Here is a 68,398-nt window from a genome sequence, read left to right as displayed (position 1 = left end):
AGGGTCAGGGGGAGGGTGAGGGTCAGGGTGAGGGTGAGGGTGAGGGTCAGGGTCAGGGTGAGGGTGAGGGTGAGGGTCAGGGTCAGGGTCAGGGTAGAGGGTCAGGGTTAGAGGGTCGGGGAGGGGTCAGGGTGAGGGTCAGGGTGAGGGTTAGGGTCAGGGTCAGGGTCAGGGTGGGTGAGGGTCAGGGTGAGGGTCAGGGTTCAGGGTTAGGGTGAGGGTGAGGGGGAGGGTGAGGGTTAGGGTTAGGGTCAGGGTCAGGGTCAGGGTCAACGTAGACTAACGATCAACCAGCCGTGTGAGCAGGGAAACTCCTCGTTATCTCACCTCTGACCATCCAGGAACATGTCGTAGTAGAAGCCGTTCTCAATCGGGGGCCCGTAGCACAAACAGCCCCCATAAAGGCGCGCCATGGCCTCGCCCAGGACGTGGGCGCTGGAGTGCCAGTACACCTGGGCACAGGTGGGACCAGAGTCACCAGAGACACCTTTGTCCAGCAGAGACCACAGAAATGATCGGAGCATTTTCAGCATAGAGGGAGAAAGAAATCCGTACAGGTGCCTCACAAGGATCTAGGGTCAGGGTCAGGGGGTCAGGGTCAGGGTTAAGGGTTAGAGGGTCAGGGTTAGGGTCAGGGTCAGGGTTAGAGGGTCAGGGTTAGAGGGTCAGGGTTATAGGGTCAGGGGGTCAGGGTCAGGGTTAGAGGGTCAGGGTTAGAGGGTCAGGGTTAGAGGGTCAGGGTCAGAGGGTCAGGGTGGGGTCAGGGTCAGAGGGTCAGGGTCAGGGGGTCAGAGTCAGGGTCAGGGTTAGAGGGTCAGGGTCAGGGGGTCAGGGTTAGAGGGCTAGGGTCAGGGTCAGGGGGTCAGGGTTAGAGGGTCAGGGTCAGGGTTAGAGGGTCAGGGTAGAGGGTCAGGGTCAGAGGGTCAGGGTCAGAGTTAGGGGGTTAGGGTCAGGGTTTAGAGGGTCAGGGTGAGGGTCAGGGTGAGGGTCAGGGTCAGGGTTAGGGTGGGGTCAGGGTCAGAGGGTCAGGGTTAGGGTCAGGGGGTCAGGGTTAGAGGGTCAGGGTTAGAGGGTCAGGGTCAGGGTTAGAGGGTCAGGGTTAGAGGGTCAGGGTCAGGTTAGAGGGTCAGGGGTTAGAGGGTCAGGGTTAGAGGGCAGGGTAGGGTTAGGGTTAGAGGGTCAGGATTAGAGGGTTAGGGTCAGGGTTAGAGGGTCAGGGTTAGAGGGTCAGGGTCAGAGGGTCAGGGTCAGGGTTAGAGGGTCAGGGTTAGAGGGTCAGGGGGTCAGGGGGTCAGGGTCAGGGTTAGAGGGTCAGGGTCAGAGGGTCAGGGTTAGAGGGTCAGGGTCAGAGGGTCAGGGTCAGAGGGTCAGGGTCAGGGTTAGGGTCAGGGTGGGGTCAGGGTTAGAGGGTTAGGGTCAGGGTGGGGTCAGGGTTAGACGGTTAGGGTCAGGGTTAGAGGGTCAGGGTCAGAGGGTCAGGGTCAGGGTTAGGGTCAGGGTGGGGTCAGGGTTAGACGGTTAGGGTCAGGGTTAGAGGGTTAGGGTCAGGGTTAGGGGGTCAGGGTTAGGGTCAGGGTGGGGTCAGGGTCAGAGGGTCAAGGTGAGGGTCAAACTCACAGCCTGAGCATCCTCATTATCAAAGGGCAGGAACTCAACAGAGCAGTCCTGCTCCAGGGGCCTGTCCAGGTCCCACAGCTCCCCATTCACACGAGAAACCACCGTGTGGTCCGCCAGGTCCTGGCTGAGGAACCAAGAGGGAAACAGACCATAGTTCAGCCCAGGCGCCTGACTGATGACAGCGTAGAACCACCAACCTGAGGTCACAGGCCAGCTGGTGGGGCGTGGTGAGCCAGGCCTTGGCCTCCACCCGACGCCCGTCTGGCATCTCCACACGGATGCACCTGTTCTCTGCAGCCCTCTCTGCCAGCAGGGCGGCGCTCTCCTCCTTCAGTGCTTCATACAGGCTCAGGCGCTCGGCCACGAACCCAGGCCAGGGCTGCAACACACAACAGTTAGCTGGGCTGGTTAGCTGGGCTGGTTAGCTGGACTGGTTAGCCGGGCTGGTTAGCCGGGCTGGTTAGCTGGGCTGGTTAGCTGGGCTCATGAGTTAGGCTCGTTAGCTGGGCTGGTTAGCTGGGCTGGTTAGCTGGGCTCCTTAGTTGGGCTCGTTAGTTGGGCTCGTTAGTTGGGCTCATGAGTTAGGCTCGTTAACTGGGCTGGTTAGCTGGGCTGGTTAGCTGGGCTCGTTAGTTGGGCTCGTTAGTTGGGCTCATGAGTTAGGCTCGTTAGCTGGGCTCGTTAGCTGGACTCGTTAGTTGGGCTCGTTAGCTGGGCTGGTTAGCTGGGCTGGTTAGCTGGGCTGGTTAGTTGGGCTGGTTAGCTGGGCTGGTTAGTTGGGCTTGTTAGCTGGGCTTGTTAGCTGGGCTGGTTAGCTGGCTGAGGCGGGTCAGCTCCGTGATTAGCAACATTAGTTGGGCTCGTTAGCTGGGCTGGTTAGCTGGGTGGTTAGCTGGGCTGGTTAGCTGGGCTGGTTAGCTGGGCTGAGGCGGGTCAGCTCTGTGATTATCAACATTAGTTGGGCTCATTGGTTGGGCTGGTTAGCTGGGCTTGTTAGCTGGGCTTGTTAGCTGGGCTCGTTAGCTGGGCTCGTTAGCTGGACTTGTTAGCTGGGCTCGTTAGCTGGGCTCGTTAGCTGGGCTCGTTAGTTGGGCTTGTTAGTTGGGCTCGTTAGCTGGACTTGTTAGTTGGGCTCGTTAGCTGGGCTGAGGCGTGTCAGCTCCGTGATTAGCAACATTAGTTGGGCTCATTAGTTGGGCTGGTTAGCTGGGCTCGTTAGCTGGGCTGAGGCGTGTCAGCTCCGTGATTAGCAACATTAGTTGGGCTCATTGGTTGGGCTGGTTAGCTGGGCTGGTTAGCTGGGCTGGTTAGCTGGGCTGAGGCGGGTCAGCTCCGTGATTATCAACATTAGTTGGGCTCATTGGTTGGGCTGGTTAGCTGGGCTCGTTAGCTGGACTCGTTAGCTGGACTCGTTAGCTGGGCTCGTTAGCTGGGCTTGTTAGTTGGGCTCGTTAGCTGGGCTGGTTAGTTGGGCTTGTTAGCTGGGCTGGTTAGTTGGGCTCGTTAGCTGGACTTGTTAGTTGGGCTCGTTAGCTGGGCTCGTTAGCTGGGCTCGTTAGCTGGACTTGTTAGTTGGGCTCGTTAGTTGGGCTGGTTAGCTGGGCTGGTTAGCTGGGCTGGTTAGTTGGGCTGGTTAGCTGGGCTGGTTAGCTGGGCTGGTTAGATGGGCTCGTTAGCTGGCTGAGGCGGGTCAGCTCCGTGATTATCAACAATCACCTCTGTGGCGTGGCCCTTCTCCTGCTGCTTCTTCTTCTTGTCTACTATCTGGTTCTTGGGGGTCTCCACCTGACCACACACACATAAGGAATTCTTATTCCCCCCCCAGCCACAACACCAGCACCGACGGGGCCCCTGACCATGTTCAGAGAGCTCGCAGCTATTTCTAGAGCCCTGTGTCATTACCCCGGACGGTGCTGGTACTGATGCAACACCCCGGTAACCGGGTTAGAATTGTACCTTATTGTTGGATCCTGTTTCTGATTTGCTGGCGACTGTCTTTGAAGCTTTCATGTTCTTTACTTCTTGCGGTCCTTTGCCCTGCTGCTGCAGCTCCAGCTCCGCCTGGAGACCCCGACGGAGGTGGACTAACCGGTACCTCAGCTTTTCATTGTCCGTGCGCAGGGAGTCCAACCGAGGAGACACCTGCACCACATCCAGATCCACATTCAGAAGCAAACCGTCGCGGAGACTGTAGATTTCCTGAGTAAGCAGCCGTATCTGCTCCTCCTGGGCGGTCAAGCGTGCAGCCAGGCACTCCGCCATCTTTAAATGACCGAGCGCTCTCAAACAGGGGGCGGGGGGGGGGGGGGGTCCAATCCAGTTCTGAGGCTGAGGTCCAGCCGGGTTTTCTGTCACACCGGGCTTCACCAGGATCCCCAAATGCCCGGTAAGACAGAAAACCTGGAGCCAAAAATAACTCTAACCTAAAACGTAAGTGTAGAATCTATAAAGAGGAGACAACAATATTAAGGATTTCGCTTTAGAATCCACTTTTTGGCCATCTGTGGTCTACAGTGCACCTGACTGGCTCAACATTCCTCTCTGCAGATAAAATCCAGAACGAATTTGATGGAGTCCATGAAGGTTGGGATTCATCCGGGTCACAGTACAACAGCAAAGGCAAATTCAAGATTCAAGAGTACTTTATTGATCCCTTTAGGGGGTGTCCACCAGGGAAATTAGCATCTCCAAAGATCTACAAGCATCTACAAAATTACCCACCACCATTTCACCCCATTAAACCTATTAAAGATAATAAAAATATAATAAAATAAGAAATAAAATAGAATAAATTAAAAATAGAATATAAATATAAAACTATAAAAATGTTCCAGTTCTCCTGTTGGCCCTCCTACCCCCCTGCGAGGAGTTGAACAGCAGTCCGATTCCAGCAGTCCGACTATCTGAGAAAGATATTCTAGCGTTGTCTTTATTTATAAAACGCAATTCATGGCGGTGGAATACGACGCTAACTCTGTGCCAGCTGGTGGCAGTAATGCGCTACAGCAGGGTCTGCCGACTGCAGAAGAAAAAGAAGCAGAAGAAGAAGAAGAAGCAGCGGGGTGCAGTACTAAAGGACTGCCGCTAGGCGGCGGTGTCGCGGTAGGGTGCAGTACTGAGGACTGTCGCTAGGGGGCGGGGTGTCGGGGTATGGTGCAGTACTGAGGACTGTCGCTAGGGGGCGGTTGTCGGGGTATGGTGCAGTACTGAAGGACTGTCGCTAGGGGGCGGTGTCGGGGTATGGTGCAGTACTAAAGGACTGTCGCTAGGGGGCGGTGTCGGGGTATGGTGCAGTACTGAAGGACTGTCGCTAGGGGGCGGTGTCGGGGTATGGTGCAGTACTGAAGGACTGTCGCTAGGGGGCGGTGTCGGGGTATGGTGCAGTACTGAAGGACTGTCGCGAGGAGGCGGTGTCGGGGTATGGAGCAGTACTGAAGGACTGTCGCTAGGGGGCGGTGTCGGGGTATGGTGCAGTACTGAAGGACTGTCGCTAGGGGGCGGTGTCGGGGTATGGTGCAGTACTAAAGAACTGTCGCTAGGGGGCGGTGTCGGGGTATGGTGCAGTACTGGAGGACTGTCGCGAGGGGGCGGTTGTCGCGGCAGGTTGCAGTACTGAAGGACTGTCGCTAGGGGGCGGTGTCGGGGTATGGTGCAGTACTAAAGAACTGTCGCTAGGGGGCGGTGTGTCGGGGGTATGGTGCAGTACTGGAGGACTGTCGCTAGGGGGCGGTGTCGCGGCAGGTTGCAGTACTAAAGGACTGTCGCTAGGGGGCGGTGTCGGAGTATGATGCAGTACTGAGGGCTGCCGCTAGGGAGCGGTGTCGGAGTATGGTGCAGTACTGAGGGCTGCCGCTAGGGAACGGTGTCGCGGCATGGGTGCAGCACTAAAGGACTGTCGCTAGGGGGCGGTGTCGCAGCAGGGTGCAGTACTGAAAAACTGTCGCTAGGGGGCGGTGTCGGGGTATGGTGCAGTACTGAAGGACTGCCGCTAGGGGGCGGTTGTCGCGGCAGGGTGCCGTCCTGAAGGACTGTCGCTAGGGGGCGGTGTCGGGGTATGGTGCAGTACTGAAGGACTGCCGCTAGGGGGCGGTGTGTCGGGGGTATGGTGCAGTACTGAAGGACTGCCGCTAGGGGGCGGTGTCGGGGTATGGTGCAGTACTGAAGGACTGCCGCTAGGCGGCGGTGTCGCGGCAGGGTGCCGTCCTGAAGGACTGTCGCTAGGGGGCGGTGTCGGGGTATGATGCAGTACTGGAGGACTGTCGCTAGGGAGCGGTGTCGGGGTATGGTGCAGTACTGGAGGACTGTCGCGAGGGGGCGGTTGTCGCGGCAGGGTGCAGTACTGAAGGACTGTCGCTAGGGGGCGGTGTCGGAGTATGATGCAGTACTGAGGGCTGCCGCTAGGGAACGGTGTCGCGGCAGGGTGCAGTACTGAAGGACTGTCGCTAGGGGACGGTGTCGCGGCAGGGTGCAGTACTGAAAAACTGCCGCTAGGGGGCGGTGTCGCGGCAGGGTGCAGTACTGAAAAACTGCCGCTAGGCGGCGGTGTCGCGGCAGGTTGCAGTACTGAAGGACTGCCGCTAGGGGGCGGTGTCGGGGTATGGTGCAGTACTAAAGGACTGCCGCTAGGGGGCGGTGTCGGAGTATGGTGCAGTACTGAAGGACTGCCGCTAGGCGGCGGTGTCGCGGTAGGGTGCAGTACTGAGGACTGTCGCTAGGGGGCGGTGTCGGGGTATGGTGCAGTACTGAGGACTGTCGCTAGGGGGCGGTTGTCGGGGTATGGTGCAGTACTGAAGGACTGTCGCTAGGGGGCGGTGTCGGGGTATGGTGCAGTACTAAAGGACTGTCGCTAGGGGGCGGTGTCGGGGTATGGTGCAGTACTGAAGGACTGTCGCTAGGGGGGCGGTGTCGGGGTATGGTGCAGTACTGAAGGACTGTCGCTAGGGGGCGGTGTCGGGGTATGGTGCAGTACTGAAGGACTGTCGCGAGGAGGCGGTGTCGGGGTATGGAGCAGTACTGAAGGACTGTCGCTAGGGGGCGGTGTCGGGGGTATGGTGCAGTACTGAAGGACTGTCGCTAGGGGGCGGTGTCGGGGTATGGTGCAGTACTAAAGAACTGTCGCTAGGGGGCGGTGTCGGGGTATGGTGCAGTACTGGAGGACTGTCGCGAGGGGGCGGTTGTCGCGGCAGGTTGCAGTACTGAAGGACTGCCGCTAGGGGGCGGTGTCGGGGTATGGTGCAGTACTAAAGGACTGCCGCTAGGGGGCGGTGTCGGAGTATGGTGCAGTACTGAAGGACTGCCGCTAGGCGGCGGTGTCGCGGCAGGGTGCCGTCCTGAAGGACTGTCGCTAGGGGGCGGTGTCGGGGTATGATGCAGTACTGAGGACTGTCGCTAGGGAGCGGTGTCGGGGTATGGTGCAGTACTGGAGGACTGTCGCGAGGGGGCGGTGTCGCGGCAGGGTGCAGTACTGAAGGACTGTCGTTAGGGGGCGGTGTCGCAGCAGGGTGCAGTACTGAAGGACTGTCGCCAGGGGGCGGTGTCGCGACATGGTGCAGTACTGAAGGACTGCCGCTAGGGGGCGTGTCGGGGTATGGTGCAGTACTAAATCACTGCCGCTAGGGGGCGGTGTCGCGACATTGTGCAGTACTGGAGGACTGTTGCTAGGGGGCGGTGTGGGCTCCTGCCGGGCGGTCCGGGCGCTCTCCAGCCGCCCTGTCAGTCATGTAAACAGCCACTTTTCATAAATGTCTTCTGGATTTATGATCTCGGTAAGTGTCAGCAAATGTGACGGACGCGCCTTTTAGGTGGATTCGCTCAAATGTTCGCAGAATGTTTCATCTTTGCTGTGACGTAACGTTTCCTAACGTACATCACAGTGATTGAATATATGCTAACTTTGCTAATTCCCAAGATGATGTCGCACCAGTCCTACGTTTGGCCGTCATCTCGCCCTTTAACCTGTCCGCTCCTTTTTTATTAGACTTGTTCCTTTTGTTCCATTTTTCCTCTCTCATGTTCGGTTAATTTTCTTTGAGATGAATAAATGTGAAACAACTGTAAAAGCACTTCGGAAGTGTAGCAGCGAAGGTCTGCAGGTGTGTTGAGACTCCTCCTGAAGCAGCGGTGTTAGCAGTGGTGTTAGCAGTGATGTTAGCAGCGGTGTTAGCAGTGGTGTTAGCAGCGGTGTTAGCAGTGGTGTTAGCAGCGGTGTTAGCAGTGGTGTTAGCAGCCTGTTAGCAGTGGTGTCTTGTCATGTTCTGGCCCAGAAAGGCCCGTTGATGCGGCACCTGTCGACATGGCTTCCAGCCCCAGCTTCGCCCCACCCAAACTGGCCGACTTCCTCCTGACGGAGCGACTGGGCAGCGGGACCTACGCCACCGTCTACAAGGCCTACAGGAAGGTGGGTTCTGAGCGGACCAGACGAGCGAACTGTGCAGTAATGGGATGATCATCGTTCTTGGTTCTCAGGGGGACAGTCGGGAGGTGGTGGCAGTAAAGGTGGTGGCTAAGAAGACCCTGAACAAGGCGTCTACGGAGAACCTGCTCACAGAGATTGAAATCCTCAAGTCCATCCGGCACCCTCATATAGTTCAGCTCAAGGATTTCCAGGTTAGCACACGGTCCTTTAAATGATGATGTCAGTGTTGAAGTCAGGACCCGGGTCGGCAGGACCGGGGTCGGCAGCCCGGGTGTCAGGACCGGGGTCGGCAGCCCCGGTGTCAGGACCCGGGTCGGCAGCCCGGGTGTCAGGACCCGGGTCGGCAGCCCCGGTGTCAGGACCCGGGTCGGCAGCCCCGGTGTCAGGACCCGGGTCGGCAGCCCGGGTGTCAGGACCGGGGTCGGCAGCCCCGGTGTCAGGACCCGGATCGGCAGCCCTGGTCCTGGTTTGTCCTGGTCTCGTGGGTCTGAGTTCTCCTCTTCTCTCAGTGGGACGCTGACAACATCTACCTGATCCTGGAGTGGTGTTCTGGAGGAGATCTGTCCCGGTTCATCCGCAGTCGCCGGATGCTCCCTGAGAAGGTGGCCCGGCGCTTCCTGCAGCAGATGGGTGACTCCTGTTGGGGGCTTCATGGTCCAGGATGGGCTGAGTGTCTCCAGTGTGCGTTTCTCATTGTGTGCTTTTGTGTGTCTTCACTAAGCCTGTGCTCTCCAGTTCCTCCATGAACGAAACATCTCTCACCTGGACCTGAAACCCCAGAATATTTTGCTCTGCGGCTCCGTCCTCAAACTAGCAGGTGACCTGGAAGCTTCACTGGTCCCAGAGCTTATTGATGGATTATTCCAGACCTGAGCTGTTCCCCTGACCCTGACCCTGACCCTAGCTGACCCTGAGCTGTTCCCCTGACCCTGACCCTAGCTGACCCTGAGCTGTTCCCCTGACCCTAGCTGACCCTGACCTGTTCCCCTGACCCTGACCCTAGCTGACCCTGATCCTGACCCTAGCTGACCCTAACCCTGACCCTGAGCTGTTCCCCTGACCCTAACCCTGACCCTGAGCTGTTCCCCTGACCCTGATCCTGACTCTAGCTGACCCTGACCCTGACCCTAGCTGACCCTGACCCTGACCCTAGCTGACCCTGATCCTGACCCTAGCTGACCCTGACCCTAGCTGACCCTGATCCTGACCCTAGCTGACCCTAACCCTGACCCTGAGCTGTTCCCCTGACCCTAACCCTGATCCTGACTCTAGCTGACCCTGACCCTAGCTGACCCTGATCCTGACCCTAGCTGACCCTAACCCTGACCTGTTCCCCTGACCCTGACCCTGATCCTGACTCTAGCTGACCCTGACCCTAGCTGACCCTGATCCTGACCCTAGCTGACCCTAACCCTGACCCTGAGCTGTTCCCCTGACCCTGACCCTGACCCTAAGACGCTCTCATGCTGATTTACTTTATTCTGCTCAGATTTTGGCTTCGCCCAGTACATGTCCCCCTGGGACGAGCACAGCGTCCTCAGAGGCTCCCCCCTGTACATGGCCCCAGAGATGGTGTGTCGCCGCCAGTACGACTCAAGGGTGGACCTGTGGTCCGTGGGGGTCATTCTCTACGGTGAGGGGTCCAAGCTGCTTCTGCTCTGTGCTGTTAGTCCCTGACCCTGACCCCTAACCCTGACCCTGACCTGACCCCTAACCCTGACCCCTAACCTTTAACCCTGACCCCTAACCTCTAACCCTGACCCTAACCCTGACCCTGACCACTAACCCTCTAACCCTGACCCCTAACCTTTAACCCTGACCCCTAACCTCTAACCCTGACCCTGACCCTGACCCTAACCCTGACCCCTAACCTCTAACCCTGACCCTAACCCTGACCCTGACCCTAACCCTGACCCCTAACCTCTAACCCTGACCCCTAACCCCCTAACCCTGACCCTAACCCTGACCCTGACCCTAACCCTGACCCCTAACCTGACCCCCTAACCTTTAACCCTGACCCCTAACCTCTAACCCTGACCCTGACCCTAACCCTGACCCCTAACCTCTAACCCTGACCCCTAACCTCTAACCCTGACCCTAACCCTGACCCTGACCCTAACCCTGACCCTAACCCTAACCCTGACCCTGACCCTAACCGTGTCTCATCGGGCCTGCAGAAGCGCTCTTTGGCCGGGCACCGTTTGCATCCAAGTCATTTGCTGAATTGGAGGAGAAGATCCGGAGCGACCAGGCTGTTGAGGTGAGTGGTAACGAGCTGATTATTGTTGCAGTAATTCAGCCTTGTTTTGTTGTTTTTAAATAAAATATGCTCCTTAATCTGCGCGTCATTATTCTGGAACTGTTGCTTTGCTAACGCATTGATGCTAACACATTGATGCTAACACATTGATGCTGACGCATTGATGCTGACGCATTGATACTGACGCATTGATGCTAACACATTGATGCTGACGCATTGATACTGACGCATTGATGCTAACGCATTGATGCTGACGCATTGATGCTGACGCATTGATGCTGACGCATTGATGCTGACGCATTGATGCTGACGCATTGATGCTGACGCATTGATGCTGACGCATTGATGCTGACTCATCGATGCTGACGCATCGATGCTGACGCATCGATGCTGACTCATCGATGCTGACGCATCGATGCTGACGCATCGATGCTGACTCATCGATGCTGACGCATCGATGCTGACGCATCGATGCTGACGCATCGATGCTGACGCATTGATACTGACGCATTGATGCTAACTCATTGATGCTAACACATCCACTGTTTATGCATTCATAAATGAGGTGTAGAGACGGCGTGTGGCCACCAGGTGGCGCCGTGTCACCAGCTCAGCTACATAATCTTGTCCTGCGGCGTCTCAACACAAAAACAGGACAAATGTGCAATTATTCACTCTTTTCCACTTTGAAACTTGTGTGTTTATGAGTTTAATATATGAAATGGAAAATGGGATGGTTGAGGTGGTCCGGGGGGCTGGACTGAGGTGGTCCGGGGGGCTGGACTGAGGTGGTCCGGGGGGCTGGGATGAGGTGGTCCGGGGGGGCTGGACTGAGGTGGTCCGGGGGGCTGGGATGAGGTGGTCCGGGGGGGGCTGGACTGAGGTGGTCCGGGGGGCTGGGATGAGGTGGTCCGGGGGGCTGGACTGAGGTGGTCCGGGGGAGCTGGACTGAGGTGGTCCGGGGGGCTGGGATGAGGTGGTCCGGGGGGCTGGGATGAGGTGGTCCGGGGGGCTGGGATGAGGTGGTCCGGGGGGCTGGACTGAGGTGGTCCGGGGGAGCTGGACTGAGGTGGTCCGGGGGGCTGGGATGAGGTGGTCCGGGGGGCTGGGATGAGGTGGTCCGGGGGGCTGGGATGAGGTGGTCCGGGGGGCTGGGATGAGGTGGTCCGGGGGGCTGGGATGAGGTGGTCCGGGGGAGCTGGACTGAGGTGGTCCGGGGGAGCTGGACTGAGGTGGTCCAGGGGGCTGGACTGAGGTGGTCCGGGGGGCTGGGATGAGGTGGTCCGTGGGACTGGACTGAGGTGGTCCGGGGGGGCTGGACTGAGGTGGTCCAGGGGGCTGGACTGAGGTGGTCCGGGGGAGCTGGACTGAGGTGGTCCGGGGGGCTGGGATGAGGTGGTCCGTGGGACTGGACTGAGGTGGTCCGGGGGGGCTGGACTGAGGTGGTCCAGGGGGCTGGACTGAGGTGGTCCGGGGGAGCTGGACTGAGGTGGTCCGGGGGGCTGGACTGAGGTGGTCCGGGGGGGCTGGGATGAGGTGGTCCGTGGGACTGGACTGAGGTGGTCCGGGGGGCTGGGATGAGGTGGTCCGGGGGGGCTGGACTGAGGTGGTCCGGGGGGGGCTGGACTGAGGTGGTCCGGGGGGCTGGGATGAGGTGGTCGGGGGGCTGGGATGAGGTGGTCCGGGGGGCTGGATGAGGTGGTCCGGGGGGCTGGGATGCTGACGTGGGCCATCACTCAGAAGTCTGATGCACACTGAGGGTGTGTTTGGTCCTCCAGCTCCCTCCAGGGTCCAGGGTGTCCCAGGACTGCCGAGACCTGCTGCTGCGCCTGCTGGAGCGGCGTCCAGACGCCAGGATCACCTTTGCTGACTTCTTCAGCCACCCCTTCGTGGACCTGGAGCACATGCCCAGCGCAGACAGCCTAGCGACCGCGGTGAGGGCAGCTAACACCTGTGTAACACCTGTCTCACACCTGTCTCACACCTGTATATCCCTGAGTGATGAGGAGCGTCTGTGCTCAGGCCTGGCCCACCTCTGCTGTCACCTGTATATCACCTGTCTCACACCTGTCTCACACCTGTATATCCCTGAGTGATGAGGAGCGTCTGTGCTCAGGCCTGGCCCACCTCTGCTGTCACCTGTATATCACCTGTCTCACACCTGTCTCACACCTGTATATCCCTGAGTGATGAGGAGCGTCTGTGCTCAGGCCTGGCCCACCTCTGCTGTCACCTGTATATCACCTGTCTCACACCTGTCTCACACCTGTCTCACACCTGTATATCCCTGAGTGATGAGGAGCGTCTGTGCTCAGGCCTGGCCCACCTCTGCTGTCACCTGTCTAACACCTGTCTCACACCTGTCTCACACCTGTATATCCCTGAGTAATGAGGAGCGTCTGTGCTCAGGCCTGGCCCACCTCTGCTGTCACCTGTCTAACACCTGTCTCACACCTGTCTCACACCTGTATATCCCTGAGTGATGAGGAGCGTCTGTGCTCAGGCCTGGCCCACCTCTGCTGTCACCTGTATGTAGCGGAAACTCTTCTCTCGTTCCAGAAGAAGCTGGTCCTGCGAGCGGTGGAGGAGGACCAGGCGGGGCAGTGGTCCGCCGCCCTGTCCCACTACTGCAGTGCCCTTGAGCATTTTGTCCCAGCGATTCACTGTAAGAGCAGCACTCACATCCTGTCAGGACTTGATACACCTGTATGACCCCAGCTTGACCCCAGCTTGACCCCTGGCTCTCTGCAGACGAGACGGAGGCACAGCGGAAAGATGCCCTCAGGCAGAAGGTGAGTCTCCCCGCGCCCACCTCCCCCAGAGGGGCGCCCACAGGGGGGGGGGAGCGTGCACGAGGGGGGAGAGCGTGCACGAGGGGGGGGAGCGTGCACGAGGGGGGAGAGCGTGCACGAGGGGGGGGAGCGTGCACGAGGGGGGGGAGCGTGCACGAGGGCGCGGTGAGTCACTGCCACAGCTCTTCCTGCAGGTGAGCCAGTACGTGTCCAGAGCCGAGGAGCTGAAGGCCCTGCTGGCCTCCCACCACAGGCTGAGCTTCGAGGAGGCCCGGACCTCCACAGGGGTCCTGCGAGGTAGGTAAAGGGTTCTGAACCGGCCCAGTGGGCCCAGAACTGTTCGGTGGGTTTCACAGGACGTTTCACTGCTGTCTCCCCAGAAATGTCCCGGGACCAACCGCGACTTCTGGCTGCCCTGAACATGGCCTCAGCGGCCATCGCTAACGTGAGCCTCCGCTGGTTACTGGTGCTGGTGCTGGTTACTGGTGCTGGTTACTGGTGCTGGTGCTGGTTACTGGTGCTGGTTACTGGTGCTGGTGCTGGTTACTAGTGTTGGTTACTGGTCCTGGTTACTGGTGCTGGTTACTGGTGCTGGTTACTGGTGCTGGTTACTAGTGTTGGTTACTGGTGCTGGTTACTAGTGCTGGTTACTGGTGCTGGTTACTAGTGTTGGTTACTGGTGCTGGTTACTGGTCCTGGTTATTGGTGCTGGTTACTGGTGCTGGTTACTAGTGCTGGTTACTAGTGCTGGTTACTAGTGCTGGTTACTGGTGCTGGTTACTGGTCCTGGTTATTGGTGCTGGTTACTGGTCCTGGTTACTAGTGCTGGTTACTAGTGCTGGTTACTGGTCCTGGTTACTAGTGCTGATTACTAGTGCTGGTTACTGGTCCTGGTTACTAGTGCTGGTTACTAGTGCTGGTTACTAGTCCCTCCCAACACGGGGGGGTCCTGCCTGTGTTGGGCTAAAGACAGATGTGCTTCCATTCCAGGAGGAGAACGGCCTGATCCACGAGGCTCTGGACCTGTACCAGCAGTGCCTGGGGGAGCTCCTGCTGGTGTTGGCAGGTAGTTACCCCACTGTTCACCTGAGTCAGCTAGTTACCCCACTGTTCACCTGAGTCAGCTCGTTACCCCACCGTTCACCTGAGTCAGCTAGTTACCCCACTGTTCACCTGAGTCAGCTAGTTACCCCACCGTCCACCTGGGTCAGCTAGTTACCCCACCGTCCACCTGAGTCAGCTAGTTACCCCACCGTTCACCTGGGTCAGCTAGTTACCCCACTGTCCACCTGAGTCAGCTAGTTACCCCACCGTCCACCTGAGTCAGCTAGTTACCCCACCGTCCACCTGGGTCAGCTCGTTACCCCACCGTCCACCTGAGTCAGCTAGTTACCCCACCGTTCACCTGGTCAGCTAGTTACCCCACCGTCCACCTGGGTCAGCTCGTTACCCCACCGTCCACCTGAGTCAGCTAGTTACCCCACCGTTCACCTGGGTCAGCTAGTTACCCCACCGTCCACCTGAGTCAGCTAGTTACCCCACCGTTCACCTGAGTCAGCTAGTTACCCCACTGTTCACCTGAGTCAGCTAGTTACCCCACCGTCCACCTGGGTCAGCTAGTTACCCCACTGTTCACCTGAGTCAGCTCGTTACCCCACCGTTCACCTGAGTCAGCTAGTTACCCCACTGTTCACCTGAGTCAGCTAGTTACCCCACCGTCCACCTGGGTCAGCTAGTTACCCCACCGTCCACCTGAGTCAGCTAGTTACCCCACCGTTCACCTGGTCAGCTAGTTACCCCACTGTCCACCTGAGTCAGCTAGTTACCCCACCACCGTCCACCTGAGTCAGCTAGTTACCCCACCGTCCACCTGGGTCAGCTCGTTACCCCACCGTCCACCTGAGTCAGCTAGTTACCCCACCGTTCACCTGGGTCAGCTAGTTACCCCACCGTCCACCTGGGTCAGCTCGTTACCCCACCGTCCCCTGAGTCAGCTAGTTACCCCACCGTTCACCTGGGTCAGCTAGTTACCCCACCGTCCACCTGAGTCAGCTAGTTACCCCACCGTTCACCTGAGTCAGCTAGTTACCCCACTGTTCACCTGAGTCAGCTAGTTACCCCCACCGTCCACCTGGGTCAGCTAGTTACCCCCCCGTCCACCTGAGTCAGCTAGTTACCCCACCGTCCACCTGGGTCAGCTAGTTACCCCCCGTCCACCTGAGTCAGCTAGTTACCCCACCGTCCACCTGAGTCAGCTAGTTACCCCACCGTTCACCTGGGTCAGCTAGTTACCCCACCGTTCACCTGAGTCAGCTAGTTACCCCACCGTTCACCTGGGTCAGCTAGTTACCCCACCGTTCACCTGGGTCAGCTAGTTACCCCACTGTCCACCTGAGTCAGCTAGTTACCCCACCCCACCGTTCACCTGGGTCAGCTAGTTACCCCACTGTCCACCTGAGTCAGCTAGTTACCCCACCGTTCACCTGAGTCAGCTAGTTACCCCACCGTTCACCTGAGTCAGCTAGTTACCCCACCGTTCACCTGGGTCAGCTAGTTACCCCACCGGTTCACCTGAGTCAGCTAGTTACCCCACCGTCCACCTGAGTCAGCTAGTTACCCCACCGTCCACCTGAGTCAGCTAGTTACCCCACCGTTCACCTGAGTCAGCTAGTTACCCCACCGTTCACCTGGGTCAGCTAGTTACCCCACTGTTCACCTGAGTCAGCTAGTTACCCCACCGGTTCACCTGAGTCAGCTAGTTACCCCCCACCGTTCACCTGGGTCAGCTAGTTACCCCACTGTTCACCTGAGTCAGCTAGTTACCCCACCGTCCACCTGAGTCAGCTAGTTACCCCACCGTTCACCTGGGTCAGCTAGTTACCCCACTGTCCACCTGAGTCAGCTAGTTACCCCCCCGTTCACCTGGGTCAGCTAGTTACCCCACCACCGTCCACCTGAGTCAGCTAGTTACCCCACCCCACCGTCCACCTGAGTCAGCTAGTTACCCCACCGTTCACCTGAGTCAGCTAGTTACCCCACCGTTCACCTGGGTCAGCTAGTTACCCCACCGGTTCACCTGAGTCAGCTAGTTACCCCACCGTCCACCTGAGTCAGCTAGTTACCCCACCGTCCACCTGAGTCAGCTAGTTACCCCACCGTTCACCTGAGTCAGCTAGTTACCCCACCGTTCACCTGAGTCAGCTAGTTACCCCACCGTTCACCTGGGTCAGCTAGTTACCCCACCGGTTCACCTGAGTCAGCTAGTTACCCCACCGTCCACCTGAGTCAGCTAGTTACCCCACCGTCCACCTGAGTCAGCTCGTTACCCCACCGTTCACCTGAGTCAGCTAGTTACCCCACCGTTCACCTGGGTCAGCTAGTTACCCCACTGTTCACCTGAGTCAGCTAGTTACCCCACCACCGTTCACCTGAGTCAGCTAGTTACCCCACCGTCCACCTGAGTCAGCTAGTTACCCCACCGTCCACCTGAGTCAGCTAGTTACCCCACCGTTCACCTGGGTCAGCTAGTTACCCCACTGTTCACCTGAGTCAGCTAGTTACCCCACCGTTCACCTGGGTCAGCTAGTTACCCCACTGTTCACCTGGGTCAGCTAGTTACCCCACTGTTCACCTGAGTCAGCTAGTTACCCCACCGTTCACCTGGGTCAGCTAGTTACCCCACTGTCCACCTGAGTCAGCTAGTTACCCCACCGTTCACCTGGGTCAGCTAGTTACCCCACTGTCCACCTGAGTCAGCTAGTTACCCCACCGTTCACCTGAGTCAGCTAGTTACCACCCACCCCACCGTTCACCTGGGTCAGCTAGTTACCCCACTGTCCACCTGAGTCAGCTAGTTACCCCACCGTTCACCGTGAGTCAGCTAGTTACCCCAGTTCCCACCTTCACCTGAGTCAGCTAGTTACCCCCCCGTCCACCTGAGTCAGCTAGTTACCCCACTGTCCACCTGAGTCAGCTAGTTACCCCCACTGTCCACCTGAGTCAGCTAGTTACCCCACCGTCACCTGGGTCAGCTAGTTACCCCACTGTCCACCTGAGTCAGCTAGTTACCCCCGTTCACCTGAGTCAGCTAGTTACCCCACCGGTTCACCTGAGTCAGCTAGTTACCCCACCGTCCACCTGAGTCCACCTGAGTCTAGTTACCCCACCGTCCACCTGAGGAACATCCCATTCTGAACGACGGGCTGGTGTTCAGGGGAGGAGGGAACATTATTTATTTTTTTTGAACGAGCACACAAGTTCCTCCCTTCTTCCCCTGCCCCCCCTCTGCCCCTGCCCCCCCTCTGCCCCTGCCCCCCCCTGCCCCTCTGCCCCTGCCCCCACCCCCCCCCCGGCCTCTGTAGCTGCTCTGTGCTGATCTCCAGGTGATGAAGTGAAGCACCTGTGAGATCAGCCCTGTTCAACATTTCCATCATGTCTTGTTCTTTCTCTTTGTGAGCAGCCGAGACTCAGGGCCGCCGGAGGGAGCTGCTGCACCGGGAGGTGGGGGCACACACACACTCACACACACACACACACACACACTCACACACACACACACCACACACACAACACACACACACACACCCACACACACACCCACCACACACACACACACAACACACACACACACACAACACACACACACACAACACACACACACACAACACACACACACACAACACACACACACACAACACACACACACACGCACACACACACACACACACACAACACACACACACACAACACACACACACACCACCACACACACACACAACACACACACACACACAACACACACACACCCACACACACAACACACACACACACAACACACACACACACGCACACACACACAACACACACACACACCACACACCACACACCCACACACACGCACACACCCACAACACAACACACACGCACACACACGCACACACCCACACACAACACACACACACACCACACACACACACCACACACCCACACACACACACCACACACCCACACCCACACACCCCCCCCCACTCACACACACACTCACACCCACACACACACCCCCCCCACACTCACACACACACACCACACACCACACACACACTCACACACCCACACACTCACACACACACACCCCCCCCACACTCACCCACACACCCACACCCACACACCCCCCCCCCACCCCCCCCCCACACGCACACACACACCCCCCCCCACACTCACACACCCACACCCACACACACACACACCTCACACACACACACACCACCACACACACACAACACACTCACACACACACTCACACACACACACACAACACACTCACACACACACCCACACACACACTCACCCACACCACACCACACACACACACACCCCCACACACTCACACACACACCACCACACACACACACCTCACACACACACACACACACCTCACACACCACACACACACCACACCCACACACACCACACACACACCCCCCACCCCCCCCCCACACGCACACACACACACCCACACCCACACTCACCCACACACACACCACACCACACACACACCCACACACACCCCCCCCCACTCACACACACACCCACACACACTCACCCACACACACTCACACACACACCCCCCCCCACACACACCCACACACACCACACACTCACACACACACACAACACTCACACACACACACACACCACACACTCACACACTCACACACACACACACACCACACTCACACACACACACACTCACACACTCACCCACACACACTCAAACACACACCCCCCCCACACTCACACACACACTCTCTCATGTGTGTTTCCTCTCCCAGATCAAAAGCCTCATGAACAGAGCTGAATACACCAAAGAACAGATCAAGGTAAAGTCTGAGTTGGCAGCTTTAACCTTCAGAACCAGAACCAGAACTGTTCTGATGCTTCATTCATCTCAAAGCTGATTCCTGGATTTCCTCTGCAGATGCAGGAGACCCAGAGGGATGCGTCTCTGGAACCAGAACCGCTCGCAGACTCTGTCAGAAGTTGTGAGTTTCTTCTGCTGATTCTTGAACCAGGGCAGCACATGTGAAGCCTTCAAGGGTGTCCCTACGGGCCAGGTCTCCTCTAGGGCCAGGTCTCCTCTAGGGCCGGGTCTCCTCTAGGGCCGGGTCTCCTCTAGGGCCGGGTCTCCTCTAGGGCCAGGTCTCCTCTAGGGCCAGGTCTCCTCTAGGGCCAGGTCTCCTCTAGGGCCGGTCTCCTCTAGGGCCAGGTCTCCTCTAGGGTGTCCCTACGGGCCAGGTCTCCTCTAGGGCCAGGTCTCCTCTAGGGCCGGGTCTCCTCTAGGGCCAGGTCTCCTCTAGGGCCAGGTCTCCTCTAGGGTGTCCCTACGGCCAGGTCTCCTCTAGGGCCAGGTCTCCTCTAGGGCCGGGTCTCCTCTAGGGCGTCCCTACGGGCCAGGTCTCCTCTAGGGCCAGGTCTCCTCTAGGGCCAGGTCTCCTCTAGGGCCGGGTCTCCTCTAGGGCCGGGTCTCCTCTAGGGCCAGGTCTCCTCTAGGGCCAAGTCTCCTCTAGGGTGTCCCTACGGGCCAGGTCTCCTCTAGGGCCAGGTCTCCTCTAGGGTGTCCCTACGGGCCAGGTCTCCTCTAGGGCCAGGTCTCCTCTAGGGTGTCCCTACGGGCCAGGTCTCCTCTAGGGCCGGGTCTCCTCTAGGCCGGGTCTCCTCTAGGGCCGGGTCTCCTCTAGGGCCGGGTCTCCTCTAGGGCCAGGTCTCCTCTAGGGTGTCCCTACGGGCCAGGTCTCCTCTAGGGCCAGGTCTCCTCTAGGGCCGGGTCTCCTCTAGGGCGTCCCTACGGGCCAGGTCTCCTCTAGGGCCAGGTCTCCTCTAGGGTGTCCCTACGGGCCAGGTCTCCTCTAGGGCCAGGTCTCCTCTAGGGTGTCCCTACGGGCCAGGTCTCCTCTAGGGCCGGGTCTCCTCTAGGGCCAGGTCTCCTCTAGGGCCAGGTCTCCTCTAGGGTGTCCCTACGGGCCAGGTCTCCTCTAGGGCCGGGTCTCCTCTAGGGCCAGGTCTCCTCTAGGGCCAGGTCTCCTCTAGGGTGTCCCTACGGGCCAGGTCTCCTCTAGGGCCAGGTCTCCTCTAGGGCCGGGTCTCCTCTAGGGCCAGGTCTCCTCTAGGGCCAGGTCTCCTCTAGGGTGTCCCTACGGGCCAGGTCTCCTCTAGGGCCAGGTCTCCTCTAGGGTGTCCCTACGGGCCAGGTCTCCTCTAGGGCCGGGTCTCCTCTAGGGCCGGGTCTCCTCTAGGGCCAGGTCTCCTCTAGGGCCAGGTCTCCTCTAGGGCCAGGTCTCCTCTAGGGTGTCCCTACGGGCCAGGTCTCCTCTAGGGCCAGGTCTCCTCTAGGGTGTCCCTACGGGCCAGGTCTCCTCTAGGGCCACCCTCCTCTCACCTTGAGCGGAGGGTCGTCTAAAGAAGAGGATGGAGCCTCACCCCCACCCCAGCTAACACATCCATCCTGTCTTTCTCCAGTCTGCTGTGTGCAGTGACCGGTGGTCACCATGGGAACCCTGCAGGATGACAGACGCCTCACCTGGACGCAGGCAGCTGAAGGCGTCTGTGCTGATCTCCAGGTCTCCACCATGTAGGTCTGTGATGATCCAGCCTGCTGAGGCGCTCCACAGATGTGCAGCCCTGCAGGTCCACATCAGATGCAGGTCTGGAGAGGCCTTCACTCTGGGTCTGGGCCTCCCCTGGACCTTCACCTGGTCTGCAGGGGCGCTGGATCAGCAGGACCTGGTGCTTGGTGGACACCACAAACTGGTTTTATGGACTTTTAATCTTCTGTGTTGATTCATGAGAAATTCACTGGAAAATAAAGAAGTGGAGCAGGTGGCCTCTGTTGTGTGTTCCTGTGTGTGTGTGTGTGTGTGTGTGTTTGTGTATGTGTGTGCATCAGTGTGCCTCTGTTGTGTGTTCCTGTGTGTGTGTGTGTGCATCAGTGTGGCTCTGTTGTGTGTTCCTGTGTGTGTGTGTGTGTTTGTGTATGTGTGTGTTTGTGTATGTGTGTGCATCAGTGTGCCTCTGTTGTGTGTTCCTGTGTGTGTGTGTGTGCATCAGTGTGGCTCTGTTGTGTGTTCCTGTGTGTGTGTGTGTGCATCAGTGTGGCTCTGTTGTGTGTTCCTGTGTGTGTGTGTGTATGTGTGTGTGTGTGCATCAGTGTGCCTCTGTTGTGTGTGTGTGTGTGTGTGTGCCTCTGTTGTGTGTTCCTGTGTGTGTGTGTGTGTGTGCATCAGTGTGGCTCTGTTTGTGTTCCTGTGTGTGTGTTTGTGTATGTGTGTGTGTGCATCAGTGTGCCTCTGTGTGTGTTCCTGTGTGTGTGTGTGTGTGCATCAGTGTGGCTCTGTTGTGTGTTCCTGTGTGTGTGCATCAGTGTGCCTCTGTTGTGTGTGTGTGTGTGTGCATCAGTGTGCCTCTGTGTGTGTGCATCAGTGTGGCTCTGTTGTGTGTTCCTGTGTGTGTGTGCATCAATGTGCCTCTGTTGTGTGTGTGTGTGGTGTGTGTGTGCATCAGTGTGCCTCTGTTGTGTGTTCCTGTGTGTGTGTGTGCATCAATGTGCCTCTTGTGTGTTCCTGTGTGTGTGCATCAGTGTGGCTCTGTTGTGTGTTCCTGTGTGTGTGTTTGTGTGTGTGTGCATCAGTGTGCCTCTGTGTGTGTGTGCATCAGTGTGGCTCTGTTGTGTGTTCCTGTGTGTGTGTGTGCATCAATGTGCCTCTGTTGTGTGTTCCTGTGTGTGTGTGTGCGTGCATCAGTGTGCCTCTGTTGTGTGTTCCTGTGTGTGTGTGCATCAGTGTGGCTCTGTTGTGTGTTCCTGTGTGTGTGTGTGTGTGTGCATCAGTGTGGCTCTGTTGTGTGTTCCTGTGTGTGTGTGTGTGGTGTGCATCAGTGTGGCTCTGTTGTGTGTTCCTGTGTGTGTGTGTGTGTGTGCATCAGTGTGGCTCTGTTGTGTGTTCCTGTGTGTGTGTGTGTGCATCAGTGTGGCTCTGTTGTGTGTTCCTGTGTGTGTGTGTGTGCATCAGTGTGGCTCTGTTGTGTGTTCCTGTGTGTGTTCCTGGACTATGATGAGCTCCAAACCCTGAGGGACCCATGGGTGTCCTGTTGGTGCCTGTGTGCGTTGTGATGAGGAGCTTCATGTCAACGTGGGGAAAGAGAGAAGCTCACTGACTAAAGAGAGAAGCTCACTGACTAAAGAGAGAAGCTCACTGACTAAAGAGAGAAGCTCACCGACTAAAGAGAGAAGCTCACTGACTAAAGAGAGAAGCTCACTGACTAAAGAGAGAAGCTCACCGACTAAAGAGAGAAGCTCAGTGACTAAAGAGAGAAGCTCACCGACTAAAGAGAGAAGCTCACTGACTAAAGAGAGAAGCTCAGTGACTAAAGAGAGAAGCTCAGTGACTAAAGAGAGAAGCTCACCGACTAAAGAGAGAAGCTCAGTGACTAAAGAGAGAAGCTCACCGACTAAAGAGAGAAGCTCAGTGACTAAAGAGAGAAGTTCACCGACTAAAGAGAGAAGCTCAGTGACTAAAGAGAGAAGCTCAGTGACTAAAGAGAGAAGCTCACTGACTAAAGAGAGAAGCTCACTGACTAAAGAGAGAAGTTCACCGACTAAAGAGAGAAGCTCAGTGACTAAAGAGAGAAGCTCAGTGACTAAAGAGAGAAGCTCAGTGACTAAAGAGAGAAGCTCAGTGACTAAAGAGAGAAGCTCAGTGACTAAAGAGAGAAGCTCACTGACTAAAGAGAGAAGCTCAGTGACTAAAGAGAGAAGCTCAGTGACTAAAGAGAGAAGCTCAGTGACTAAAGAGAGAAGCTCACCGACTAAAGAGAGAAGCTCAGTGACTAAAGAGAGAAGCTCACCGACTAAGAGAGAAGCTCAGTGACTAAAGAGAGAAGCTCAGTGACTAAAGAGAGAAGCTCAGTGACTAAAGAGAGAAGCTCAGACTAAAGAGAGAAGCTCACCGACTAAAGAGAGAAGCTCACTGACTAAAGAGAGAAGCTCAGTGACTAAAGAGAGAAGCTCACCGACTAAAGAGAGAAGCTCAGTGACTAAAGAGAGAAGCTCAGTGACTAAAGAGAGAAGCTCAGTGACTAAAGAGAGAAGCTCACCGACTAAAGAGAGAAGCTCAGTGACTAAAGAGAGAAGCTCAGTGACTAAAGAGAGAAGCTCAGTGACTAAAGAGAGAAGCTCAGTGACTAAAGAGAGAAGCTCAGTGACTAAAGAGAGAAGCTCACTGACTAAAGAGAGAAGCTCAGTGACTAAAGAGAGAAGCTCACTGACTAAAGAGAGAAGCTCACCGACTAAAGAGAGAAGCTCACTGACTAAAGAGAGAAGCTCAGTGACTAAAGAGAGAAGCTCAGTGACTAAAGAGAGAGCTCAGTGACTAAAGAGAGAAGCTCACCGACTAAAGAGAGAAGCTCACCGACTAAAGAGAGAAGCTCAGTGACTAAAGAGAGAAGCTCAGTGACTAAAGAGAGAAGCTCAGTGACTAAAGAGAGAAGCTCACTGACTAAAGAGAGAAGCTCAGTGACTAAAGAGAGAAGCTCAGTGACTAAAGAGAGAAGCTCAGTGACTAAAGAGAGAAGCTCAGTGACTAAAGAGAGAAGCTCACCGACTAAAGAGAGAAGCTCAGTGACTAAAGAGAGAAGCTCAGTGACTAAAGAGAGAAGCTCACTGACTAAAGAGAGAAGCTCACTGACTAAAGAGAGAAGCTCAGTGACTAAAGAGAGAAGCTCACCGACTAAAGAGAGAAGCTCAGTGACTAAAGAGAGAAGCTCAGTGACTAAAGAGAGAAGCTCACTGACTAAAGAGAGAAGCTCACTGACTAAAGAGAGAAGCTCACTGACAAAAGAGAGAAGCTCAGTGACTAAAGAGAGAAGCTCACTGACTAAAGAGAGAAGCTCAGTGACTAAAGAGAGAAGCTCAGTGACTAAAGAGAGAAGCTCAGTGACTAAAGAGAGAAGCTCAGTGACTAAAGAGAGAAGCTCAGTGACTAAAGAGAGAAGCTCAGTGACTAAAGAGAGAAGCTCACCGACTAAAGAGAGAAGCTCACTGACTAAAGAGAGAAGCTCAGTGACTAAAGAGAGAAGCTCAGTGACTAAAGAGAGAAGCTCACCGACTAAAGAGAGAAGCTCACTGACTAAAGAGAGAAGCTCAGTGACTAAAGAGAGAAGCTCAGTGACTAAAGAGAGAAGCTCAGTGACTAAAGAGAGAAGCTCAGTGACTAAAGAGAGAAGCTCAGTGACTAAAGAGAGAAGCTCACCGACTAAAGAGAGAAGCTCACTGACTAAAGAGAGAAGCTCAGTGACTAAAGAGAGAAGCTCACCGACTAAAAAGAGAGAAGCTCACTGACTAAAGAGAGAGCTCACCGACTAAAGAGAGAAGCTCACCGACTAAAGAGAGAAGCTCACCGACTAAAGAGAGAAGCACTCAAGCTAAAGAGAGAAGGACTCACCGACTAAAGAGAGAAGCTCACTGACTAAAGAGAGAAGCTCACCGACTAAAGAGAGAAGCTCACCGACTAAAGAGAGAGAAGCTCAGTGACTAAAGAGAGAAGCTCAGTGACTAAAGAGAGAAGCTCACCGACTAAAGAGAGAAGCTCACCGACTAAAGAGAGAAGCTCACCGACTAAAGAGAGAAGCTCAGTGACTAAAGAGAGAAGCTCACCGACTAAAGAGAGAAGCTCACTGACTAAAGAGAGAAGCTCAGTGACTAAAGAGAGAGAAGCTCACCGACTAAAGAGAGAAGCTCACCGACTAAAGAGAGAAGCTCAGTGACTAAAGAGAGAAGCTCACCGACTAAAGAGAGAAGCTCAGTGACTAAAGAGAGAAGCTCAGTGACTAAAGAGAGAAGCTCAGTGACTAAAGAGAGAAGCTCAGTGACTAAAGAGAGAAGCTCACCGACTAAAGAGAGAAGCTCACCGACTAAAGAGAGAAGCTCACCTACTAAAGAGAGAAGCTCAGTGACTAAAGAGAGAAGCTCAGTGACTAAAGAGAGAAGCTCACTGACTAAAGAGAGAAGCTCACCGACTAAAGAGAAAGCTCAGTGACTAAAGAGAGAAGCTCAGTGACTAAGAGAGAAGCTCAGTGACTAAGAGAGAAGCTCAGTGACTAAAGAGAGAAGCTCAGTGACTAAAGAGAGAAGCTCACTGACTAAAGAGAGAAGCTCAGTACTACAAAAAGAGAGAAGCTCAGTGACTAAAGAGAGAAGCTCAGTGACTAAGAGAGAAGCTCAGCAATTGACTAAAAAGAGAGAAGCTCAGTGACTAAAGAGAGAAGCTCAGGACTAAAGAGAGAGAAGCTCAGTGACTAAAGAGAAGCTCACTGACTAAAGAGAGAAGCTCACTGACTAAGAGAGAAGCTCAGTGACTAAAGAGAGAAGCTCACCGACTAAAGAGAGAAGCTCACTGACTAAAGAGAGAAGCTCACCGACTAAAGAGAGAAGCTCAGTGACTAAAGAGAGAAGCTCAGTGACTAAAGAGAGAAGCTCACTGACTAAAGAGAGAAGCTCACACCGACTAAAGAGAGAAGCTCAGTGACTAAAGAGAGAAGCTCACGACTAAAGAGAGAAGCTCACCGACTAAAGAGAGAAGCTCACCGACTAAAGAGAGAAGCTCAGTGACTAAAGAGAGAAGCTCAGTGACTAAAGAGAGAAGCTCACTGACTAAAGAGAGAAGCTCACTGACTAAAGAGAGAAGCTCAGTGACTAAAGAGAGAAGCTCAGTGACTAAAGAGAGAAGCTCAGTGACTAAAGAGAGAAGCTCAGTGACTAAAGAGAGAAGCTCAGTGACTAAAGAGAGAAGCTCAGTGACTAAAGAGAGAAGCTCACTGACTAAAGAGAGAAGCTCACCGACTAAAGAGAGAAGCTCAGTGACTAAAGAGAGAAGCTCACCGACTAAAGAGAGAAGCTCACCGACTAAAGAGAGAAGCTCAGTGACTAAAGAGAGAAGCTCACCGACTAAAGAGAGAAGCTCAGTGACTAAAGAGAGAAGCTCACCGACTAAAGAGAGAAGCTCACCGACTAAAGAGAGAAGCTCAGTGACTAAAGAGAGAAGCTCACCGACTAAAGAGAGAAGCTCAGTGACTAAAGAGAGAAGCTCACCGACTAAAGAGAGAAGCTCAGTGACTAAAGAGAGAAGCTCAGTGACTAAAGAGAGAAGCTCACCGACTAAAGAGAGAAGCTCAGTGACTAAAGAGAGAAGCTCAGTGACTAAAGAGAGAAGCTCAGTGACTAAAGAGAGAAGCTCACCGACTAAAGAGAGAAGCTCAGTGACTAAAGAGAGAAGCTCACCGACTAAAGAGAGAAGCTCAGTGACTAAAGAGAGAAGCTCAGTGACTAAAGAGAGAAGCTCACCGACTAAAGAGAGAAGCTCACTGACTAAAGAACAAGACACAAGCTGAAACGTCAAGACTGGGCCATGAAATATCTTAAGACTGATTTTTCTAAGGTTTAATGGACTGATGAAAGGAGAGTGAGTCTTGATGGGCCCGGGGCCGGATGGGCCCGGGGCCGGATGGGCCCGGGGCCGGATGGGCCCGAGGCCGGATGGGCCCGGGGTCGGATGGGCCCGGGGCCGGATGGGTGAAGGACAGAGAGCTCCAGTCCAACTCCGGTGGGGTACTGGTACTGGGGTACTGGTAGTGGGTTACTGGTTTGGGCTGGTCCATCAAAGATGAGCTTGTGGGGCCTTTTCAGGTTGAGGATGGAGTCGAGCCCAACTCCCATCCCTACTGCCAGTTTCTGGAAGAGACCTTCTTCAAGCATTGGTGCAGGAAGAAGTCCACATCCTTCAGGAAAAACATGCAGATCAAAGCTCCATCACACACATCCAAGTGCTCCACAAGAAAGGGCCGAAAAGACTAATGACACGGCCTCCTTGTTCACCTGCTCTGAACCCAACAGAAAACCTGTGGTCCCTCATCAAATGAACGGTGTCTGAGAGGCTGACAGAACCCATGGATCGCAGGCTTTGAGTGTCCCTCACCCTCACCCTAACCCTCTAACCCTAACCCTAACCCTAACCTCTAACCGCGAAACCCCACACCCAAAACCCGCGAACCCTAACCCTCGAACCCTGAACCCGAACCGCGAACCCGAACCCCGCGAACCCCGAACCCGAACCCCGAACCGGAACCCGAACCCGCGAACCCGAAACGCGAACCGGAACCCGAACGCGAACCCGAACCCCGAACCGCGAACCCGAACCCGCGAACCGGAAACCGAACGCGAACCCCGAACCCGAACCCCGAACCCGCGAAAACCCGAACCCGCGAACCCCGAACCCGGAACCCCCGAACCGCGAACCGCAAAACGAAACCCGCGAAAACCCGAACCCGAAAACGCGAACCCGAACCGGAACCCGAACCGCGAACCCGAACCCGCAAACCCCGAACCCGAACCGCGAACCCTAACAGGGGAACCCGAACCCCGAACCGAAACGCGAACCCGAACCCGAACCCGAACCCGGGAACCCGAACCCCGAACCCGAACCCCCGAAAAAAACCGGAAACCGCGAACCCGAACGCGAAACCGAACCCGAACCCCGAACCCCGAACCCCCGAACCCGCGAACCCGCGAACCCCCGAAAAACCCCCGAACCCGCGAACCCGAACCGCGAACCCCGAACCGCGAACCCCGAACCCGCGAACCCGCGAACCCCGAACCCGCGAACCCGAACCCGCGAACCCCGAACCCGCGAACCCTCGAACCCCCCGAACCCCCGAACCCGAACCCCGAACCCGCGAACCCGAAAACCGCGAACCCCGAACCCCCGAACCCGAACCCCGCACACCGCGAACCCCGAACCCGCGAACCCCGAACCCGAACCCCCGACCCCGAACCGAACCGGAACCCGAACGCGAACCCCCAACCCGCGAACCCGCGAACCGGAACCGGAACCCGAACGCGAACGCGAACCCGACCCCCGAACCCGAACCCGCGAACCCCGAACCCGCGAACCCGAACCCGCGAACCCGAACCCGCGAACCCGCGAACCCGAACCCGCGAACCCCGAACCCGAACCCGCGAACCCGAACCCGCGAACCCGAACCCGCGAACCCGCGAACCCGAACCCCGAACCCGAACCCGCGAACCCGAACCCGCAACCCGAACCCGCGAACCCGCGAACCCGCGAACCCGAACCCGCGAACCCGAACCCGCGAACCCGAACCCGCGAACCCCGAACCCGAACCCGCGAACCCGCGAACCCGAACCTCGGAACCGCGAACCCCGAACCCGCGAACCCGAACCCGCGAACCCTCTAACCCTAACCCTCTAACCCTAACCCTCTAACCTCTAACCCTAACCCTCTAACCCTCTAACCCTAACCCTCTAACCCCCTAACCCTAACCCTAACTCTAACCCTTCCACAGGAAGGTGGCTATATTGGTCACTGATTTGGTTTTGAATGTCAGAAATGTATATGTGTGAACGTTGAGCTGTTATTTTGGTTTCCCTGGTGAAAATAAAGAAATGAAATAGGTATTTATTTGTTTTTTGTTAAGTTGCCTAATAATTATGCATAAAGTAACAGTCACCTGCACAGATATCCTCCTAAAATAGCTAAAGCTAAAAAAGCCCCACTCCAACTGCCAAAAATATTCAGATGTGATATTAATGAGTCTTTTGGGTTCATTAAGAACATGGTTGTTGTTCAATAATAAAATTAATAATAATAATGAGAATAATATATAATTCTGCACTCCCTGTAGTGTCCACAAGAGGGAGTGTGCAGGGGGAGATGGGGAGGGGGAGGGGAGGGGAGGGGAGAGGGGAGGGGAGAGGGAGGGGAGGGGAGGGGAGGGGAGGGGAGGGGAGAGGAGGGGAGGGGAGAGGAGAGGGGAGGGGAGAGGAGAGGAGAGGAGGGGAGGGGAGAGGAGTGGAGGGGAGAGGGGAGGAGAGGGGAGGGGAGAGGGGAGGAGAGGGGAGGGGAGGGGAGAGGAGGGGAGGGGAGAGGAGGGGAGAGGGGAGGAGAGGAGAGGAGAGGAGAGGAGGAGGAGAGGAGAGGAGAGGAGGGGAGAGGAGGGAGAGGAGAGGAGAGGAGAGGGGGGAGGGGAGAGGAGAGGAGAGGAGGGGAGAGGAGAGGGGAGGGGAGGGGAGGGGAGGGGAGGGGAGGGGAGGGGAGAGGAGAGGAGAGGAGAGGAGGGGAGGGGAGGGGAGAGGAGAGGAGAGGAGAGGAGAGGAGAGGAGAGGAGGGGAGAGGAGAGGAGAGGAGAGGAGAGGAGAGGAAACCTTTTGGAACTCTCCAGTCCCTCCACCTTTGGTTTGACCCCCAAACAGCAGCTTCAGGTGCCCCCTGACCCTCTGACCTCTGACCCCTATAAACCAGATTAGACGTGTTCTATTTTAAATCCCAACTCGAAGCATCAAGATGATTTTAAATGCTGAAGTTTATTCTCATTTGTGTGTGAAACAGGTTCATGACAGGAACATCTCAGCTCGTCCTTCAGCTCTTCAACATTTTATTATCAAGCTCCAAAACTGCTGCAGCCGTCTGAGTTTCTATCACACACACACGACACACAGGTGACACACACACACAGGTGACACACACACGCGACACACACGCGACACACAGGTGACACACACACACAGGTGACACACACACGCGACACACACACGACACACAGGTGACACACACGCGACACACAGGGACACACAGGTGACACACACACACAGGTGACACACACACGCGACACACAGGTGACACACACACGACACACAGGTGACACACACACACAACACACAGGTGACACACACACACACGACACACAGGTGACACACACACGCGACACACAGGTGACACACAGGTGACACACACACACAGGTGACACACACACGACACACAGGTGGACACACACACACACGACACACACGCGACACACAGGTGACACACACACGACACACACAGGTGACACACACACACACACACACACGCGCGACACACAGGTGACACACACACACACAACACACAGGTGACACACGACACACACGCAACACACAGGTCACACACACACACACACAACACACAGGTGACCCACAGGTGTCAGGCGGACGTTGGCGCCGTGACATCACCTGTCGAGGGTGGAGGCTGCTGAGGGCGCCGCCGCTGTCGCTCAGACACACAACACAGCTAAAACTCTTCCTGTCCTTCGGGGGGGGCTGGACCTCCTGCTGGACCTCCTGCTGGGCCTCCTGCTGGGCCTCCTGCTGGACCTCCTGCTGGACCTCCTGCTGGGCCTCCTCCTGGGCCTCCTCCTGGGCCTCCTGCTGGGCCTCCTGCTGGACCTCCTCCTGGGCCTCCTGCTGGACCTCCTGCTGGGCCTCCTGCTGGGCCTCCTGCTGGACCTCCTCCTGGGCCTCCTGCTGGACCTCCTCCTGGGCCTCCTGCTGGGCCTCCTGCTGGGCCTCCTGCTGGACCTCCTCCTGGGCCTCCTGCTGGGCCTGAGGAGCCTCTGATGGGGGGAGAGCTTCAAGCTTCCGCTCACACTGTTGTTTGGTGCACGTTGTTCCACATCAGAGCGAATCTGCATCCACAGTGGAGACGTGATTCCATCAGTCTAGTGGGGAGGGGGGGTCAGGAAAAGCTCTGATGGGGGAGGGGCCTCACACGCTGCTGGGGGTCGACGGGCTGGAGGGTTAGGGTCTCCAAAGTCTTTGTAAAGACACACACACCCACCCCCCACCCACACACACACACCCACACACATACACCCCCCCCCCCCTCACTGAGGGTTCAGGGACGTGATGTTGTGGATCAGAAGGTGGTTTTGCTGAGTGACCACAGGACCCATCGGGACCCATCGGGACCCATGGGGACATTGAAGTAAACCGGTTCTGTCCAAGCTTGAGAGAGGCTCCTGGGGGGGCTGGGGGGCGGGGCACCCCCCAGCCCCCCCAGGAGGCGCCACATCTCCAGATCCAGGGATGATCTTCACAGCATCCACAGCAGAGGGAGAAGCAGCAGCGTGAGGCCACCTGAGGAGGTGTGAGGAGCCGGCGAGCCACGCGTGTCCACCTCCTCTCCCTCGCCCCTCTGGGGGTCCTCGTCCTCGTCCTCGTACATGTCGTCCACCTCAGGCTGCTCCGAGACCACCATGTGGTCCCCCGTGAAGCAGAGCCTCCTCATGTTCTCCTTCACCACCTCGCAGAAGGGCCTCTCCACCCCGTCGCACACGCAGCGGTCCAGCAGCACGCCGCCGGGCAGGAGCAGCATGTGCTGGATGGTGGCCTTACAGTCCGAGGAGCACCTCCTGCCGTTGAACAGCTGTCCGCAGTAGGACAGGTAGGCCGCCAGGGAGGCGTGGCAGCTCCCGTCCTCCTCGCACCTCTGCCGGGCCTCCGTGCAGCCCATCCCTCCGGCGTGGCTGGGGAGCCTGCGTGGGAGGCAGGGCTGGATGGCCCGCTGGGCGCTCCGGCACTGCAGGTCCTGGGCGCAGTCGCAGGCCTCCAGGGGGGGCCCGCTGCGGGTGTGGTTCAGCCTGATGAGGGTGTTGATGCAGTGGCTGGGGCACTGCTGCTGCCCCCTGAGGGTGCCCCCACAGGCCGCCAGGTACTGGCTGTAGGCCAGGGCGCACTCGGGCTCCTGGTGGCAGCGCAGCAGAGCCTGCCAGCACAGGAGCTGCGCCTCCAGGGCCACCAGCACCCCCGGGAGCAGCACCCACGGGACCAGCACCCACGGGAGCAGCGCCAGGGCCCGGCACCCGCGGCTCATGCTTGGATCAGGGACCTCTTCTGCACCAGCACATCTGAACCGGGACCACAGGGACTCCCGCGGTTACTCCACACAAGCAGCTTGCGCCAAAAACCCACGTGGTCCTTTCGGAAATAACCTCGAGCCAGCTGACGTCACCATTCTTCGCTGCAAACACGCACGAGGACGCGGCGGGACGCGAGTCCGAAAGCGGGTCCCGTCTCGTCCATGACCCGGAGCGGCCGAATGGAAATCACGCGCACTGGGCCTGTGCACGCCGACTCGCCTGTCCTGCCATTGTCGGTTCCTCCTGCGCTCTCCAACACGCACGAACTTCTCTGTGCGCGCTCTCGCCTGGTTGTCCCGCCTCGTGCGTCTTTGTCCCCCTCCTGCCTTCACGCTTCACGCTCCGCCGACTAATTCCCCCCGAAAACAGAAAAGTTTTTGTGCCCCCCCACCCCGGTCCTCGGCACTGATTGGTCGGGGCACTGCTCGGGTCTGATTGGACGGACCCGCTTCCTGAGCGGGACCTCCTCTAACCCGAACCCTGGAAAATGAGTTACAGCGTTGGTCCCCACTTCTATAGCAAAACCCAAGAGGGGGCTGGGGGAGGGGGCAGCTGTTGTTTCCACTCACATCTGCAGGAACCTCAGGACCCCGCCCCCCCCCCCCCCAACTGAAAGAATGTCGGAGGACAGTACCGGTATTTTCTGGACCGTTTCACCCCAATTAAAATAAATCTAATTTACAGCTTCGTCTTGGAAACTCAGAGAGCCCCGAGCTGGCCTTTCAGATGGTAACTACCCTGGCCCCGCCCCCTGGCCCCGCCCCCGGACCACCCCCGGACACACACACACACACACACACACACACACACACTTGGACAAACACCTAAACACGAGTGTAAAATTCAAACAGGAGCCACATCCTAAATTCTGAAACGCCGAACGGGTTTTTTCTGGCTCAGAACCAGAACCCTGGGCAGAAGAGGCCTCCAGAACCGACAGACAGCGCCACCTTCTGGACACACGAGGTTCGACACTTTGTCCCCCGGTCAAGGATGACGTGGATTATTATTATTATTATTATTATTATTATTATTATTATTATTATTATTATTATTATTATTATTTAAATGAAGGAGCTTTATGAACAAAAGAACAGTCAAACTCTTCATTATCCTAAAAATCAATTTATTGCAGTTTTAAAATCAGAAAGTCAGAAACACTGAAACAAGAAGCAGAGAAACATGAGAGATGAGATGTTGGATGGAGTCAGAGGGAGTCACGATGGTGGGGGGCTTCTGTTCCCAAAAGAGTTAGCGCTCCCCTCTAATGGCTTCTGTTCCCAACAGTTAGCGCTCCCCTCTAATGGCTTCTGTTCCCTAACAGTTAGCGCTCCTCTCTAATGGCTTCTGTTCCCTAACAGTTAGCGCTCCCCTCTAATGGCTTCTGTTCCAACAGAGTTAGCGCTCCCCTCTAATGGCTTCTGTTCCCTAACAGTTAGCGCTCCTCTCTAATGGCTTCTGTTCCCTAACAGTTAGCGCTCCCCTCTAATGGCTTCTGTTCCCAACAGTTAGCGCTCCCCTCTAATGGCTTCTGTTCCCAACAGTTAGCGCTCCCCTCTAATGGCTTCTGTTCCCAACAGTTAGCGCTCCCCTCTAATGGCTTCTGTTCCCAAAAGAGTTAGCGCTCCCCTCTAATGGCTTCTGTTCCCAACAGTTAGCGCTCCCCTCTAATGGCTTCTGTTCCCTAACAGTTAGCGCTCCCCTCTAATGGCTTCTGTTCCCAACAGAGTTAGCGCTCCCCTCTAATGGCTTCTGTTCCCAACAGTTAGCGCTCCCATCTAATGGCTTCTGTTCCCTAACAGTTAGCGCTCCCCTCTAATGGCTTCTGTTCCCAACAGAGTTAGCGCTCCCCTCTAATGGCTTCTGTTCCCAACAGTTAGCGCTCCCCTCTCATGGCTTCTGTTCCCAACAGAGTTAGCGCTCCTCTCTAATGGCTTCTGTTCCCAACAGAGTTAGCGCTCCCCTCTAATGGCTTCTGTTCCCAACAGTTAGCGCTCCCATCTAATGGCTTCTGTTCCCTAACAGTTAGCGCTCCCCTCTAATGGCTTCTGTTCCCAACAGAGTTAGCGCTCCCCTCTAATGGCTTCTGTTCCCAACAGTTAGCGCTCCCCTCTCATGGCTTCTGTTCCCAACAGAGTTAGCGCTCCTCTCTAATGGCTTCTGTTCCCAACAGAGTTAGCGCTCCCCTCTCATGGCTTCTGTTCCCAACAGAGTTAGCGCTCCTCTCTAATGGCTTCTGTTCCCAACAGAGTTAGCGCTCCCCTCTCATGGCTTCTGTTCCCAACAGAGTTAGCGCTCCCCTCTAATGGCTTCTGTTCCCAACAGTTAGCGCTCCCCTCTCATGGCTTCTGTTCCCAACAGAGTTAGCGCTCCCCTCTAATGGCTTCTGTTCCCAACAGTTAGCGCTCCCCTCTAATGGCTTCTGTTCCCAACAGAGTTAGCGCTCCCATCTAATGGCTTCTGTTCCCATCAGAGTTAGCGCTCCCCTCTAATGGCTTCTGTTACCATCAGAGTTAGCGCTCCCCTCTAATGGCTTCTGTTCCCTAACAGTTAGCGCTCCCCTCTAATGGCTTCTGTTCCCAACAGTTAGCGCTCCCCTCTCATGGCTTCTGTTCCCAACAGAGTTAGCGCTCCCCTCTTAGCCGCGCCGAGGGACCACAGGAGGACAGACGGGTGGGTCTCCGCCCACTGAGGTCCAGTCCAGGAGGATGATGAGTTAAACACAACATGGACGACATGCGCCAGCCTCTCCTGAGCTCCGTCACCTGGGAGACGGAGCTCAGAGCACTGAGGATGTTACAACCAGCACAGCTCGCTACTAACACACACACACACACACCACACACACACACACGACACCAGATCAGCTGCACAGCACAAATCCACCAAATGTCACGACTACGACTCGGGGAAATGGCGGACAGGTCAAAGGTCAGAGGTCAGAGGTCAGGTGAGGGTTGACAACACTCACAGTCACATGGGATACAGCAGAAGTATTCGGGCTCCTACTTCCACATATTTAAGCCATTTCCTTTATGTTTGTCAGACAAATGCTAATGCTAATGTAGCGCAGCTTTTTCTGGGTCCCTGATATAAGGTTCCACGTGCACTAGAAATACGTGCACGTGATTTTCATGGAGCTGGAATGAGACGCTGCACAGGTAGAGGATGATCCAAAGGCCCTCTTCATGAGCGGGAGCTTCAGATCTGGAGAAGACAACCTTGTCCGGACGTCCAAGGCACGCTGGAGTCCAGGGGAGGCCCGGGGAGCAAGGTGCAGCACACAGGGAGACAGACAGCAGCCCCATGGGAAGGAATATTGCTCTTATTCAGCCGCTGTGCTTTGGTTGTGCTCATATTTGGCTCCTGGTTCTGACTAAAATGGCGGATTCTCCTAAAGGCTGGGAGCCCCGAACACTCCCGCTGGTGTCTCACGGTCACCAGGCAGCTGATTCCAGTGATGCTCAGCTCCACTTTAAAGGTGCAGACTGGGATCCTCTGCTGGGGGAGGACACGGGACCTGAACTCAGCCGAGGACGCGGCCTGGGTCTCGCCGTGTCCTCGGAGGGTCGGGACTCAGGGATGGAGGGAGGAGACCTTTCAAAGGCGAATGTGGAGGAGCTGCTCTGCACACAGAAATCATCTGACTGGCCCAAACCAGAGGGGGAACCAGTCTAACCCTAACCCTAACCCTAACCCTAACCCTGGCCCTAACCAGAGGGGGAACCAGTCTAACCCTAACCCTAACCCCTAACCCTGGCCCAAACCAGAGGGGGAACCAGTCTAACCCTAACCCCAACCCCTAACGCTAACCCAAACCAGAGGGGGACCAGTCTAACCCTAACCCCAACCCCTAACCCTAACCCTGGCCCAAACCAGAGGGGGAACCAGTCTAACCCTAACCCTAACCCTAACCCTAACCCTGGCCCTAACCAGAGGGGGAACCAGTCTAACCCTAACCCTAACCCCTAACCCTGGCCCAAACCAGAGGGGGAACCAGTCTAACCCTAACCCTAACCCCTAACCCTGGGCCAAACCAGAGGGGGAACCAGTCTAACCCTAACCCCAACCCCTAACGATAACCCAAACCAGAGGGGGAACCAGTCTAACCCTAACCCCAACCCCTAACCCTAACCCTGGCCCTAACCAGAGGGGGAACCAGTCTAACCCTAACCCTAACCCCTAACCCTGGCCCAAACCAGAGGGGGAACCAGTCTAACCCTAACCCTAACCCCTAACCCTGGCCCAAACCAGAGGGGGAACCAGTCTAACCCTAACCCCAACCCCTAACCCTAACCCTGGCCCAAACCAGAGGGGGAACCAGTCTAACCCTAACCCCAACCCCTAACCCTAACCCTGGCCCTAACCCTAACCCCAACCCTAACCCTAACCCTAACCCCTAACCCTAACCCTAACCCTAACCCTGGCCCTAACCCTAACCCTAACCCCAACCCTAACCCCAACCCCAACCCCAACCCTAACCCTAACCCTAACCCCAACCCTGGCCCAAACCAGAGGGGGAACCAGTCTAACCCTAACCCCAACCCCTAACCCCAACCCTGGCCCAAACCAGAGGGGGAACCAGTCTAACCCCAACCCCAACCCCTAACCCTAACCCTGGCCCAAACCAGAGGGGGAACCAGTCTAACCCTAACCCCTAACCCTAACCCTGGCCCAAACCAGAGGGGGAACCAGGGAACGTCAGTCTAACCCTAACCCTAGACCAGGACGGCTTGTTCTGAGATTCTTCTGCTACCTGAAGCATTTCAGGGAAGAAATGGAGTTTTGGAAGGTCTGGTATCAGTTTTTAGGTCTGGTATCAGTGTTGGTGTCATTAGCTTCTAGCTGGGGTTAGGGTTGGGGTTAGGGTTGCCATGATGTGGCTCAGCCCCCTGATGTTGCCCCTTGATGCCCCCTGGTGTTGCCCCTTCAACCCAAAGCAGCAAGAATATTTCTGCCTCCAGAGCAGCTCTGCCTCAGAAAGATGTTTCTGCAAGGTCCACCTGAACCTTCTGGGGCTCAGAGGCGCCCAATCACATCAGGCTACAGTTCTCCGTCTGCTTTTTGAGGTCTTCCAGAGTGGCCTGGGCTTTGTCCTTCAGCTGGTCCATGTCCACGTTCTGGATGTTGGACAGCTGCCCCAGCACCGACTGCTTGTTCTTCTCCTCCTGGTTGTCCTCAGCAATCATCTTGGCCAGCTCTGTGGGCAACACCACGTCGTCCCCTGCCTGCTGGATCTGGGTCTCATCCAGTTCGTTCTGAGAGTCGACAACAGGGACAACATGAGCTCATTATGCAGGTCTACAAGGGTCCCACCCACATGGTGGAGCATCAACCGTGCTACACCCAAACATGCATGTGTGGAGCTCCTTCACCTTTGGAAGCCTGTACTTCTCCCTGAAATGGCTTCGGACCGTAGCTCGCTCCGCCTTCTTCTGGGCAAAGTTAGCTTCTCGTTCCTGCCTGGAACACAACAACATTTATGGGGAAGATCAGGTCAGTCTGGCTTCCACCTCTGAATACAGGCTCCCAGGTCCCTGGAGGTTCTCCCCATGATGAGGCCTCCACTGGCACACCATGGCTCCAGGAATGGCTGTCCCCACCGCCTAACCCTGACCCCTAACCCTGACCCTAACCCTGACTCCTAACCCTGACCCCAACCCCTGACCCTAACTCTGACCCTAACCCCTGACCCTAACTCTGACCCTAACCCCAACCCCTAACTCTGACCCTAACCCTGACCCTAACCCCGACCCTAACCCTGACTCCTAACCCTGACCCCAACCCCTGACCCTAACTCTGACCCTAACCCTGACCCTAACTCTGACCCTGACCCCTAACCCTGACTCTGACCCCTAACCCTGACTCCTAACCCTGACCCCAACCCCTGACCCTAACTCTGACCCTAACCCCTGACCCTAACTCTGACCCTGACCCCTAACCCTGACTCTGACCCCTAACCCTGACTCTGACTCTGACTCCTAACCCTGACCCCAACCCCTGACCCCAACCCCTGACCCTAACCCCAACCCCTGACCCTAACTCTGACCCTAACCCTGACCCTAACTCTGACCCTAACCCTGACCCCTAACCCTGACTCTGACCCCTAACCCTGACTCTGACCCCTAACCCTGACCCTAACCCCAACCCCTGACCCTAACCCCAACCCCTGACCCTAACTCTGACCCTAACCCTGACCCTAACTCTGACCCCTAACCCTAACCCTGACCCCTAACCCTAACTCTAACCCCTGACCCTAACCCCAACCCCTAACCCTGACCCCTAACCCTAACTCTAACCCTCTAACCCTGACCCCTGACCCTAACTCTGACCCCAACCCTAACCCCTAACCCTAACTCTAACCCTGACCCCTAACCCTAACTCTGACCCCTAACCCTGACCCCTAACCCCACCCTAACCCCAACCCCTGACCCCTAACCCCAACCCCTGACCCTAACCCCAACCCCTGACCCTGACCCTAACTCTGACCCCTAACCCTGACTCTGACCCCTAACCCTGACCCTAACCACTCACTCCAGGGTGGATGTTCCAGCCCCTCAGACAGGGATCGATGGGATGCCTCAGATTTGCTGTGCAGATTATATTTTTATTCTAGGCAAACATGAAGGACCAACACGCGCTGGGACGTCCTCCAGTTTAGAGGATGAAGCGTCAGTGCGGAGTTCCTCCAGCAGGGGGCAGCAACGAGACCGCGCGGCGCCGCTTCCGCTCAACACACCTGGAGTCATTTAGAGCTGGAAAGGTTGTTAAAGCGCCGTTAGCACGCAGATCACACACACACACACACACACACACACACACACACACACACACACAACACACACACACACCACACACACACACACACACACACACACACAGGCTGCGTCACCGGTGATGTTCCTCTGCAGTAGAGGTCAGAGGTCAGAGCGCTAAAGGTCATCACGACAGAAGGAGCAGGGTCACGTGTCAGGATGATGGTACGGAGAGCGTGAGCGTTCGTTTGGTGCCGCCTCCTCTCGAGGGCATCACATGACCCGGGTCGTCTCCGGTGCCGAGGGTGACACGTCTCCATGTGACACGTCACCCCCCCCCGCCCCCCGAGGAGGCTCCTGGCTGATCTCAGTTCTCCTCCTCTGAAGGTCAGACTGTGCCAGCAGAGCATCTAACGGGCTCCTGCATGGTTCTGGGGGCCCAGCTCGCTCTGGATGCTGCCCCGGTTTGGACCCGAGGCGCCATCAAGGCTCTGCCCCACGGTGACCCCTGCTGCGCCCTAAAGGTGCGGGCGGAACCGGGGCAGCCGTGCGCGCGCGACCGTCGGTGCTCGGTCACCCCTGCTGCGCCCTAAAGGTGCGGGCGGAACCGGGGCAGCCGTGCGCGCGCCACCGTCGGTGCTCGGTGACCCCTGCTGCGACCTAAAGGTGCGCGCGGAACCGGGGCAGCCGTGCGCGCGCCACCGTCGGTGCTCGGTGACCCCTGCTGCGACCTAAAGGTGCGGGCGGAACCGGGGCAGCCGTGCGCGCGCCACCGTCGGTGCTCGGTGACCCCTGCTGCGCCCTAAAGGTGCGGGCGGAACCGGGGCAGCCGTGCACGCGCCACCGTCGGTGCTCGGTGACCCCTGCTGCGCCCTAAAGGTGCGGGCGGAACCGGGGCAGCCGTGCGCGCGCCACCGTCGGTGCTCGGTGCCCCTGACGGCTCATCAGAACCTCCAGCACACACTCACACACTCGCGCGTGAACACGGACAAAGCTTCAAATGCGCGATTACGCATCAGATTTGATCCGCTTCCATCTGACCTTTGATTTGCGCGTGCGAGCAGCGACGCACGCAGTCGGGTTCGGGTTAGAAGAGAAGGTTCCGGAGCAAAGGGGGGAAGGGGAGCAGCAGCTGTGAACGGCGCGCCCGTGTTCGTGACGCGTAAAGACGCGCGCGGCGCCCTGGGAGCCTGACGCGCGCAGCACAGCCCGAACCCGAACCCGCGTTATTCCCATTGCATTCCCAAAGCGGGCGCGCGCCTTACTTCTCCTCCTCCAGCTGCTGCTGGTACTGCTCGAACTCCTCCTGGGTCATCCCCTGCGCCGCCGCCTCCGACTTCTCCGCCTCGGGTTTCTCCTCCGTCAGCCCCCCCGTCAGGTTCTTCAGCTGTCCTCCCACCACGTGCTTCACCATGAAGGCCATGGCTCCGGCTCCGGCTCCGGGGCGCCTCTGCTTGTTCCGCTGAGAAGTTCAAGGCTCGGTGCGCGCGCTCACGGGGTGCCTCGTGCGTCGTGCGTCGGTGGACGAACAGCTGCAAAAACAGCTCAGCTCGGGAGTAAAGTGGCGCGGAAGCCTGACGGGACGAGGACCGAGCAGCGGCGCGTGGCAGAGGCAGCTCAGTCTCAGCACCACTGCTCCTGGATGCTGCGCGCGCTGGACGGTGCGAGCGCTCACGAGTCCACAAGGTTAGCGCTGCGCTCGCCCAATCCCGTGGCTCGGTCCGCAGCCCTCCAGCCAATCACAGCCAGCCGCTGAACGGGCGGGGGGGGGGGGGGTGATTTGATGTGTGATCTCCGCACTCACGACGCTCCGCGAGGGACGACGTCACGTGATCTCCTGGGTGTCACGCGGCTGTTTTGGGTTCATCTGTCTATCTCGTGCTCCTCCGCGCGCTTCACAAGTTCAGAAGCTCGAATCACAGAGTGTCTGTTAGCCCGCGCAGACCGCGAGAAAAGGCTAATGAGAGTTAGCATTCATTAGCATTCACGGTCAATATTCCTTATTTATTGTGATTAAACTATTCCCCCAATCAATCAATCAATCAATCAATCAATCAATCAATCAATCAATCAATCTTTATTTATCAGCGTCTGTTACAATCAGAACTGTCTCTAGACCCTCTCCAGAATCCCAGGGCCTGACCCCCAACAAGCAACAGGGGCAGGAAAAACTCCCCTTTAACAGGAAGAAACCTGGAGCAGGACCAGGACCATGTAGGGGGACCCTCCTGCTGATGGGGGGGGGGGGGGGGGGGGGGGTGTAGAGAGGAGAGGAGAGGAGAGGAGAGGAGAGGAGAGGAGGGGAGGGGAGGAGGGGAGGCGGAGAGGAGGGGAGGGGGAGACGAGGGAGGAGGGGAGGGGAGAGGGGAGGGGAGGGGAGGGGAGGGGAGGGGAGAGGAGAGGGGAGGCGGAGGGGAGGGGCAGGAAGAGGAGAGGAAGAGGGGAGGGGAGAGGAGAGGAGAGGGGGGAGGAAGGAGAGGAGAGGAGAGGAGAGGAGGGGAGAGGAGAGGAGGAGAGAGAGGAGAGGAGGGGAGGGGAAGGGGAGAGGACCGAGGAGAGGAGGAGAGGGAGGGGAGGGGAAGGAGGAGGAGAGGAGGGGAGAGGCGAGGGGGGAGGGGAGAGGGGAGGAGGAGAGGAGGGGAGGGGAGGGGAGGGGAGGCGAGAGGAGAAAGGAGAGGAGAGGAGGAGAGGGGAGGAGAGGAGGGGAGAGGAGAGGAGAGGGGAGGGGAGGGACGGGTGAGGAGAGGAGAGGAGAGGAGAGGAGAGGAGAGGAGAGGAGGGGGAGAGAGGAGAGGAGAGGAGGGGAGGGGAGGGGAGGGGGGGAGAAGGGAGAGGAGAGGAGGGGACGGGAGGCAGGTAGAGGAGGGGAGGGGAGAGGAGAGGAGAAAGGAGAGGAGAGGGGAAGAGGAGAGGAGGGGGAGGATGAGGAGAGGAGAGGACAGGGGAAAGGAGGAGAGAGAAGAGGAGAGGAGAGGGGAGGGGGGGAGAGGGCGGGGAGAGGAGAGGAGGGGAGGGGAGGTAGAGGAGGGGAGAGGAGAGGAGAGGAGAGGAGAGGAGAGGAGAGGAGAGGAGAGGAGAGAGGAGAGGAGAGAGAGAGGGGAGGAGAGGAGAGGGGGAGAGGAGAGGAGAGGAGGAGAGAGGGGAGGAGAGGAGAGGAAGAGGAGAGGGGGAGAGGAGAGCGAGAGGAGAGGAGAGGAGAGGAGAGGAGGAGGGAGGGGAGAGGGGAGGGAGAGGAGAGGAGAGGAGGGGAGGGGAGGGGAGGGGAGGAGAGAGAGGGGGGGGGAGGGGAGGAGAGGGGAGGGGAGGAGGGGAGAGTCCAATAATGAGCCTCATGTCATCACCAGTAATTGAGAGTTTGAAGTCTGTTAAAATGCAAAAATGAGTCTTGTGTCCAAAACCAGCACCAGTTAATCCTCCCTGTCCCTGGACTCTGGGAGACCCTCAGACCCTCAGAGCCTCAGACCCTCAGAGCCTCAGACCCTCAGACCCTCAGAGCCTCAGAGCCTCAGAGCCTCAGACCCTCAGACCCTCAGACCCTCAGACCTCAGAGCCTCAGAGCCTCAGAGCCCAGCTGGGCTTGGTGTCACCACCTCCAGCGTCCTGATGCTTCCAGCAGTGACACCAAGCCTGGCCTGGTTTTAGGTCTCGCTCTCATCACAGGCTTAGACGCCCCCCTAGCCGGCACCTGGCTGGTTTTAGGTCTCGCTCTCATCACAGGCTTAGACGCCCCCCTAGCCGGCACCTGGCCTGGTTTTAGGTCTCGCTCTCATCACAGGCTTAGACGCCCCCCTAGCCGGCACCTGGCCTGGTTTTAGGTCTCGCTCTCATCACAGGCTTAGACGCCCCCCTAGCCGGCACCTGGCCTGGTTTTAGGTCTCTTTCTGACTTAAAGGCTACCAGCTGCAGAAGTGCAGATGTTTGAGGCAGCAGCTGTAGATGGAATCAGAGGGAATCTGAGGGAATCTGAGGGAATCTAGATACGATGTTTCAGTCTGACAATACACAGGACCTCTCATTTTTATGTCCATCCATCCATCATCCCTCCATCCCTCCATCATCCATCCCTCCATCATCCATCCCTCCATCATCCATCCCTCCATCATCCATCATCCATCCCTCCATCCATCATCCATCATCCATCCCTCCATCATCCATCCATCCCTCCATCCCTCCATCCATCCATCATCCATCCCTCCATCATCCATCCATCTTTTCCAGGTTTCATACTTTAATGGCACCAAATCCTCACAATGGGTAAAAACAACAAAGAAAAACAATATAAACCTGATCCTGCCAAAAAAATATCCAGTCACATTCACGTTCAGACAAACATGTACAAACATGTACACGCACACACACACACACACACACACACCACAACACACACACACACACACACACACACACACACACACACACACACACACACACACACACGTCCTAGCAGCCATGAAGGAGACTGGAGAATCACGGCTGGGCTCCCAGACCTGGTACGATGAAGGAGGTGATGCACCTGTGCAGCAGAGCTGAGAACGAGAGATGATTGTGTAGTTTGACGGGACTCAAATCCGACACATCCAGCTAGAACGGCTGCAGGACTGAAACATTTACTAGGGATAAACTAATTTAAGACACCATGACGGGCCCAGTTTTCTGCCCCATTAAGTCTGTGCTGTTGGCAGGGCTGTGACCAGAAGGAAGAGACTGTTGTACTAGTGCGACTAATGTGCACGATTGCATGAGCAGTCGCAACAAGTTGCAAATACGATGAAGCTCAAGAATGCACAGTTGTCTTTGCTGCGTTTTTCTTGTGAAGGTGAGGTGATGCTACCATCCATAGTCTCTGCACCGAGCTGGCATACCTGCCCTGACAGGAAGCTGTGCACTTTATCCGGGTTTTGCTTTTTAACCTGAGTGGCCAATTCTTTCAAGAGAGTTAAGGTAGACAACTCCCCTCCCCTCCCCTAACCCTAACCCCGACCAGACCCGAACCGAACCCGACCCCCGACCCGAACCCCACCCGAAACCGAAACCGAACCCGACCCGACCCCCGAAGCGAACCCCACCCGAAACCGAAACCGAACCCGACCCGACCCCCGACCCGAACCCAACCCGAAACCGAAACCGAACCGACCCGACCCCCGAAGCGAACCCCACCCGAAACCGAAACCGAACCCGACCCGACCCCCGACCCGAACCCCACCCTAAACCTAACCCTAACCCCGACCAGACCCGAACCGAACCCGACCCGAACCCCACCCTAAACCTAAACCGAAACCGAACCGACCCGACCCCCACCCGAAACCGAAACCGAAACCGAACCCGACCCGACCCCTACCCTAACCCTAACCCCACCTAAACCTAACCCTACCCTACCCCCTACCCTAACCCTAACCCCGACCAGACCCGAACCGAACCCGACCCCGACCCGAACCCCACCCGAAACCGAAACCTAAACCGAACCCTACCCTACCCCCGACCCGAACCGAACCGAACCCCGACCCGAACCCCACCCGAAACTAAACCTAACCCGACCCGACCCCCGACCCGAACCCCACCCGAAACCTAAACCGAACCCTACCTACCCCCTACCCGAACCCCACCCTAAACCTAAACCTAACCCTACCCTACCCTACCCCCACCCTAAACCTAAACCTAAACCTAACCTACCCTACCCTACCCCCTACCCGAACACCACCCGAAACCTAAACCTACCCTACCCTACCCTACCCCCTACCCTAACCCCACCCTAAACCTAAACCTAACCCTACCCTAACCCTAACCCTAACCCCACCCTAAACCTAACCCCGACCCTACCTTAACCTAACCCTACCCCCTACCCTAACCCTAACCCTAACCCCTACCCTAGCCCCTACCCTACCCTAACCTACCCTAACCCTGACCTTAACCTTTGCTATACAAATAAAGGGAACTGATGTGGAGAGAGCATTTCTGTAAATGAAAACTGAAGTGGTTGCTGCCGTTCACTGGAACTGCACCATCCCTGGCCTTGGGTGCACCCGTTATTTTAAAAGGAATTCCAATATGGCTGATTACATCTATGTGGTCTCCGTCTCTGGGGAATTTATGATGACAGTCAAAGGAAGGCACACAGCTGTTTGTGTAGAAAAGCAACCTTCACGGTTAAATGCAGCAAATAGCATTAGTCACACTGCCTGACTCCTGTGCTTGCTGCTCTGCTCCTGTGGGTGCTCACTTCATTCTATTCAGCTTTGATTCCTGAGAGATGGAATGAGGAGGAACTAGCTTTATCAAACCCATGTGGCCTGAAGGAACATTATTACACACAGACGACAGTGATGCCCTTTGGTTTTCTTGGGATGGGGGGCGGGGGGGGGGGGGGGGGGGGTGGCGGCACAGCAGCAGCAGCAGTTAGCGAGCAAGTGTGAGAGGTGTTGAACTGGACAGCAGTACGTTCACGTGGACCATGGACTCCTCCCTCCTCTCCCCCCCTAAAAGGCTACAGCCAGTGAGCGTGTTTGTGAAGCAAAATGGCAGAAAGCAGAGTGTAACATTCAACTGCAGACAACCAGAGCGTACGATCGGAACATTACGATCGGACCATCATGGACCCAGTGAACAATGATGCTGTTCAGCGAGCTTTGGTGGTGCAGGACATGCTAATCGCTCATCAAGTTTCAGAGACATGGAGCACCCTCCAGAGTCTATCGTCTAGTGTCGTGGGTCTTCTCGGGCAGGAGAGAACAGCCCCTCCTGTGCAGCCTCCTGCCCTTTCTGCATCATCCAGAGCCAGTTTCTCTGCACTCGGAACCTCCATGTTCTGCCTCACGTTACCATTCCCAAGCGTTACTCAGATGACGTGGACAGATGTGGTAGTTTTTTGCTGCAATGCTCCTTGGTGTTTGATCTCCAGCCATTACCCTACTGGCAAGGCTATGCTAGCTTTTATTGTTAATTTATTATCAGGGAGGCCTGCGCAGTGAGCCACCACAGTAAGAGGTAATGAGACACCCACATCCAAGCCTTTTGAATCAGGCGTGTGTTCGATCACCTGGTCCAGGTTGGTGAGGCAGCGGCAAAGCTTCTCTCCTTACGCCAGCGGTCTGTGTCAGTTTATTCAGTTCCGTGTTCTGGACACAGTCGAAGGTTGGAATGACGCCGTGCTCCGGGGAATCTATATTAAGTGGCTAGGGGAGGAGCTAAAGAATGAGTTGGCAGCTCAAGACAAGACACCAAACCTTGAGATCATGATTGCTCTCACTATGCGCCTAGACAACCATCGAAGGCAGAGACAGAGGGAGAAGGCTGTTTAGTCGTTGTCTTCCTCTCACTTCGCTGGCTGACCCAAAATCCTTGGCTCTCCCTGGCTCGCTGGCCTCCAGCCACAGTTTGATTGGTTGGCCAGGAGGCTCACTAGCTGGAGCATTACCTGTCACTGGAACTGTCTCCACTCAGATCTTTCCTCCTCGGTATTTAGCAAACAGCACGAGGTCTCTCTACCCCCTCATCAACCCTACGACTGCAGTATAGATCTGCCCGGGGCTCCCCTGCCTTCCAGCCATTTGTACAGCTTATCCCGACCGGAGCGGGAGGCCAACGAGAAGCACATCGGAGAATCGCTGGAAGATGGGGTGATTTGGCCATCATCAGTGTTCTCGAGGGCAGGTTACTGGACTGGTCTCTCCACCTCGTACTGACTCCATCGAGCCCCGATCTTCTCTAAACTGAACCTTCAGAACGCTTACTATCTAGCCCAGATTCATCACGGCGGTAGAAAGCAGTGGTAGATTGTTTTCAACACCCTCTTGGGGCACTGGTAATACCTGGTAAAGCCCTTTGGTCTAACCAATGCCCCGGTGGCGGTCCACTCGTCGGTGAGCGACGTTCATCGTGACATGTTGAATCAGTTCCTCTTCGTCTACGTCAATGATACCTTAGAGGACTCTTTGTTCTCAGCCTCCATGGGGATGTCTCCCCTCATGGCCTCCCTTTGATATCATTGCCCTCTGTACACGCCAACCTGCATCGATGCAAGAGGGTTCGGAAACAGGTCCTAGTTGGAATAAAGGTCATGGACGCCCATTCCCAGAATTTAGACACAATTTGGTGTTGGTATGACAAACCGTGTAGGAGAAGATACACACCAAACTTTTGTACTGAATAACTAAGAACAAAAAAGCCAATTCCCTGCTTCCCTTCGTCCCTGCATCTTCTCGGCCTGGTACAGACCTCTTGCCTAAGAGAAGCATCAGAGCACAATAGGTTAGTGCTGCTGGACATAAATGGGAGAAGAAAACCGGAAAATTCTCTCATGAATAGATGCAAACAAATGTCCGTGTGAGGTTTGAATGAAGGAGAGGGAAACAACACAGACTGGGGTGGAGTGGAAAAGGAAGATGAGGAGGAACATCTGGATGGACTGAAGGTGGTCAGAGGGGGAGGAACCCAGTGTAAAAAGATTTGTTATCAAGTCTTTCCTGCATCCGAGGAACTATGTAGGAACTCTACTGGTGGACTACTTTCGTGGCACCAGGACACCCTAGACCGGCGTTCGATGGGGATGAGTGTGTAAAGAGAGGGGTGGGGTTATTAACTGATCCCTACCTGGTGGTGAGGTGGGTTCAGTGGCGGGGGAGGAAGTCAGACAAACCTATAATCCACCCTATCTGTTGGGAACATTGGGTCTTTAACTCCCACCTCTGGGAGAACTTCTCCCAGATTCAGAGGAAGTCAGGAGATGCTGAGGTAGACTGGACCATGTTCTCTGCCTCTATTGTCATCGTGGTAGTTTGGAACCGTGGCCCAAGGTCTCCTGGCAGCAATACCAGAACCCGGTGGTGGAGACCAAAAGTTGGGGATGCTGACGAAGGAGTCCTGTTGGTCCGTGCTGACCTGTTGAGCTCCTGAAGCAGGTGACAGGTACTGACAGGCCGAGCCGGTTGCAATGTGGGCTGGAAGGAGTTTGGTGAGTCCCTGAGGGACTCTTTAGAAGGCCTCTGAAAAATTCTAGCAAATCGTCTGGCACCTCAGGAGGGGGACGCCGTGCTCCGTCAGTGCTGTTTAGGTGGAGACATGCTGAGGATTCTAACCCTGAGGAAGCGGAGGCTGGGGACTCTGAGGTGGGCTTGTCCATCCACCAGTCTGAAGCCACTGAGGCAGTTAGCAAGCTCCTTGGTGGCAAGGCATGGGGGTGGACGAGATCTACACCGAGTACCTCCTCTCTCGATGTTGCTGGCTGGCTTGGCTGACACGCCTCTGCAGCATCATTGACTGGGGAGGTGTCCCAGGCACGTCCTGCCAGTCCGGAGGTCCAGGACCCACGAGAGAGACCATGTTATTCAGCTGTCTGGGAACGTCCAGAGTCCTGGAGGACGTGTCTGAGCTGAGGAAGGTCTCTGCGTGGATGGAGACACAAGTCTCGGGGGATTTAAACAGCATGAATTACTTTCACTGAACATCAACTTGAGATGCTGCCATGTTTCGTCAGTTCCAGCCAGAGCCTGTGGAGCAACAACCTCCATCCATGGGAGCAGGACTCTTCTGTGTCATGACATCACATAAAAGAACATCACTCGTAGTAGAATACGTGACCCATCACAAATAGGTAGGAAATCATTTGTAGGTCATGCTAACGTTGAGCTTTAGGCAACTATTGCTGCATCTTCAGGCAGCATTAACCCATCTGGACAGGAGGACGTGCTCCAGCTTCACCTTCACGTCCTGGTGCACCACATGCTGCTACGTCTGGAACTCCTTCACAATCTGACTTTGAAGGCATCTGCAGGCTAAATCCAACGGCTCCTGTTTTAGTTGTCACTATATTCCTCACGTTTCAGGTTTCCCATGATGCACCTCGTCAGACCGCTCCGCACACGTCAGTGTGACCACGAGGCCGGCCTGAAGCTCCTCGCTCCATCTGGTTTTGTGCAGTCCTGATCCCCCCCCCCCCCCCCTCCCAGAGCCATGGCTGCATCAGGCATGCTTTTGTTATGTAAGCCCCCTCCCCCATCAACAGAATGACAAGTTCTGACAGAAGTTATAACCCCAAGTTTGTGTCTCTCTCCCCCATCCGTGTGTGTGTGTGTGTGTGTGTGTGTGTGTGTGTGTGTGTGTGCACGCAGTCACATGAGCTTGAGTCACAGCTGAGTTCAGCATCGTGCAGGCGGACTGAATCCCTTCCTCTGCTGCCTGAATGACAAATAGAAGCAGTCAAAGGCTGCAGATTGTGTGTTTGTGTCTGAGTTGTGTGTCCTCACCCTAACCCTCGCTGTTCAGGCATCCCTGATTATTACTGTTGTTATTGTTGTCGTCGTTATTGTTATGTGATGTAATTAGTCTGAGCTGCACAACACACAACGATTATTAGCTGCTCATGCATGAGCGACTCGGGTTGCACACGTGCACGCTGCTCATGCAAAGAGCAGCGTGCACGTGTGCGATGGCTGGAGGTGAAGCCACTCGCCCTCATCCTGTCACTTTGTGTTGTTGTTTCAGGTTGTGGGACGGATGAAACGGAGCAGGTTCAGAGGAACCAGCCAGGACAGGACGGAGCTCGTGTCTCATTAGTGACGGGACAAGATCAAAGGGCACCTGCACGTGCACGCTTGACTGGCCCGTTCAACTTTAACCACGAGCGCCCCCCCCCCGACCCCGATAGGGCTACAGTGGTCAAGAAAGCAGGTTCCTGGTGGGGTTCTCCACGTGGGTTCTCTGACCCAGCTCAGAGGAGCTTACATAAGATGCCTGGAATAAAAGCTCCCAACATCATCGTCTTCATCTCTGCTGGACCACTGCCCCCCCCCCCACAGAATCACTGCCCCCCCCCACAGAATCACTGCCCCCCCCCTTCCCACTGAATCACTGCCCCCCCCCCACTGAATCACATAACTGGCTCCATCAGAGCAGCTCACGCCTGAGAACATGTTCAGCTGCATCCATCACACACTGGTCCGTCCTGGCCGTGGCCTCCCTGTCATGTGACATTCAAATCTACTCAATGTCACATGACAGGGAGGCCATGGACCTGGCGGTGGCTCACACACACACACACACACAACACACACACACACACACACACACACACACACTCGCAGGCTGCAGACGTTTGCTCCCAGCCAGCAGGACGTCTAATGAGGCGCGACCACACTGACCATCACGGTCTCAGCCTGCAGAGAGATGCTGGCTGAGGCACAGCAACAGGCAGAGAGGAGTAATGGTGCACACACACACACACACACACACACACACACACACACACACACACACACACACACACACACACACACCACAGGCACACACACACACACACACACACACAGGACACACACACACACACAGGCGCGCACACACACACACACAGGCGCACACACACACACACAGGCACACACACACACACAGGCACACACACACACACACACAGGCGCACACACACACACACACAGTACACACACACACACACACACACACAGGCACACACACACACACACACAGGCACACACACACACACACAGGCACACACACACACACACACAGGCACACAAATGGATCCACTTGATTTCAGGATCTGATGAGGAACGTAGATCCAGCTTGGACCCAGGTCAGGGTTTCATGTGAGCAGAGGGTTCGGGACTGATCCCAGAATTCCTCTGGTTTTCTCCTCGGTCCAAGGAATCACCTCCTCCAGGACGTGGCTGCTTCCTGTGTGAGGCTGATGAGTCCTCAGGCTGGTTCTGAGGCCCGGCCCAGTGTCTGGAGCCAAGCTCCAGTTCAGATCCAGCACCTGTGGGTGGGTCTCCCAGCGTCTGGATGGTACCGTCCAGCTCCACAGCCCAAACCTGTTAAATGATGAGTGGCGCTGGTCCCGTCTGAGCTGATCGAAACATAAATTTAACCCTTTAATTAATACCAATAATAACTGTCACAGTAAGGTCAGAGGTCAGAGAAGTTCTAGAGGCCCTGAGAGCTGATGTGAGTCCAGATGTTCTGGACGTTTGTACCAGAGTTGGTGCAGAAACTGAACCCGGAACATTTATTTTCCCCGTGTAGAGAACTTAGAGGAGAACAATCCCAACAGCTTCCTCCCACCTGAGAACCAGGAAGAGGCTCCAGGAACCTCTGGTTCTTGATCTGATTCTGGCAAAAGCAAAGACCATTGGTGCTTCCTGCTCTGCTGCAGCCTCTCGTAGCAACCAGGTCTTTCACTGGAGAGGAACCCACTCATGACTGGGTCTTCTGACCTCAATGTGGACCAGACCTCAATGTGGACCAGACCTGAATGTGGACCAGACCTCAATGTGGACCAGACCTGAATGTGGACCAATCTCAAAAGCAGAGCCAGATGATGTTTGCAAAGAACAGCTGGGTTCAGAAGAAAGGTCACCTCCAGCTGGTGGGACATGGCTGTGAGCAGAAGGCCAGGAGACCAGGAGCAGGCCAGGAGACCAGGAGACCAGGAGCAGGAGGCAGGAGACCAGGAGCAGGCCAGGAGACCAGGAGCAGACCAGGAGCAGGCCAGGAGACCAGGAGCAGACCAGGAGACCAGGAGCAGGCCAGGAGACCAGGAGACCAGGAGCAGAAGGCCAGGAGACCAGGAGCAGGCCAGGAGACAGGAGCAGACCAGGAGGACCAGGAGCAGGCCAGGAGACCAGGAGCAGGCCAGGAGACCAGGAGCAGGCCAGGAGACCAGGAGCAGGCCAGGACCAGGAGCAGGAGACCAGGAGGAGACCAGGAGCAGGAGGCCAGGAGCGGGCCAGGAGACCAGGAGCAGAAGGCAGGAGACCAGGAGCAGAAGGCCAGGAGACCAGGAGCAGACCAGGAGACCAGGAGCAGGAGGCCAGGAGACCAGGAGACCAGGAGCAGGCAGGAGACCAGGAGGACCAGGAGCAGGCCAGGAGACCAGGAGACAGGAGCAGGCCAGGAGCAGGCCAGGAGGACCAGGAGCAGGAGACCAGGAGCAGGCCAGGAGGACCAGGAGCAGGCCAGGAGACCAGGAGCAGAGGCCAGGAGACCAGGAGCAGACCAGGAGACCAGGAGCAGGCCAGGAGACCAGGAGCAGGCAGGAGACCAGGAGCAGGAGGCCAGGAGCGGGCCAGGAGACCAGGAGCAGACCAGGAGACCAGGAGCAGAAGGCCAGGAGACCAGGAGCAGACCAGGAGACCAGGAGCAGACCAGGAGCAGGCAGGCCAGGAGACCAGGAGCAGGACCAGGAGACCAGGAGCAGGAGACCAGGAGCAGGCAGGAGACCAGGAGCAGGAGCCAGGAGACCAGGAGACCAGGAGCAGACCAGGAGACCAGGAGCAGAAGGCCAGGAGACCAGGAGCAGGCCAGGAGACCAGGAGCAGACCAGGAGACCAGGAGCAGGCAGGAGACCAGGAGCAGGCCAGGAGACCAGGAGGACCAGGAGCAGGCCAGGAGCAGGCCAGGAGACCAGGAGCAGACCAGGAGACAGGAGCAGGCCAGGAGACCAGGAGCAGACCAGGAGACCAGGAGCAGGCCAGGAGCAGGCCAGGAGACCAGGAGCAGACCAGGAGACCAGGAGCAGGCCAGGAGACCAGGAGCAGGCCAGGAGACAGGAGCAGGCCAGGAGGACCAGGAGCAGGCCAGGAGCAGGCCAGGAGACCAGGAGCAGACCAGGAGACCAGGAGCAGGCCAGGAGACCAGGAGCAGGCCAGGAGACCAGGAGCAGACCAGAGCAGGCCAGGAGACCAGGAGCAGGAGGCCAGGAGCGGGCCAGGAGACCAGGAGCAGACCAGGAGACCAGGAGCAGAAGGCCAGGAGACCAGGAGCAGGCCAGGAGACCAGGAGCAGACCAGGAGACCAGGAGCAGGCCAGGAGACCAGGAGCAGGCCAGGAGACCAGGAGCAGGAGGCCAGGAGCGGGCCAGGAGACCAGGAGCAGACCAGGAGACCAGGAGCAGAAGGCCAGGAGACCAGGAGCAGACCAGGAGACCAGGAGCAGACCAGGAGCAGGCCAGGAGACCAGGAGCAGACCAGGAGCAGGCCAGGAGACCAGGAGCAGGAGGCCAGGAGCGGGCCAGGAGACCAGGAGCAGACCAGGAGACCAGGAGCAGAAGGCCAGGAGACCAGGAGCAGGCCAGGAGACCAGGAGCAGACCAGGAGACCAGGAGCAGGCCAGGAGACCAGGAGCAGGCCAGGAGACCAGGAGCAGGAGGCCAGGAGCGGGCCAGGAGACCAGGAGCAGACCAGGAGACCAGGAGCAGGCCAGGAGACCAGGAGCAGACCAGGAGACCAGGAGCAGGCCAGGAGCAGGCCAGGAGACCAGGAGCAGACCAGGAGACCAGGAGCAGGCCAGGAGACCAGGAGCAGGCCAGGAGACCAGGAGCAGGCCAGGAGACCAGGAGCAGACCAGGAGACCAGGAGCAGACCAGGAGACCAGGAGCAGGCCAGGAGACCAGGAGCAGACCAGGAGACCAGGAGCAGGAGACCAGGAGCAGAAGGCCAGGAGACCAGGAGCAGACCAGGAGACCAGGAGCAGAAGGCCAGGAGACCAGGAGCAGGCCAGGAGACCAGGAGCAGACCAGGAGACCAGGAGCAGGCCAGGAGACCAGGAGCAGACCAGGAGACCAGGAGCAGAAGGCCAGGAGACCAGGAGCAGGCCAGGAGACCAGGAGCAGAAGGCCAGGAGACCAGGAGCAGACCAGGAGACCAGGAGCAGCCAGGAGACCAGGAGCAGACCAGGAGACCAGGAGCAGACCAGGAGACCAGGAGCAGGCCAGGAGACCAGGAGACCAGGAGCAGGCCAGGAGCAGGCCAGGACCAGGAGCAGAAGGCCAGGAGACCAGGAGCAGAAGGCCAGGAGACCAAGAGCAGAAGGCCAGGAGACCAGGAGCAGGCCAGGAGACCAGGAGCAGGAGGCCAGGAGACCAGGAGCAGAAGGCCAGGAGACCAGGAGCAGGAGGCCAGGAGACCAGGAGCAGGCCAGGAGACCAGGAGCAGAAGGCCAGGAGACCAGGAGCAGAAGGCCAGAGACCAGGAGCAGGAGGCCAGGAGACCAGGAGCAGGCCAGGAGACCAGGAGCAGACCAGGAGACCAGGAGCAGGCCAGGAGACCAGGAGCAGAAGGCCAGGAGACCAGGAGCAGAAGGCCAGGAGACCAGGAGCAGGCCAGGAGACCAGGAGCAGGAGGCCAGGAGACCAGGAGCAGAAGGCCAGGAGACCAGGAGCAGGCCAGGAGACCAGGAGCAGAAGGCCAGGAGACCAGGAGCAGGAGACCAGGAGCAGGCCAGGAGACCAGGAGACCAGGAGCAGGCCAGGAGACCAGGAGCAAGAGGCCAGGAGACCAGGCGGTGCAGCCGTGCATCAGCCACCCAATGATCAGACCAGTCAGGTGCTGATCTGTGTCAGGTCTCTGCTCAGCCTCTCCAGGAGCGCAGCCTCCTCACGGGTCCCCAGGAGCTCACGTGTGCTCCGCTCCCCCACCGCAGCTGTGCTCTCCCACACGTCTCATCATGAGTTGCTGCGTTGCATCAACCTAATTAAAGCAACGCCGTGTTCAGAACAGCCTGGAGACATTCCTGCCCACGGTGGAGGCTGTTACATCACCCTGTTAGAGCACAGCAGCACAGCAGCACTGCAGCAGCAGAGCAGCACAGCAGCAGAGCAGCACAGCAGCACAGCAGCAGAGCAGCACAGCAGGACTGCAGCAGCAGAGCAGCACAGCAGCACTGCAGCACAGCAGCACTGCAGCAGCACAGCAGCACAGCAGCACACAGCACAGCGGCACGGCAGCAGAGCAACACAGCAGTACAGCAGCACAGCAGCACGGCAACACAGCAGCAGAGCAACACTGCAGCACGGCAGCAGCACAGCAACACTGCAGCAGAGCAACACTGCAGCACAGCAGCACACAGCACAGCAGCACGGCAACACTGCAGCAGAGCAGCACAGCAGCACGGCAACACTGCAGCAGAGCAGCACTGCAGCAGCACAGCACAGCAGCAGAGCAGCAGAGCAGCACGGCAGCAGCACAGCAACACTGCAGCAGAGCAACACTGCAGCACAGCAGCAGAGCAGCAGAGTAGCAGAGCAGCACAGCAGCACTGCAGCAGCACAGCAGCAGAGCAACACTGCAGCAGAGCAGCACAGCAGCAGAGCAACACTGCAGCAGTGCAGCACAGCAGCAGAGCAACACTGCAGCACAGCAGCAGCACAGCAGCACAGCACAGCAGCAGAGCAACACTGCAGCAGAGCAGCACAGCAGCAGAGCAGCACTGCAGCAGAGCAACACTGCAGCACAGCAGCACAGCGGTACGGCAGCAGAGCAACACTGCAGCACACAGCACAGCACAGCAGCACGGCAACACTGCAGCACGGCAACACTGCAGCACACAGCACAGCACAAGCAGCACAGCAGCACAGCAGCACAGCAGCACAGCAGCAGAGCAACACTGCAGCAGAGCAGCACAGCAGCACAGCAGCACAGCAGCAGAGCAACACTGCAGCAGAGCAGCACAGCAGCACAGCAGCAGCAGAGCAGCACAGCAGCAGAGCAGCACAGCAGCACAGCAGCACAGCAGCTCAGAGAGGAAGCTGCAGCTTTGTGGCAGCACAGCTGCTGGATCTTCTGGAGCACCTGTGAGACACAGGTTCCAGGAACACAACCCGCCCCCTGAACTGGACCCTGAACCCGTTCCAGCCTCAACCTTCAAACCAGGTCTGAACCCTCAAAACGTCTTTTGAAGCGGTGACCAAACAAAATGTCCTGACTTTGGTAGAAAGACTCTCTTGGTCCAGAGAGTGTGTGTGTGTGTGTGTGTGTGTGTGTATCTGTGTGTGTCTGTGTGTGTATCTGTGTGTCTGTGTATCTGTGTGCATCTGTGTGTCTGTGTGTATCTGTGTGTGTCTGTGTGTCTGTGTGTGTCTGTGTGTGTCTGTGTGTGCCTGTGTGTCTGTGTGTATCTGTGTGTATCTGTGTGTCTGTGTGTGTCTGTGTGTATCTGTGTGTCTGTGTGTATCTGTGTGTGTCTGTGTGTGCCTGTGTGTCTGGTGTATCTGTGTGTCTGTGTGTATCTGTGTGTGTCTGTGTGTGTGTCTGTGTGTATCTGTGTGTCTGTGTGTATCTGTGTGTGTCTGTGTGTGTCTGTGTATCTGTGTGTATCTGTGTGTGTGTTGGGGGGCACAGGTTCCTTGAGGAACATTTGATCTGCAGGATTTGGGAGAAGCTCCACATTATTCACGGTTGGCTGCAAGTCTTCACGTGTCTTTCTGTCCTCCAGAACCTTCTTGGGGTTCTGGAGCAGAGCTTGGACCATGTTCTGGAGCAGAGCTTGGATCATGTTCTGGAGCAGAGCTTGGACCATGTTCTGGAGCAGAGCTTGGATCATGGTCTGGAGCAGAGCTTGGACCATGTTCTGCTCAACATTCCCACCTGCTTCCTTCAGCTCTGCGTCTCCGTCTGAGGGACAGAAACAAGACGAGTCCTCAAACTGCTCATCTGCCTCAAAGGTTCCTCATACTTGACATCATCAGACCTGCCAGGAGAGCCCACAGGAACCAACAACCTCTAATATCTCCAGCATCCATCTCCACCCCCATATGAGGCAGAATGCTAATGAGAACATGGTGAAGGTTCAGACAAAGAATGGTTCAAGACCCACCATGAAACAACTAAAAGGGAAGCCGCGTACCCGGCCCGGACGGTTACCGGGGCCCCACCCTGGAGCCAGGCCTGGGGCTGGGGCTCGATGGCGAGCGCCTGGTGGCCAGGCCTACGTCCATGGGGCCTGGCTGGGCCCAGCCCGAACCAGCTATGTGGACACTCCCGTCTCCAGTGGACCCACCACCCGCAGGGGGAGCATGAAGGGTCCGGTGCAGTGTGGATTGGGCGGCGGACCAAGGCGGGGGCCTTGGCGGTCCGATCCTCGGTTATGGAAATTGGCTTTAGGAACATGGAACATCACCTCTCTGGTGGGGAAAGAGCTGGAGCTTGTGGGGGAGGTTGAGCGCTACCGACTAGATATGGTCGGCCTCACCTCCACACAGAGCGTCGGCTCAGGAACCCAAGTCCTTGTGGGGGGTTGGACACTCTTCTACGCTGGAGTTGCTCAGGGTGAGAGACGGAGAGCGGGGGTGGGCTTTTTGCTTGCCCCCAGACTCTCTAGTTCGACGTTGGGGTTCTCGCGTTCGAGCGAAAGGGTTGCTTCCCTGCGCCTTCGGGTCGGGGAACGGGTTCTGACGGTTGTTTGTGCGTATGCACCAAACAATAGTTCAGAATACCCGCCCTTTTTGGAGGATCTAGGACGGACGCTGGACAGTGTCCCAACTGGGGACTCCATCATGCTGCTGGGAGACTTCAACGCTCACGTGAGCAACGACAGCGTGACCTGGAAAGGCGTGATTGGGAGGAACGGTCTGCCCGATCAGAACCAGAGTGGTGTTCAGTTATTGGACTTCTGTGCTAGTCGCAGTTTGGCCATAACTAACACTATGTTCGAACATAAGGTTGTTCATCGGTGCTCTTGGCACCATGACGGCCTGGGCCGTAGGTCAATGATTGACTTTATAGTCGTGTCAGCTGATCTGCAGCCATATGTTTTGGACACTCGGGTGAAGAGAGGAGCAGAGCTGTCAACTGATCACTACCTGATGGTGAGTTGGATCAGGTGGGGGGGGGTCACCGCGCTTAGTGAGGGTCTGTTGGGAACGGTTGGTGGAGGAACCCGTCAGGCTTGTCTTCAACTCCCACCTCTGACAGAGCTTTGATCGTGTTCCGAGGGCGGTAGGGGACATTGAGTCTGAATGGACCATGTTCCGCTCCGCCATTGTCGAGGCGGCTGTCGCGAGCTGTGGCTGCAAGGCCGCTGGTGCTGGTCGTGGCGGTAATCCCCGTACACGATGGTGGACGCCAGAGGTGAGGGGAGCCGTCAGGCTGAAGAAAGAGGCCTACAGGTCATGGCTGGTCTGTGGGTCTCCGGAGGCAGTACTGGTTGGCTAAGCGGGTTGCGGCCGCGACAGTCGCGGAGGCAAAAACTCGGGCATGGGAGGAGTTCGGTGAGGCCATGGAGGAAGACTTTCGGTCGGCTCCGAGAAGATTCTGGCAAACTGTCGGCGCCTTAGGGGCGGCAGGCGGCAACTCGCCCACACCGTGTGCGTGGGGAGCTGCTGACGTCTCCTGGGGCAATTATCCGGCGGTGGAAGGAATACTTCGAGGAGCTCCTCAATCCTACCAACACGTATTCTCAAGGTGGAACAGAGTCGGATGACCAGGAGGTGGACCATCCAATTTCCGGAGTGGAAGTTGCCGAGGTAGTGAAACAGCTGCCTGGCGGCGGAGCTCAGGGAGCGGATGAGATCCGCCCAGGGTATCTTAAGGCTCTGGATGTTGTAGGGCTGTCCTGGGTGACACGCCTCTGCAACATTGCGTGGACATCGGGGGCAGTGCCCTTGGACTGGCAGACCGGGGTGGTGGTCCCTATTTTTAAGAGGGGGGACCAGAGGGTGTGCTCCAACTATAGGGGGATCACACTCCTCAGCCTCCCTGGGAAAGTCTATGCCAGGGAGCTGGAAAAGAGGATTAGACTGATAGCCGAACCTCTGATCGAGGAGGAACAATGCGGGTTTTGCCCCGGTCGTGGAACCACGGATGAGCTCTTTACCCTTGCTGGGGTGCTTGAGGGGAGTTGGGAGTTTGCCCAACCAGTCCACATGTGTTTTGTGGACTTGGAAAAGGCTCATGACCGGGTCCCCAGGAGCATCCTGTGGGGGGTGCTCCGGGAGTATGGAAGGTCCCTTGATAAGGGCCGTCCAGTCCCTGTACCCAAGGAGCAGGAGCTTGGTCCGGATAGCCGGTTGTAAGTCGGACTCGTTCCCAGTGAGGGTTGGACTCCGCCAGGGCTGCCCTTTGTCACCGGTTCTGTTCATAACTTTTATGGACAGAATTTCTAGGCACAGCCGGGGAGTGGAGGGTGTCGAGTTTGGTGGGCGGAAGATCTCATCGCTGCTTTTTGCGGATGACGTAGTTCTTCTGGCGCCATCGAACAGGGACCTCCAACAAATGCTGGGATGGTTCGCAACCGAGTGTGAAGCGGCAGGGATGCAAATCAGCACCTCCAAGTCAGAGTCCATGGTCCTCGCTCGGAAAAAGGTAGAGTGCCTTCTCCGGGTTGGGGAGGAGGTCCTGCCCCAGGTGGAGGAGTTCAAGTATCTCGGGATCTTATTCACGAGTGAGGGTAGGATGGAACGGGAGATCGACAGGCGGATCGGAGCGGCATCAGCAGTGATGCGGGCGCTTAACCAATCCATCGTGGTGAAGAAGGAGCTGAGCCGGAAGGCAAAGCTCTCGATTTACCGGTCGATCTACGTCCCAGTCCTCACCTATGGCCATCAACGCTGGGTGATGACCGAAAGAACGAGATCGCGGATACAAGCGGCTGAAATGAGTTTCCTCCCCAGGGAGGCCGGGCTGAGCCTTAGAGATAGGGTGAGAAGCTCGGACATCCAGGAGGGGCTTGGAGTAGAACCGCTGCTCCTCCACATCAAGAGGAGTCAGCTGGGGTCAGCTCGGGCATCTGGCTAGGATGCCTTCCGGACGCCTCCCTTTAGAGGTGCTCCGGACATGTCCCACCAGGAGGCGGCCTCGTGGCCGGCCCAGGACCAGGTGGAGAGATTACATCTCTCGCCTGGCTTGGGAGCGGTTGGGGGTTCCCCCGGAGGAGCTGATGGAAGTGGCCGGGGGGAGGCTGTCTGGGCACCCCTCCTGAAGCTGCTGCCCCCGCGACCCGGATCCGGATAAGCGGGAGAAAACAAAACTAAAAAGATGGGGAACCTGCTCTGATCAGATCACTACAACACAGCTAGCTTATTTGTTTCTCCGATGCACTAAAGCTAACATGCTAACACCAGGACAACTGCTGCAGCTCAACATCTGGGCTTGTATTAGTCCAGGAAGCTTCAAACATTGATAAAGGAACCGTCCTCATCCACACACACGGCCACCACGGAATGATTGGATTTATGCTGACACGAGGCGAAGCGAAGAAGGAAGCACGCTAACTTAGCATCTCTCAGGGCTAGTAGGTATAGAAGGAGACACGCAGAGCTAAATTAGCATCTCTCAGGGCTAGTAGGTATAGAAGGAGACACACAGAGCTAAATTAGCATCTCTCAGGGCTAGTAGGTATAGAAGGAGACATGCAGAGCTAAATTAGCATCTCTCAGGGCTAGTAGGTATAGAAGGAGACACGCAGAGCTAACTTAGCATCTCTCAGGGCTAGTAGGTATAGAAGGAGACACGCAGAGCTAAATTAGCATCTCTCAGGGCTAGTAGGTATAGAAGGAGACACGCAGAGCTAAATTAGCATCTCTCAGGGCTAGTAGGTATAGAAGGAGACACGCAGAGCTAATTAGCATCTCTCAGGCTAGTAGGTATAGAAGGAGACACGCAGAGCTAACTTAGCATCTCTCAGGGCTAGTAGGTATAGAAGGAGACACGCAGAGCTAAATTAGCATCTCTCAGGGCTAGTAGGTATAGAAGGAGACACGCAGAGCTAACTTAGCATCTCTCAGGGCTAGTAGGTATAGAAGGAGACACGCAGAGCTAAATTAGCATCTCTCAGGGCTAGTAGGTATAGGAGACACGCAGAGCTAAATTAGCATCTCTCAGGGCTAGTAGGTATAGAAGGAGACACGCAGAGCTAATTAGCATCTCTCAGGGCTAGTAGGTATAGAGGAGACACGCAGAGCTAAATTAGCATCTCTCAGGGCTAGTAGGTATAGAAGGAGACACGCAGAGCTAAATTAGCATCTCTCAGGGCTAGTAGGTATAGAAGGAGACACGCAGAGCTAACTTAGCATCTCTCAGGGCTAGTAGGTATAGAAGGAGACACGCAGAGCTAAATTAGCATCTCTCAGGGCTAGTAGGTATAGAAGGAGACATGCAGAGCTAAATTAGCATCTCTCAGGGCTAGTAGGTATAGAAGAGACACGCAGAGCTAAATTAGCATCTCTCAGGGCTAGTAGATATAGAAGGAGACACGCAGAGCTAATTAGCATCTCTCAGGGCTAGTAGGTATAGAAGGAGACACGCAGAGCTAAATTAGCATCTCTCGGGCTAGTAGGTATAGAAGGAGACACGCAGAGCTAAATTAGCATCTCTCAGGGCTAGTAGGTATAGGAGACACGCAGAGCTAAATTAGCATCTCTCAGGGCTAGTAGGTATAGGAGACACGCAGAGCTAAATTAGCATCTCTCAGGGCTAGTAGGTATAGGAGACACGCAGAGCTAAATTAGCATCTCTCAGGGCTAGTAGATATAGAAGGAGACACACAGAGCTAAATTAGCATCTCTCAGGGCTAGTAGGTATAGAGGAGACACGCAGAGCTAAATTAGCATCTCTCAGGGCTAGTAGATATAGAAGAGACACGCAGAGCTAATTAGCATCTCTCAGGGCTAGTAGGTATAGGAGACACGCAGAGCTAAATTAGCATCTCTCAGGGCTAGTAGGTATAGGAGACACGCAGAGCTAAATTAGCATCTCTCAGGGCTAGTAGGTATAGAAGGAGACACGCAGAGCTAATTAGCATCTCTCAGGGCTAGTAGGTATAGAAGAGACACGCAGAGCTAAATTAGCATCTCTCAGGGCTAGTAGGTATAGAAGGAGACACGCAGAGCTAAATTAGCATCTCTCAGGGCTAGTAGGTATAGAAGGAGACACGCAGAGCTAACTTAGCATCTCTCAGGGCTAGTAGGTATAGAAGGAGACACGCAGAGCTAAATTAGCATCTCTCAGGGCTAGTAGGTATAGAAGGAGACACGCAGAGCTAACTTAGCATCTCTCAGGGCTAGTAGGTATAGAAGGAGACACGCAGAGCTAAATTAGCATCTCTCAGGGCTAGTAGGTATAGGAGACACGCAGAGCTAAATTAGCATCTCTCAGGGCTAGTAGGTATAGAAGGAGACACGCAGAGCTAACTTAGCATCTCTCAGGGCTAGTAGGTATAGAAGGAGACACGCAGAGCTAAATTAGCATCTCTCAGGGCTAGTAGGTATAGAAGGAGACACGCAGAGCTAAATTAGCATCTCTCAGGGCTAGTAGGTATAGAAGGAGACACGCAGAGCTAACTTAGCATCTCTCAGGGCTAGTAGGTATAGAAGGAGACACGCAGAGCTAAATTAGCATCTCTCAGGGCTAGTAGGTATAGAAGGAGACATGCAGAGCTAAATTAGCATCTCTCAGGGCTAGTAGGTATAGAAGGAGACACGCAGAGCTAAATTAGCATCTCTCAGGGCTAGTAGATATAGAAGGAGACACGCAGAGCTAAATTAGCATCTCTCAGGGCTAGTAGGTATAGAAGGAGACACGCAGAGCTAAATTAGCATCTCTCCGGGCTAGTAGGTATAGAAGGAGACACGCAGAGCTAATTAGCATCTCTCAGGGCTAGTAGGTATAGGAGACACGCAGAGCTAAATTAGCATCTCTCAGGGCTAGTAGGTATAGGAGACACGCAGAGCTAAATTAGCATCTCTCAGGCTAGTAGGTATAGGAGACACGCAGAGCTAAATTAGCATCTCTCAGGGCTAGTAGATATAGAAGGAGACACGCAGAGCTAAATTAGCATCTCTCAGGGCTAGTAGGTATAGAAGGAGACACGCAGAGCTAAATTAGCATCTCTCAGGGCTAGTAGATATAGAAGAGACACGCAGAGCTAAATTAGCATCTCTCAGGGCTAGTAGGTATAGGAGACACGCAGAGCTAAATTAGCATCTCTCAGGCTAGTAGGTATAGGAGACACGCAGAGCTAAATTAGCATCTCTCAGGGCTAGTAGGTATAGAAGGAGACACGCAGAGCTAAATTAGCATCTCTCAGGGCTAGTAGGTATAGGAGACACGCAGAGCTAAATTAGCATCTCTCAGGGCTAGTAGGTATAGGAGACACGCAGAGCTAAATTAGCATCTCTCAGGGCTAGTAGGTATAGAAGGAGACACGCAGAGCTAAATTAGCATCTCTCAGGGCTAGTAGGTATAGGAGACACGCAGAGCTAAATTAGCATCTCTCAGGGCTAGTAGGTATAGGAGACACGCAGAGCTAAATTAGCATCTCTCAGGGCTAGTTAGTAGTAGAGGAGACACGCAGAGCTAAATTAGCATCTCTCAGGGCTAGTAGGTATAGGAGACACGCAGAGCTAAATTAGCATCTCTCAGGGCTAGTAGGTATAGAAGGAGACACGCAGAGCTAAATTAGCATCTCTCAGGGCTAGTAGGTATAGAAGGAGACACGCAGAGCTAAATTAGCATCTCTCAGGGCTAGTAGGTATAGGAGACACGCAGAGCTAAATTAGCATCTCTCAGGGCTAGTAGGTATAGGAGACACGCAGAGCTCGAGTTGGAAGGAGAGGAGCCGTTTTTATTGAAATGATCTTGATGAAGAGCCTGATGCTGCTCCACACGTGCACTGGCCTCGCTCACTGCCTGCTGCCCGTGGAGATGGTTGCTGGCACAAATCCCAGCAACCCGCCCCCCCCCCACTGGCGTGCTCAGGAGCCCAGGGCAGGAGGTGAAATGTCAGGCGCAAAATAGAAATTCATGCTGACAAGTGGTGCAGGAAACATGTTGTCTGCGACTTGGAACCTTGATGCTTCAAAGTCAAATGAACATGAAGCAGCACTGCAGGGCAGCCGGGGACCTTCAGAGGAGGTGCTGTTACATCACGGGGGGCGTGCATGTGCAGCCGGGGGGGCGTGCATGTGCAGCCGGGGGGGCGTGCATGTGCAGCCGGGGGGGCGTGCATGTGCAGCCCCCCCGCCCCATGGTGGGGAGCACGGAGGCCTGCTCGTCTTTGATCTCCGTCCCCAGATCAGCCACAGATCTTCATAGATGTTCAGGTGTCCAAGCTGCTGCTGCATAACCTGAGGAGGAGCGACATGAGAGCAATCAGAGCAACATCAGAGCAACATCAGAGCAACATGAGAGCAATCAGAGCAACATCAGAGCAACATGAGAGCAATCAGAGCAACATCAGAGCAACATGAGAGCAATCAGAGCAACATCAGCAACATCAGAGCAACATGAGAGCAATCAGAGCAACATCAGAGCAACATCAGAGCAATCAGAGCAACATCAGAGCAATCAGAGCAACATCAGAGCAACATCAGAGCAATCAGAGCAACATCAGAGCAACATCAGAGCAATCAGAGCAACATCAGAGTAGCATTAGAGCAACATCAGAGCAATCAGAGCAACATCAGAGCAACATCAGAGCAATCAGAGCAACATCAGAGCAACATCAGAGCAATCAGAGCAACATCAGAGTAGCATTAGAGCAACATCAGAGCAATCAGGGCAACATCAGAGCAACATGAGAGCAACATGAGAGCAATCAGAGCAACATCAGAGCAACATCAGAGCAACATCAGAGCAACATCAGAGCAATCAGAGCAACATCAGAGCAACATCAGAGCAACATCAGAGCAACATCAGAGCAACATCAGAGCAACATCAGAGCAATCAGAGCAACATCAGAGCAATCAGAGCAACATCAGAGCAATCAGAGCAACATCAGAGCAACATCAGAGCAATCAGAGCAACATCAGAGCAGCATCAGAGCAATCAGGGCAACATCAGAGCAACATCAGAGCAACATCAGAGCAACATCAGAGCAATCAGAGCAACATCAGAGCAACATCAGAGCAACATCAGAGCAATCAGAGCAACATCAGAGCAACATGAGAGCAACATCAGAGCAACATGAGAGCAATCAGAGCAACATGAGAGCAATCAGAGCAACATGAGAGCAACATCAGAGCAATCAGAGCAACATCAGAGCAGCATCAGAGCAATCAGAGCAACATCAGAGCAGCATGACAGCAACATCAGAGCAACATGAGAGCAATCAGAGCAACATGAGAGCAACATCAGAGCAATCAGAGCAACATCAGAGCAGCATCAGAGCAATCAGAGCAACATCAGAGCAGCATCAGAGCAACATCAGAGCAATCAGAGCATGAGCTGAACCAACCAATGGGGAGGCTGCAGGCGGTCACATGACTGCACAACGGTGACACAGGTGCTGAGGGACGCGGCTACGCGGTCGCCCCGTGCTAGCGAACGTGCAGCGGCCAGATGTTGTGGATGTGGACGTGTTGACCTCATGTCAGTAACTGGGCGTCAGTAACTGGACCTCATGTCAGTAACTGGACCTCATGTCAGTAACTGGACCTCATGTCAGTAACTGGGCGTCAGAAACTGGACCTCATGTCAGTAACTGGACCTCATGTCAGTAACTGGGCGTCAGTAACTGGGCGTCAGTAACTGGACCTCATGTCGATAACTGGACCTCAGGTCAGTAACTGGGCATCAGTAACTGGGCGTCAGTAACTGGACCTCATGTCAGTAACTGGACCTCATGTCGATAACTGGACCTCAGGTCAGTAACTGGACCTCATGTCGATAACTGGATCTCATGTCAGTAACTGGGCGTCAGTAACTGGACCTCATGTCGATAACTGGACCTCATGTCAGTAACTGGGCATCAGTAACTGGGCGTCAGTAACTGGACCTCATGTCGATAACTGGACCTCATGTCAGTAACTGGACCTCATGTCAGTAACTGGACCTCAGGTCAGTAACTGGGCGTCAGTAACTGGACCTCATGTCAGTAACTGGACCTCATGTCAGTAACTGGACCTCAGGTCAGTAACTGGACCTCATGTCAGTAACTGGACCTCATGTCAGTAACTGGGCGTCAGTAACTGGACCTCATGTTGATAACTGGACCTCATGTCAGTAACTGGACCTCAGGTCAGTAACTGGACCTCATGTCAGTAACTGGACCTCAGGTCAGTAACTGGGCGTCAGTAACTGGACCTCATGTCAGTAACTGGACCTCATGTCAGTAACTGGACCTCAGGTCAGTAACTGGACCTCATGTCAGTAACTGGACCTCAGGTCAGTAACTGGACCTCATGTCAGTAACTGGACCTCAGGTCAGTAACTGGACCTCAGTAACTGGACCTCAGCCCCCCCCCCCACACACCTTTAAGGCTTCCAGGCCCGACTGGACCCGCAGCAGTCGTCAGGGTCCCGGGGCGTCGTGTGGTCACGTGGACTCAGCGTCTCCTCCCCGCCTGCAGATCCAGAACTGAAGAGCCGATTAAGGCTCCTGCGGGTGCTCAGAACCTGGAGCCGTGGGGGCGTCAGGATTAGGGAGCTGGGGCCTCCGGCGGAGCGTTGGCCAGTCACGGGCCCGTCACCGCGAGCCCTCATCAGAGCGGCGCCACTAACGGGCTCCATTTTAATCCTCCAGCCTCCAACGCCCAAGAAACATAACGGCCGCGAGCACAATCTGAATATTAGATATTCTGGGATGTACGTTGTGCTCACCCTCTGTTCCTGTACAGGTGTACAGGCGTACAGGTGTACAGGCGTACAGGTGTACAGGTGTACAGGCGTACAGGTGTACAGGCGTACAGGCGTACAGGTGTACAGGTATCCAGGTGTACAGGTATCCAGGTGTACAGGCGTACAGGTATCCAGGTGTACAGGCGTACAGGTATCCAGGTGTACAGGCGTACAGGTATCCAGGTGTACAGGTATCCAGGTGTACAGGTGTACAGGCGTACAGGTATCCAGGTGTACAGGTATCCAGGTGTACAGGCGTACAGGTGTACAGGCGTACAGGTATCCAGGTGTACAGGCGTACAGGTGTACAGGCGTACAGGTATCCAGGTGTACAGGCGTACAGGTGTACAGGCGTACAGGTATCCAGGTGTACAGGCGTACAGGTATCCAGGTGTACAGGCGTACAGGTGTACAGGCGTACAGGTATCCAGGTGTACAGGCGTACAGGTGTACAGGCGTACAGGCGTACAGGTGTACAGGTGTACAGGTATCCAGAGTAGCCACTTACCTGGATCACTGTGAATATACGTCCTGTGTTTATTCTGAATTCTATTTTTATCTTATTTTTCTCTGCATGCTCCTGCTGTTGTTGCACTGTAAATTTCCCCGTGTGGGACAATAAAGGACCTGAACCTGGACCTGGACCTGGACCTGAACCACCAGAAGGCTGCGAGGTGAAAGGAACATGATGAGCACGTCCTTAATCCCCTGGCTGACCTTTGACCCCGGAGACTCTCCATCACACCCTTCACCCAAACATCAAATCTGCCGTAAAGCTTCGCTGTGACCTCAGGATTTGTGATTCCCCTCTGGAGAGCTGATTTGTGACTGGTCTGTGGGGGGGGCTGGGCTGGGGGGGGCTGGGCTGTGGGGGCGGGGCCTGGGGGGTGGGGGGCTGCCATGATCCTTCCTGACAGCAGCACAGACCGCCGGCCTTACATAACCGCACGTCCCCTCAGCTCCCAGTCCCTGCCATCACAACGGGCCAGAATCCCAGTCCACCCAGCAGGAGACCTGGAGGATGCGGGTGTGCACGTGTGTGCACGTGTGTGCACGTGTCCCCCCCCAGCAGCTGGGCCGACCGACGCTCCTTCATACCTGTGAAGCGTCTGATCCTTCACCAGCTGATCAGAAGGTCAAAGCACGACGTCACTGACCTCAAGGTTGGTAGCGACAATAGAGTAGATCACACGATCACATGATAGAGTAGATCACATGATAGAGTAGATCACACGATCACATGATAGAGTAGATCACATGATAGAGTAGATCACACGATCACATGATAGAGTAGATCACACGATCACATGATAGAGTAGATCACATGATAGAGTAGATCACACGGTCACATGATAGACTAGATCACATGATAGAGTAGATCACACGATAGAGTAGATCACATAATCACTCTAGATGGGATCTCATTAACATCTAGTCTCCCTGTGAGGAATCTTGGAGTAACTTTTGATCAAAATCTCTCCTTCAACTCACACATTAAATTAGTCTCTAGAAGTGCCTTTTTTCACTTGAGGAACATCTCAAAGATCAGGAAGCTACTGACCCACCATGATGCTGAAAAGTTAGTCCAGCATTTGTTACTTCCAGGCTGGACTACTGTAATTCTTTATTATCAGGGGGTCCAAACAACTCTTTAAGAGGCCTCCAGTTGATCCAAAATGCTGCAGCCAGAGTTCTGACAGGTATTGACCACAGGTCACATGACTCCTGTAATGGCGTCGCTTCATTGGCTGCCCGTTAAATTTAGAATAATTTTTAAAACCCTTCTTCTGACCTACAAGGTCCTCAGAGGCCTAGCTCCATCCTACCTGGAGGAGCTAGTGACACCTTACCAGCCCAATAGACCGCTCCGCTCTCAGGATGCTGGTCTACTTGTGGTCCCCAGAGTCTCTAGGGGTAGAATGGGGGGCCGAGCATTTAGCTACCAGGCCCCCCTGCTGTGGAACCAGCTCCCTGTCCAGGCCCCCTGCTATGGAACCAGCTCCCTGTCCAGGCCCCCTGCTATGGAACCAGCTCCCTGTCCAGGCCCCCCTGCTATGGAACCAGCTCCCTGTCCAGGCCCCCTGCTATGGAACCAGCTCCCTGTCCAGGCCCCCCTGCTATGGGACCAGCTCCCTGTCCAGGCCCCCCTGCTATGGGACCAGCTCCCTGTCCAGGCCCCCCTGCTATGGGACCAGCTCCCTGTCCAGGCCCCCCTGCTATGGAACCAGCTCCCTGTCCAGGCCCCCCTGCTATGGAACCAGCTCCCTGTCCAGGCCCCCCTGCTATGGAACCAGCTCCCTGTCCAGGTACAGGAGGCTGACTCCATCGCTACTTTAAGATCAGACTTAAAACCTTCCTCTTTGTTGAGGCTTATTATACACTAGCAGAACACCTGCTGAGGAGCCCCACCGATGGGCTTCTGGCCATTTGAT

General features: G+C 56.1%; 4 protein-coding genes and 3 long non-coding RNA genes across 16 annotated transcripts in view; 1 reads left to right on the top strand and 6 right to left on the bottom strand.

Moving 5' to 3' along the window:
• The window catches only part of LOC130521659 (threonine--tRNA ligase 1, cytoplasmic-like), a 16,611-nt gene extending 12,362 nt beyond the window's left edge, over window positions 1–4,249 (bottom strand). Inside the window, 5 exon segments of the mRNA XM_057025383.1 lie at window positions 328–452; window positions 1,618–1,741; window positions 1,815–1,996; window positions 3,334–3,402; window positions 3,574–4,249. Of these exon segments, the coding sequence (XP_056881363.1) occupies window positions 328–452; window positions 1,618–1,741; window positions 1,815–1,996; window positions 3,334–3,402; window positions 3,574–3,879 (806 nt within the window). The 5' untranslated portion in view covers window positions 3,880–4,249.
• A 2,987-nt stretch (window positions 4,250–7,236) lies between these two features.
• ulk3 (unc-51 like kinase 3) lies at window positions 7,237–20,962 on the top strand. Of its 7 annotated transcripts, none has more exons than XM_057025388.1 (17): window positions 7,237–7,382; window positions 7,881–8,014; window positions 8,083–8,223; window positions 8,542–8,634; window positions 8,768–8,849; window positions 9,522–9,665; window positions 10,210–10,292; window positions 12,071–12,226; window positions 12,852–12,957; window positions 13,044–13,084; window positions 13,279–13,381; window positions 13,465–13,529; window positions 14,075–14,150; window positions 17,544–17,584; window positions 18,916–18,963; window positions 19,062–19,125; window positions 20,600–20,962. In XM_057025388.1, exons 2-17 carry the CDS (start codon window positions 7,910–7,912, stop codon window positions 20,614–20,616), a joined length of 1,365 nt encoding a protein of 454 aa, XP_056881368.1. In that variant the 5' UTR covers window positions 7,237–7,382; window positions 7,881–7,909; the 3' UTR covers window positions 20,617–20,962. The 7 variants fall into 7 exon arrangements, with proteins under 7 accessions (XP_056881368.1, XP_056881367.1, XP_056881366.1 ...); XM_057025387.1 differs by having other exon boundaries at window positions 8,542–8,662; window positions 8,754–8,849; window positions 12,855–12,957; XM_057025386.1 differs by having other exon boundaries at window positions 8,542–8,662; window positions 8,754–8,849.
• LOC130521673 (uncharacterized) lies at window positions 9,597–10,287 on the bottom strand. Its single transcript, XR_008949408.1, has 3 exons — window positions 10,177–10,287; window positions 10,038–10,129; window positions 9,597–9,724 (listed from the first exon to the last, which is right to left on the bottom strand). It is a non-coding gene; the product is annotated as an uncharacterized LOC130521673 (long non-coding RNA).
• LOC130521671 (uncharacterized) lies at window positions 12,252–13,117 on the bottom strand. 4 transcript variants are annotated; one of them, XR_008949406.1, is made up of 3 exons: window positions 12,664–13,117; window positions 12,570–12,630; window positions 12,252–12,525 (listed from the first exon to the last, which is right to left on the bottom strand). It is a non-coding gene; the product is annotated as an uncharacterized LOC130521671 (long non-coding RNA). The 4 variants fall into 4 exon arrangements; XR_008949405.1 differs by having other exon boundaries at window positions 12,570–12,724; window positions 12,758–13,117; XR_008949404.1 differs by having other exon boundaries at window positions 12,570–12,652; window positions 12,758–13,095.
• An 8,776-nt stretch (window positions 20,963–29,738) lies between the features above and the next one.
• Window positions 29,739–32,556, bottom strand: si:ch1073-459b3.2 (growth arrest-specific protein 1). Its single transcript, XM_057025487.1, has one exon. It carries the CDS (start codon window positions 31,831–31,833, stop codon window positions 31,054–31,056), a length of 780 nt encoding a protein of 259 aa, XP_056881467.1. The 5' UTR covers window positions 31,834–32,556; the 3' UTR covers window positions 29,739–31,053.
• A 432-nt stretch (window positions 32,557–32,988) lies between these two features.
• LOC130521801 (uncharacterized) lies at window positions 32,989–35,891 on the bottom strand. The gene is made up of 2 exons (XR_008949456.1): window positions 35,738–35,891; window positions 32,989–35,571 (listed from the first exon to the last, which is right to left on the bottom strand). It is a non-coding gene; the product is annotated as an uncharacterized LOC130521801 (long non-coding RNA).
• A 570-nt stretch (window positions 35,892–36,461) lies between these two features.
• Window positions 36,462–40,320, bottom strand: LOC130517250 (complexin-3-like). The gene is made up of 3 exons (XM_057019034.1): window positions 39,900–40,320; window positions 37,255–37,342; window positions 36,462–37,137 (listed from the first exon to the last, which is right to left on the bottom strand). Exons 1-3 carry the CDS (start codon window positions 40,055–40,057, stop codon window positions 36,913–36,915), a joined length of 471 nt encoding a protein of 156 aa, XP_056875014.1. The 5' UTR covers window positions 40,058–40,320; the 3' UTR covers window positions 36,462–36,912.
• Window positions 40,321–68,398: the final 28,078 nt, after the last annotated feature.

The sequence above is a fragment of the Takifugu flavidus genome, chromosome 2, assembly GCF_003711565.1.
Source record: "Takifugu flavidus isolate HTHZ2018 chromosome 2, ASM371156v2, whole genome shotgun sequence".
NCBI classification, from domain to species: Eukaryota; Metazoa; Chordata; class Actinopteri; order Tetraodontiformes; family Tetraodontidae; genus Takifugu; species Takifugu flavidus.
Note: the sequence above shows the minus strand (reverse complement) of the source record. Positions and strands in the feature narration are given on the sequence as shown.

Coding starts and splice junctions, on each gene's coding strand:
- LOC130517250 (XM_057019034.1), bottom strand. CDS start 40,057: ATGGCCTTCATGGTGAAGCACGTGGTGGGAGGACAGCTGAAGAACCTG. Junction 37,343..39,899: donor CAGCAGCTGGAGGAGGAGAA/GTAAGGCGCGCG, acceptor GTTGTGTTCCAG/GCAGGAACGAGAAGCTAACT. Junction 37,138..37,254: donor AGAAGTACAGGCTTCCAAAG/GTGAAGGAGCTC, acceptor GTCGACTCTCAG/AACGAACTGGATGAGACCCA.
- si:ch1073-459b3.2 (XM_057025487.1), bottom strand. CDS start 31,833: ATGAGCCGCGGGTGCCGGGCCCTGGCGCTGCTCCCGTGGGTGCTGGTC.
- ulk3 (XM_057025386.1), top strand. CDS start 7,910: ATGGCTTCCAGCCCCAGCTTCGCCCCACCCAAACTGGCCGACTTCCTC. Junction 8,224..8,541: donor TTCAGCTCAAGGATTTCCAG/GTTAGCACACGG, acceptor CTCTTCTCTCAG/TGGGACGCTGACAACATCTA. Junction 12,227..12,851: donor CAGACAGCCTAGCGACCGCG/GTGAGGGCAGCT, acceptor CTCTCGTTCCAG/AAGAAGCTGGTCCTGCGAGC.